This window comes from Beta vulgaris, chromosome 1 (genome assembly GCF_026745355.1).
Source record: "Beta vulgaris subsp. vulgaris cultivar EL10 chromosome 1, EL10.2, whole genome shotgun sequence".
Lineage (NCBI taxonomy): Eukaryota > Viridiplantae > Streptophyta > Magnoliopsida > Caryophyllales > Amaranthaceae > Beta > Beta vulgaris.
In genome coordinates, this window is record NC_079202.1 from 41,926,370 (window position 1) to 41,998,458 (window position 72,089).

The 72,089-nt window shown below is 36.4% G+C and overlaps 2 protein-coding genes and 3 long non-coding RNA genes across 8 annotated transcripts in view; 2 read left to right on the plus strand and 3 right to left on the minus strand.

Moving 5' to 3' along the window:
* Positions 1–10,468: 10,468 nt before the first annotated feature.
* Positions 10,469–12,655, minus strand: LOC104894999 (uncharacterized). The gene is made up of 2 exons (XM_010681396.1): positions 12,195–12,655; positions 10,469–11,216 (listed from the first exon to the last, which is right to left on the minus strand). The coding sequence occupies exons 1-2, from the start codon at positions 12,653–12,655 to the stop codon at positions 10,469–10,471; spliced, it is 1,209 nt and encodes a 402-aa protein (XP_010679698.1).
* A 17,436-nt stretch (positions 12,656–30,091) lies between these two features.
* Positions 30,092–44,964, minus strand: LOC104894712 (2-oxoisovalerate dehydrogenase subunit alpha 2, mitochondrial). 3 transcript variants are annotated; one of them, XM_010681008.4, is made up of 9 exons: positions 44,621–44,961; positions 32,725–32,862; positions 32,002–32,184; positions 31,714–31,871; positions 31,518–31,617; positions 31,321–31,432; positions 31,069–31,208; positions 30,596–30,781; positions 30,092–30,483 (listed from the first exon to the last, which is right to left on the minus strand). In XM_010681008.4, exons 1-9 carry the CDS (start codon positions 44,846–44,848, stop codon positions 30,316–30,318), a joined length of 1,413 nt encoding a protein of 470 aa, XP_010679310.1. In that variant the 5' UTR covers positions 44,849–44,961; the 3' UTR covers positions 30,092–30,315. The 3 variants fall into 3 exon arrangements, with proteins under 3 accessions (XP_010679310.1, XP_048499234.1, XP_048499228.1); XM_048643277.2 differs by lacking the exon at positions 44,621–44,961 and adding an exon at positions 44,431–44,514; XM_048643271.2 differs by lacking the exon at positions 32,002–32,184 and having other exon boundaries at positions 44,621–44,964.
* Positions 44,965–50,579: 5,615 nt separating this feature from the next.
* Positions 50,580–53,057, plus strand: LOC125497020 (uncharacterized). 2 transcript variants are annotated; one of them, XR_008968633.1, is made up of 3 exons: positions 50,580–51,299; positions 52,018–52,077; positions 52,760–53,057. It is a non-coding gene; the product is annotated as an uncharacterized LOC125497020 (long non-coding RNA). The 2 variants fall into 2 exon arrangements; XR_007273533.2 differs by lacking the exon at positions 50,580–51,299 and having other exon boundaries at positions 51,309–52,077.
* A 13,408-nt stretch (positions 53,058–66,465) lies between these two features.
* On the minus strand, positions 66,466–68,422 carry LOC125492521 (uncharacterized). The gene is made up of 3 exons (XR_008970411.1): positions 68,074–68,422; positions 67,566–67,622; positions 66,466–66,638 (listed from the first exon to the last, which is right to left on the minus strand). It is a non-coding gene; the product is annotated as an uncharacterized LOC125492521 (long non-coding RNA).
* A 2,542-nt stretch (positions 68,423–70,964) lies between these two features.
* The window catches only part of LOC125499654 (uncharacterized), a 2,186-nt gene continuing 1,061 nt past the window's right edge, over positions 70,965–72,089 (plus strand). The window contains exon 1 of the long non-coding RNA XR_007276644.2: positions 70,965–71,489. This is a non-coding gene — a long non-coding RNA (uncharacterized LOC125499654). The remainder of the gene's footprint in view (positions 71,490–72,089) is intronic.

Consider the following 72,089-nt stretch of genomic DNA (forward strand, 5'->3'; position numbering starts at 1 on the left):
ACTTGTCCAACACTTCTGCTATGCACAAGTCTAAAGCTATTGCTATCCACGTTTCACTTTACATGATTAATAATTTATTCACTTATTATGACTCACAAGTAGGAGAAATAATATACTCATCAAACAATCATGAACTTCCATTTTAATCTTAGGATTAGATAAGGTGATCATCAACTTAACAACCCAAGATTAATCCCAACTTTTAATCCATAACATTGCTTTATTTATTGAACCAAGTCAACAACCAACCAACCTTTCATATGTATAATAATTCAACTTACCAATTAATAATTAAATAATTAAATAATTCAAAAGGAACAACATGATTTAATCATGATCCAATACCAACATAAATATTAATAATCCCTCATGTGAATTAATAAAATGAAGCCTCCAAATCACATATGCTTGCATCAATTTTCCATACAAACATAATGTAATCATCATAATCAACATGTTTCACACAACGGCATAAAACATGTAATTTCAATTGAATATAAATCACATATGAACTAGAAATAGTTCCCTATACAACATACTACATAAATCCCATCCTTAGGACATGATACTACATAAATCCCATCCTTAGAACATTATACTAATCCAATCCACACATAGGTATGTACGTACCTTGTGTAGTCAAAATTCGAGGCTACTTTAACAAGCTTAAAAGTCCCCTAAAGATAATTCTTCGCCTAAAACAACCAATATAAATCCATAATCAATCCTTTATAAATTTACAGCAATAATAATATACTTAAAAGCCCTCTTAAAAGTGTTTAAAAACCTTCTCCATTAATAAAACTTCAATTATTAATACTTTCTAGTATAGTAACATTGTACGAGTCATTAAAGCTCTTAAAAACTCATGTTTATATTATAGAAACTCTAACACCAACACTCTTTTTAAATTTCCAGCAACATATTATATACTAAAACTCTTTTTAAACATACTTCAACAAACCCAAAATAATAAGAATACTCAATTTTATAAACTATAATATACTACTATGATTTTTCAACTCATATAACCCTAAAAATCCATGCTTTGATAATTAAAAATCCAATTTAAACATAATAAGTAAATCTGAATTTTTTTTCCTTCAATACAAATGTATATAATCTTATATTCATAATTAAATCATCAAACTATAACTTTTAAACATAAACATATTAAAAAAAATCTTAAAAATATAAACTTTGTATGAAAATAATTCGGGGAGGAAGAAAGTAACAAAAACAAAGGAGGAGGATGAAGAACCGGCAGCATAGGGGCAGCAACACGTGTCAACGGCTGCTACGCTGCTGGCGGTCAGAAGCGGTGGTCAGCCGAAGCTATTGGCTGAACCGAAGGAGGAGGGAGAAAGTCGAGTGAGAGAGGAAAGAAGAGGAAAAGAAAAGAAAGAGAAAATAAGGTGGGAGACTGAAAATTTGGGAGGAAGGAGAGAGAAAATAAAGTTGTGTGGGAGTTTTGTGTAAATAAGGGTATTTATAGTTTCCCCCACTAGGTGTCCAATTAGGAGTTGGGCTTTGGTGGGCTAGCTAAAAGAGAATGTTTATAGGAAAAGTTAAAAGGTTTGCGCTCCTCTAACCCAATATTGAAATCCTTTCATAATCCAAAAAGTGTTTTAAACTTTTCAAATATTTTTTTCAAAGCATGATTAGACAAAATATTTAACTTCTTTAAATCATTAAAATAATTCCTTTTACTTTCAAATAGTCAGCCTTTCATGAAATAAATCATTTAAATACTAAAATGTACTTAATTATATATAAATACATATTAGAATATATTTAAAAAATTCATAAATTTATAGAGGATTACAGTCCACCCCTCTTAAATGAAATTTTGCCCCGACACTTGACACGTAAAGTCACTCATTTTCAAAAGTTTTTAACTCTACTTTCATTTGAGAAATACTTGTGTCACTCATGTGCGCACTTTTACCAACTTTAAAATCACTTGTATTACTCATGAACACATTTTCCATGCGGAGAATTCATTTATTTTGCTTTAATATGTGCAAATCGCCAAATAAGCATAAAAATGCATAAAAACTCCATAAAATAAGGTAAAAAGCGCGAAATTTTATTGCATTCTATCCCCCTTATAGAAAACAAGTTACGCCCTCATAACTCACCTCAAGGAATAACTCATGATAGTTTTTCTTCATTTCATCTTCGGCTTCCCACGTTGCCTCTGCAGACTCATGGTTAGACCAAAACACTTTCACGATATTCACATCCTTATTGTGTGTACTACGCGCCTTCTTATCAAGAATTCTCACAAGCCTTTCCTCACATGCGAGACTCTATCGATTTTGATTCTCTCAGGCACCAAAACATGATGCTCATCACGAATATATCGCTTAAGTTGGAAAATATAAAAACACGTCGTGCGTTTTCTCAAATTCTATTGGCAAAGCCAACTTATAAGCTACCTTCCCAATTCTTTGCAAAATCTCGTATGGGCCACCATATTTAGCACTTAGTTTGCCCGTTTCTCAAATTTCATCACTCCTTTAGTTGGTGATAGACGTTATCACCCACTGCGAATTCATCTTCTCTTCGCTTTAAATCGGCATAACTCTTTTGCCTATCTTGAGCAGCTTGGACTCTAGTCTGAATTAACTTGACATTCTTAATGGTCTCCTTAATAAATTCTCCCCCCAGTACTATACTCTCACTGAGATCATTCCAGCAAATGAGACTTTTACATTTCCTTCCATACAACGCTTCAAAAGGAGCCATCTTGATGCTCGCATGATAACTATTGTTATATTACCTCTAAGGATTGAACCTTCCCCCATTGGTCTCTTACGGTTAATCTTTGCTTTCTGACAGGTTAGTCACTTTGACACGAACTCAGCGACTTCACGCTTCATATTCTACCACAAATAAATCTCCTTAAGATCCATATACAACTTAACCCTTAGGGTTCACATAATATGAAGTATTATGCCCTTCATCCGTAAGCCTTCTCTTAAGCTCTTCTCATCACTAGTGGAAAAAACCATATCTGTCACTTAGTAACAGATGCGGTTTTTGTAAAACCGCATCCGGAAATTAACATTAAAAATGAGAGGGAAAGTTGGGACGACAATTTGATGCGGTCCTCTTGTAGACTGCATCAGATTAAAAAAACTGATGCGGTTCAGAGGACCGCATCAGATTTTTGTTATATTTCTCTCAAAATCCTTGGCCCAGCACGCAATCTGTCAATATCCTTGGCTCATCACGCTGATTTGGCCCACGCAGCTGAGCTCCTAACTCCCCTCGGCCCACGCACGCTGAGCTCCTAACTCCCCTCCTCCTAACCCTAACTCCCCTCCTCACTTCTCTCTCTCTCTCTCCCATCAGACGCTCTCCTCTCTTCTCCTTAGACGCTCTCCTCTCTCTCTCTTTAGACGCTCCTCTCTCTCCACTCTCACGCCACCACTCTCACGCTCACGCCACGCCACACCACCACTCACGCCGCCACTTTAACCCCTCAATAATCAAAACAATCGAACCCTAAATAGTCGAATCCACAAGCGCCATTAAAGAAACTCGAAGAACGAAGCGCCATTAAAAAAATCAAAGGAAGAAGCTCCAATAAAGAAAATCGAAGGAAACGCGAAGCGAATTTAGATCTGAAACTAGTGATTTTTCGTTTAATTTCTCTATTTTTTTGTTTAATTTCTCTAGTTATTTCGTTTAATTTCTCTGATTTTTTCGTTTCATTCTTTTCATTTATATTCTCGTTTTTTAGTATTTTCGTTCAATTTATTTTTGTTTAATTAATTTCGTTTATATTCTGTTATTAGTTTTTTTTGTAATTTATTTTCATTTTTTTATGTTATTGATTTTATTTGTAATTTTTTATTTTTTATTCTGTTACTAATTTTATTTGTAGTTTATTTTAGTTTTTATTCTGTTATTAGTTTTATTCGTAATTTATTTTCGTTTTGTTTGTATTTTCGTAATTTATTCTATTATTGTTGTTGTTTGTTGTTGTAAAATTGTTGTTGTTGGAGTATGCGGTGAGAATGAGGTGGAAAAACTGGAAATGAAACGTGGTAGTGCAGACCTGCAAACTGCAGGCCTAAACTTTTTTTTTGACATTACTCGACACTATTTGATGCGGTTCTGACGTAAACCGCATTAGTATATTATTTACTGATGCGGTTTTACCTTAAAACCGCATCAGTATATATGGTTTACGGATGCGGTTTTGCCTTAAAACCGCATCAGTAAATATTTTGGATCTGCTGCGAGCATACCTGATGCGGAACAAAACCGCATCAGTAAGTTTGATTTTAACCGCATCAAATGGGTATTTTTCTACTAGTGCATATTTGTGGTACACACCACCTTCCTTTGAACCTCAAGCTTCCATCATCATGAATCTTAAAGTCAACTTCCTTACCTTACTCAATCTTCTCCTTAATCTTGTCTAGGTGCTCATCCCCAACTTGACCCTCTTTGATCTCTTCGAAAAACTGACAACCCCAATGACAAAAACACTCAATCTTGCCTTGATCTCCCCAAGATTTAAGATTTCTAGGCTAAGCCTTTGCATATCTCGACACAAATCCTCAGGAACTACCAAGACATTCATGCTATGGCTCGATTTTCTACTAAAGGCGTCAACAACTACATTCGCCTTTCCTTAATGATACTGGATGTCTAGGTTATAGTCCTTGATCAATTCTAACCATCTCCTCTGTCTCATATTGAGATCTTTCTGGGTGAAAATCTACTTCAAACTTTTATGGTCGGTAAAGATCTTACAAGTTGCCCCATAAAGGTAATGTCTCCAAATTTTGTAATATCTCGAAAATTCGACATCCAATTAATTAATGATAACCATATTTAGTAGCTAAAAATAATTATCAAAACTCCGTTATTAGAATTAAGAAATAATAATAATAATAGTAATAATAATAATAATAATAATAATAATAATAATAATAAATAAAAAATAATAATAATAATAAAAAAAAATAATAATAATAATAATAATAACAATAACAATAACAATAACAAATAATAATAATAATAATAATAATAATAATAATAATAATTACATATAATAATAATAATAATAATAATAATAATAATAATAATAATAATAATAATAATAATAATAATAATAATAATAATAAGATGATGACGACGACTTGAAAATTTAATATTGGAATACAATCTCACCCAGGGGCGGAGCCAGGATTCTCAACCAGGGGTAGCAAAAAAAAAGGTACACGGTAGCAGTTCATAAATCATAATACTAAAATATAATTCACGTTAAACACTTATAACCCTTTTTAAAAAAATATCATATGCTATTATAGGAAATTATTTCCCTTGACTTGAATTCAATCGTTTTACAACTTTAACGCTCTAGATTTAACATTTCTTTCAATTGTATTTTGGCCAAAGGATTACTTGGTGCTAATTTTTCTCTAGTCATACTAATTATATAAAATTTTATGCTAATTCATATGTTGTATTTGATTGGTATAGACAGTGGTGGAATTTGTACTATTGATGGTAATAAAATGTGCTCTTATGTTATTAACTTTAATAAAATACCAAATTTTCAAAAACACTCACTAGTAAATTTTTAGATATATTAATAGTTAAATTTATGTATTGCCAAATGTGAAAAGTTTTTTTTTTTTTATTAAGTAGAAAGAGAGAGTTTTACATATTTCAATAAATTTATCTAAGAGAACACCATTTGGTTTAATATGTTACTTAGAATTTACAAGTGTGTTTGAGAGTTTGATTAAGATAGAAAGGATAAAGAGGAAAAAAAAAAGGAAAAAAAGAAAGAAAAATAAAACAAAACTTACATTAAATAAAGTGGGAAGAATCGAACACGGGTGCCGGGTATTCTTTGAAGGACAACAAACCATGATGACAGGCGAAGTGTATCAGCATAATACGCATATCTTTGCTATATAGACGCTTTCCAATTTTCCTTTTTTTCGCAGCCCAAATTTTTTTTCAAATTTATGCTACCCCTTGTTACTTAATAGATCCGCCCCTGATCTCACCTAACAATAGGAATTAATAAAATAAATTAAGAAGCATGCACAAATAAGCAAGTGGTTCATTAAAATATTAAAATAAAGAAAAAGATGACATAAGATGAGTAAAAAATTATTTTCCCCCTCCACACATGACTAATTGGCTACCAAATCAGATTTTTGTCATTAAACAAATATTTTCCATAAGCCTTTTTTTCTATAAATAGCCACCAACCCTTGTCTTCCATAACCCAACACAAAAACATCACCCTCCTTCCTTTTCCCCTCCCCCTCACGTCACTCACCATCCCCTCTTCTGCCTCTCGCCTGAAATAGCAGCCGGCCATATCGTCGCTGGCCGGCCACCGCGGCAGCAGCCCTCCCCTGTCGCCTCCCTCTCGCTACTTTCTCTCTTTTTCCGTGCCCCTCTCTTTCCCTCCCCTGCTCTGTAGTGTTCTGCTGCTGCACCTGCTCGCATCCACCACGGCCTCGCCACTCGCCAGCACCACCTCCTGGTCGCCTCACCGTTGCGCCGAACATCCCTACCGCTGCCGCCCCTGCTCCTGTGTTCCTCCTATTGCTTCTTCCTACGTTGGTTCTCCATTGAACCATAAGATGTACCCCCTCTTCAATTACTTATGGCATGAATGAGTTAATTAATTTCAAGTCAACTCATTTTAAACTAGATTTTAGTTTATTTATTTACTGCTTATACATGGCTAGATCAATGATGAATTAAACTATGAAAATATATTTATGCTAGCTTTATGTTTACGAGTAATTGAAAGAAAGTCAATCCGTGACTATTGTATTCCATAGTCCGCCAATATATACAAGATACAAGCTACAAGTTAGGCTACTGATGAGCTGTACAAAAGGGTAACGTATAAAGGCTTAACTAAAATAGCTTTACTGATTGCTAGAAGTATGGAAAGTAAATATAGACTAGCTAAACAAGGATATGTACAATATTATAGAATATATGTTGAATATATTCTAACACACCCCCTCAGTCGAAGCGGGAGGTTCACGTATGTTGAGATTGTCCCTAAAATCATTGAATAAAACGCACGAAAGCCCTTTAGTGAAGATATCAGCAATTTGGTAAAGGGACGGCACATGAAGCACACGGACTTCGCCACGAGCTACTTTCTGACGGACGAAGTGGATATCCATCTCAATGTGTTTGGTTCGTTGATGTTGAACAGGATTGCCAGATAAGTAGATGGCGCTCACATTGTCACAGTAAACTAAGGGTCTGTTCTCTTCGGCATAAAACAGCTGAACTGAACTGAACTGAATTGAACTGAACTAAACTGAATTGAACTGAACTGAATTGAACTGAACTGATCTGAACTGAACTGAATTGAATTGAACTGAACTGAAATGAATAGTGATATGTGAGAGTAAAAGTATTGTCAAGAGCTGAACTGAACTGAACTGAACTGAACTGAACTGAACTGAACTGAACTGAACTGAACTGAATTGAACTGAACTGAAAATAAGCTGGGGAGAACAAGCCCTAAATTAGCTCTTTGAATAGAACAATGTAGCTCAAGTAATAAATTGCGAAGCCAACAGGTGTCGGATACAACATTAGCAGCACCTTTGTATTCTGCCTCTGCACTAGATCGAGAGAGAGTGGGTTGTCTTTTGGAGGACCAAGATACCATATTGTCACCAAGAAAAACCGAGTAACCAGAAGTGGACCGGCGTGTGTCAGGACAACCACCCCAATCCGCATCAGTGTAGGAGATAAGCTGAGTAATACTGGACTTGTACAATTGCAACCCGTGGGATAAAGTTCCCTGAAGATAGCGGAGAATGCGCTTTAGAGCACCCGACCATGTGCTCATTTGTCGGAGCATGCATATGAAGACAAACCTTTTGTACGGCGTAAGAAATATCTGGCCGAGTGAAGGTAAGGTATTGAAGAGCTCCTGCAAGGCTGTGATATTTAGTGGGATCATCAAAAAATGTATCTGAAGTAGCACTGAGTTTGGACTTAGTGTCAACTGGAATGGGACAAGGACTGCAGTTTGACATGCCTGCACGTTCAATAATAGTGGCAGCATATTGTTTTTGAGATAAGAATAAACCACTAGCATTATGAGAGACTGCAATTCCCAGAAAATAACTCAAGAGACCAAGATCCTTCATAGCAAACTCGGAACCCAAAAGGGACATAATATACTTACGAAGGTGATCAGAAGATGCCGTAAGTATAATGTCATCCACATATAACAAAATATAAGCAAGGTTAGAACCATTCCTGTAAACAAACAAGGAGTGATCAGACTTACTGTGAGAGAAACCTATGGTAGCAACGAAATCAGCAAATCGTTGGTACCATGCTCGAGGAGCCTGTTTCAAACCGTATAGAGATTTCTTCAAGAGACAAACATAATCTGGATGAATTTTGTCACGAAAACCCAGAGGCTGGTGCATATAAACTATTTCCTGCAGATGACCATGGAGAAAAGCATTCTTGACATCCATTTGATGGATGGACCAAGATTTAGAGAGAGCAATGCTAAGAACTGCTCGAATAGTAGCAGGTTTAACCACGGGGCTAAATGTTTCCCCACAATCAATACCTTGCTGCTGTGTGTTGCCATCACCTACAAGACGAGCTTTACAGCTGTCAAAGGAACCATCAGATTTATGTTTATGTCTAAAAATCCACATAGAACGAATGACATTCACATTAGGAGGCTTAGGCGCAAGCTCCCAAGTCTTATTATCAATCAAGGCATTATATTCATCTAACATTGCATTTTTCCAATTTTGATCATGAAGTGCACTAACAGGGTTCTTTGCGAGTGGGGAAATAGTGTTAGTGGTGGTTGTGGCTAGATTGGAAAAATACTTTGGATTAGGTTTGAAAATTCCATGAGATGCACGAGTTGTCATGCGAAGAGATTGGGAAGTATTTGGCCTAGGATGTTCGTTTGGGTGGATAGGGGATGGTAATGGTGAGTCTGCGCGGGTGAGAGTGTGAACTGGGCTGCTGGGAGGAGAATTTGGAGGAAGGGAAATAGTGGGAGTGGGCTGTGTGGTGACGGGGCCCAACAAAGAGGTGACAACACGGGGAGATGAGGAAAGAGAGGGAGAAGGAGCTGGGCGCGTACTGGTTTGCGGCCCAGAAGGAGGAGTGAGTGAAGCGGAGTCCAGAGAAACCCCGGTCCAAAGCCAGGAGGAGGCCTGGATGCAAGTTGGGGCGCTGGATTTTGTGGAGTGGGCTGATGTGTTTGGGGAAGATTGATGAAAGGAGGAATAGTAGGCTCATTTAAACAATCATAGGTGGAGGCAGTAACTTTGTGAGTTTTAGAGAATGGAAATTCCGTTTCTATAAAGCGAACATGCCGACAGATAATGATTTTTCCATTAGATAGATCATAGCACTTGGAACCACGATGACTAGGGGCAGGTCCAAGATAAACACAAGGGGGTTGACCGTGCTTGTAATTTGTGAATGGTCGTAGCAGGAAAAAGGGGATAACATAAACATCCAAAGACACGTAAATCGGAGTATTTGGGGTTACTTCGATAAAGAATTTGAGTGGGAGACTGATAATTCAAGACTTTGGATGGGAGTATATTTAGAAGATAGGTTGCCAAGGAGAGTGCGTGATGCCAAAATGAGAGTGGCATAGATGCATGAAAGAGGAGTGTCCGAATGATATAATTGATAGATTTTATATGACACTCAACTTTTCCGTTTTGAGGGGAAGTATGAGGACAAGAAAGACGAAAAAGCATGCCATTGTGATCAAAGAACTGTTTAAGAGTGCCATTAATATATTCCGTGCCATTATCACATTGAAAAGTCTTAATATTACGTTCAAATTGAGTTTTGACTAAAGCATAAAAAGATAATAAAAAAATTGTCTCGCTTGTGATTTTTTGGCTATGGGAATAGTCCATAAAAATTTTCTATAGTCATCTAGAAAAAGAACATAATAACGATGGCCGGAAGAGCTAACAAGAGGAGAGGTCCACAGATCGCTATGAATAATATCAAATGGAAGATAAGTAAATGATAAGGAGTCATAAAATGGTAACTTAGAATATTTTCCAATAGGACAAGAAGAACAAAAAGTTTTACAAGCCTTATTATTACAATCAATAAAACGTTTTCTACTAAGATTTTGAAGAATAGCATCGTCGGGGTGGCCAAGACGATGGTGCCAAATATCTGAAGTAGAAAAGGCAGAATGATTGGAAGATGAGGTGGCTTGTGTGTTGGAGAATAGTGGATAGAGATCCCCGGTGATGTCACATCGCATTAGCTTGACCCCCGTCTATAAGTCATTGACAGAAAAACCAAATGGGTCAAATTCTACAGAAATCATATTATCGGTTGTGAATTGACGGACAAAGATGAGATTTTTGATAAGTTTAGGAGCATGTAAAACGTTGTTGAGGCGAAAAGGGAGGTGAGGTGGAGGTAATTAAGTGCAACCATGACCAATAACAGGAATTAAATGACCACTACCAACAACAATGTTATGATACTTATTGCTTGAATTGAAATAAGATGAGAGAATACCTGAGTCTGCTGTCATGTGAGATGTAGCACCCGTATCCATGTAATAGTTCCCGTCCGATTGAGCAAAGGAAAGAGCATGCATAGCAGCCTCAATGTCTGTCGGAGTATAACCGGTAGATTGAGGAGCAGAAGAAGAGGTCATGGCATTGTATGACTGTGATCGAGGACCAAGGAGGCCATGAGAAGGATGTTGTTGGGCCGAGTTCATGGGCCTGGGTCGCCAAGTATATGCTGGAAACGGACATGGAGGAACGGACCAGCCTGGCCAAGAGTGATGTTGCCACATGGGAGCTTGCAGTGAGGGTCCACGGGGATGCCACGCGGGCTGTTGCTCACTAGTATTGGGCCCGGTCTGCGGATGCGGGCCTTTTCCTTTCCCTTTGTTTTTATTATGGCGAGGCTTATTATTTGAGCCACGCTTGGAATAAGGGGGAGCAGAATCACAGGAGTTAGATGCTGCTACCATGGGTGTCGTATTCTTAGAACCAGAGCCACCATTTTCACGAGCAGTGCGAGCTTTGATGGTGCGCTCAGCCGTTTTTAAACGGGACCGACAACTTTTGAAAGAGGGCATGGGATCCTGATTTTGAATATAATCCACCGTACCATTATAGGCTTCCGGTAATGAACCAGTAAGGCGAAGAACCAGCCTATTGTTTGCAGTGGCGGAGCCAGGATTCTCAAAGTGGGGGGACAAAATTCGACCGTCAAACATTCGGAAAAGAAATATAGAAAAAAAAATACAACACAAATTGTTTAATAATTAATGTTTTACATTCAAAATTTCCTAATTATAAATATTTCAATTATAATTTCCTAATTACCAAACTATTCAATATTTCAATTATAAATCAACTCATATATATAACTTCCTAATTAAAAATTCCAAATTGCAAACTAACATTTTCCTAAATCATGAGTTTATGACCAATTTCAATTTCCAAACCAACAACAAATCAATCAACATTCAACAACCATATATCCACAATCACAAATTAACATTTCACAAATATTATAATTCAATTCACAACCAAATAATGTAAATTGTAAATATTACCTTTAAAAAAACATAAACTAAAACTTAGGGTTAAGAAAACTTACAAATGACTGAAAATCTAAATGGGCGTCTGTCTCGGTAGTTCGGCTCGTCGGCGACGGCGAATGAACGTGGGGATTGGGGTGGCGGTGCGCTTCGTCTCTTGACTCCGTCCGTCGTGGCGTCGCCGGTCGCAGCGTCGCTTCCTCTTCCTCTCTGTCGCAGGCTCGCAGCGTAGCGTTGCTTCCTCTTCGTGACTTCGTTCCTCACTGCTCGTCGTCGTTCGCTCCGACGACTGTGAATGTGCGTCAACGTCGTCCCTCCGCCGCCGAGTCTAGGGTTTCTCTCAATCTCTCTTCCTCAGTCTCTCTCCTCAGCGTGTTTGTTTCAAAAAATTTCACGCTTCTAAGCCTCAGCGTGTTTGTTTCTAAATATTTCACGCGTCTGAGCCTCAGCGTTTTTTTTGCGTTTTTTTGTTTTTTGTTTTTTTAAAAGAAATTATTTTTTAAAAGTGGGGGGACATCTGTCCCCTTGTCCCCCCTGCTGGCTCCGCCACTGATTGTTTGTAACTGGAGCATCGACATCCTCTAACCTGTCGGCAATGGATTGAAGATAATTACAATAATTATCAATGGAAGTAAAGTCCTCAAAATCAGCATTAGTGAAGTCCTCTTCGAGGTGAGTGGCCCGAGAAGCCTTATTATCTTGAAAGAGAGACTCAAGACGATTCCATGCCGCCTTGGCCGTGTCATTGCGACAGAGGATGGCTAGGAGAAGATCGAATGAAATTGTGTCGTAAATCCAATGTAAAAGGACGGCATCAAGACGGTTCCAGAGACTGAGATCCTCGGATTTCCTAGTCTCATAAGTAGCCCCAGCGGTGGCGTCGGTGGGAGGAACCACATGATCATACAGATCATAGACTCTAGCAAGATTGGTGAATAAAGTAGGCCAAGAATGGTAAAGAGATTGCTCATTATCTAATGTAACAGGGACTAGAGTTTTGACATTAGTGATAGTAAGCGCAGGATGATACTTGGGTGTCTCAGTCATGGTGGAAAGAGAATAGGCGAGAGGAAAGAAAGAAAAGAAAAACACGTGCTAGAGTGTGGGAGATAGGATCGTAGCTTTGTCCGATACCATAAAAGAAAGTCAATCCGTGACTATTGTATTCCATAGTCTGCCAATATATACAAGATACAAGCTACAAGCGTCGCTGGAGAAATAACATTACAGCCATAAAAAATCAAGATGGCATTTGGATCACAGAAAACGATGAAGTTAAAAATCAGGTGGTAGATTACTTAGCAGTGGGAATTCGGAGATTCCACAAGATGTATTCCCGGAATCAGCTACGGCTGATTGGAATCATCTATCCAAACCGTTTACCAAGACTGAAATTGATGAAGTAATCCCACAATTAGGTGCGCTTCGTGCTCCCGGACCTGATGGCTATCAAGCCTTGTTTTACCAAAAAAACTGGGATTTGGTAGCGGAAAAGGTTTATGAGATAGTTTTACAAGCTTTACAGGGGAAAGGTCTTCCACAAGGTATTAACAATACGTTCATTGCTTTGCTCCCCAAGATACAAAATCCTGAATCTGCAGCTCACTTTCGTCCCATCGGCCTTTGCAACGTGAGCTACAAAATTATTACGAAAGTGATTGTTAATAGAATTAAACCAATTCTGCCAATCCTCATTTCAAATACTCAAGCAAGCTTCGTTCCAGGACGGCAGATAACAGACAATATTGTTATAGTACAAGAGGTACTTCATACAATGCGTCGGAAACAAGGGGCAAAAGGACTCATGGCTATAAAGGTGGACTTTGAAAAGGCCTACGACCGTCTGAAGTGGTCATTTATTCGTGAAACTTTAGCTCAAATGAATCTCCCGATTCTCTTAATTGATATTATCATGGATTGCGTCACTACGTCTGAGCTACAAGTTCTATGGAATGGTGAACCATCAAGATCATTCAAACCTTCCAGAGGTGTACGACAAGGTGATCCATTATCACCCTATCTTTTTGTTATGTGCATGGAACGTCTCTTCCAAACCATTGAGGCAGCTATCATAGAAAATAAATGGAAACCAATTCGGGCTAGTCGTGGAGGCCCCTTGTTATCCAATTTATTTTTTGCAGACGACATTATACTTTTTGCTGAGGCCTCGGTAGATCAAGCGAATATCATTCATGATTGTTTGACTCGATTCTGCAATGCCTCTGGACAAAAGGTTAGCTTGCCCAAAAGTTGAGTGTACTTTTCGAAGAATGTAGATGTGGCTACAAAAACTGCTTTGTCTGAAGCGCTTCAAATGGAAATGACAGAAGACATGGGTACTTATCTTGGCATGCCAACTCTCACAAGTCGCGTTACGAAAGAAACTTTCAGTCACTTGTGTGAGAAAATCGATCGTAGACTCACAGGCTGGAAAACCAAATACCTTTCAATTGCGGGCCGCATTACGTTAGCCAAATCAACTCTCTCGACATTGGCTAATTATTCTATGCAGACGGCTGAAATTCCTAGAACTATTTGTGATGAGTTAGACAAGAAAACAAGACACTTTATATGGGGTGGCAGTGATGAAAAAAGAGCTATCCATTCTCTTTCGTGGGAGGTGCTACAAAAACCACTAACGCAAGGAGGTATTGGTATTCGTTTAGCGCGGCAAGCAAATGCGGCCTTTCTAACGAAACTTGGCTGGAGAATTCTCACAGAGCCCAATGCTTTATGGGTGCGGGTTTTACGTCACAAATATTGTCAAGGTCGTTGTGACGTAGATATGTTTGTACCAAAGCATGGCATGTCAAATGTGTGGGCTGGTATAACAGAGAATGCTAAGGTGTTAGGAGAAGGAATGAGGGTGGCAGTTGGAAATGGCTTAAAAACACTCTTCTGGGATCACAAATGGGTTATGAATCAACCCCTTAGTGACGTAGTAACTCAACCCATTCCTATGGAATTAGCAGGGGCTTCAGTGCATGATATGTGGCAACCGAATCTAGGTTGGAAATGGGTAGTCTTTGCTCCTTACCTTTCTCAAGATCACTTAAAGAGAATTCAAGCTCATGAGTTACGAGAAGACAATGAGGAAGGTGATTTGATTTACTGGCAGGGAAATAACAAAGGCAAGTTTTCAATTAAATCAGCTATAAGTATCATGAAGCACGAAACAGATACTTTAGATGAAGAATGTTGGGACCTAATTTGGAAAGCTCCCATCCAACAACGTCAACGAGCTTTCTTGTGGATGGCTTGTCATGATAGACTTATGGATACTTCAAACAGATTTAAGCGAAAAATAACTGATGACCCCAAGTGCTATATTTGCGGGCATCATACAGAACATGCTAATCACATTCTACGTGAATGTCCTGCGGCCACCATGGTTTGGCAAACTCTTGGTGGACCGATTACCAAGGATTTTTTCTTATGCGGTAATATCAAGCAGTGGTTCACAAGTAATCTCAAAGTGGATGATCATGGGGCATCTGAACTTTGGCCTACATTCTTTGGGATCACAGTTTGGTGGCTCTAGCGTTAGAGAAACAATAGAGTGTTTGAGAATAGTGCTGATATTCCTCTTGATTACGGAGCTTTTCTGCAAGTTCGTCTGGATGAGATGCGAAGAGCCTTGAACACTGGGCATATGAAGGCTGCTCATACGAAAAATAAAGAAATTTTTGTTCGATGGCTAGCCCCTTCAGAGGGATGGTACGCTCTAAACTCTGATGGTGCTGCTAAAGGGACACCAGGTTTGGCGGGAGGAGGAGCAATCATACGTGACCATTTGGGAACATTTGTTACAACACTTTCGGCCAATTTTGGGATTTGTTCAGCTTTTAAAGCAGAAGTATTAGCCCTTCTCAAAGGGTTACAGGTAGCTCGCAACTTACAGATTTCTCAGCTATTGATTCAGCTAGATAACCTGGCTTGTGTACAGCTACTTGAAAGCAAGGAAGAAGTTAGCGGTGAATGTGCGCATCTCATCAAAAGCTGCAAGAAGCTCATTGAAGATCCATCTTGGAAGGTCTGCATTAAACATGTTTATCGGGAAGGAAACCGGGCAGCTGACTGGCTTGCAAATCATGGCGTAGTACAACACTGTAGCCTCCACCTATTACATGATCCCCCCCCCCCTCTTTGTTTAGAATCTTATCTGAGGATGTTCAAGGCGTGGCGTTCCCACGACTGGTACCTCCCTAGGTTTCTAGCACTGTTGTAGTTTCTGGTTTTTGGTTTGTTTTCCTTTACTTTGTTTTTGTTTTATTTTGGCATTGCCTCCCTTGAATCAAAAAAAAAAAAGTTAGGCTACTGATGAGCTATACAAAAGGGTAACGTATAAAGGCTTAACTAAAATAGCTTTACTGATTGCTAGAAGTATGGAAAGTAAATATAGACTAGCTAAACAAGGATATGTACAATATTACAGAATATATGTTGAATATATTCTAAGAGTAATCTTGAAACACTTACCTTACTCTTTACAAGTAATCTAATAAGTTCAATTACAATGTTAACTAGATTATAATCTTATGTTTTAAAAGCAACTTATAATGTTGAAAATGAAATAACATATCTTTAATTAATTTATACTATCATGTTTTTCCGTGAGAAATATATGTACTGAGTTTGATAATAATCTTGGACTAATATGACCAACTTATTCTAACTTATACTAACCACTAACTATTGACCTTGATGCTAACTTATACTAACATGACTTCTTACTTACTAACCATTTACTACATTGTTGTTACTTATACTTTTTATAATAATATGAGATGCATTTATAAAATGGTTAGTAATAATAAAGTTGTTACTTTACTTTTAACTTAATTGGTAAACCACCAAGTCATAACTCATAAGTGATAACCTTAAATATTATGATGATATGAATTACAATTATATAAAATGGTTAGTATTAATATAGTTATTAACTTAAACTCACCAAGTTACAATTCATAAGTGATAACTCTAAATACGTACAATTTATGAAATTGATAATAATATATTATTAAAATGTATTGACTTATGACATTCCTTTGTGATCGAGATTGACTTGTGGATATTAAAAGCCTCCCCCGACTTTCAAGGTTATTAAACAAGAATCGAGGTAGCATCTATTATTAACATCCACGATCCTCTTTGAAATGTGTTTATAAAATGATGTTAATAATTATGTTAAAAGGTTTGTGTTATATGATTCTTTATATGGATTGTGGGATACTTAAACTGTTTATGAATGAGTTTTCAGATATGTTTACATATGATATGAGCTTATGACACTAGTGGAAAAAGGTTGATTTGCGTCGGACCCGGGACCCCTATTTGCGTCGGACTTGGGTCCGACGGCACAGGTCTCGGCGCAGATGACCTATCAATGATCTGCGTCGAATGCATAAACGACGCAGATCTGCATCTATTTGCGTCGCACCTTGTTCTTCATCTATTTGCGTCGCACCTTGTATACGGTGCGATGCAGATGGCTCTCCCAGCCCAAAACAGAGCTTCATTGGGTAATGTGCGTTGCACATTGCCTAAGGTGCGACGCAGATGAGTGATTTGCATCACACCATGGGCTACGTGCGACGCAAATTGCTATTTTTTTAATAAAAAATTAATTTTATGAACTAGGTTACACTGTGCAAATGGCAGATTATACAATAAAAAAACCAAACCAAACTAGCTTCAACAAGCACGAAGTTATAGTTCTGCAATCAGAAAACTATTAAACATGATTCTTTATTCTCTACAATAGTTCTACAATAGTTCTGTAATCGGAAAACATGAATGAAAATCTAAAATGATAAACTTAACAAATGGTACAAAATAAAATGGAATTAAACAACTTAAACAACGAAAATCTACATCCTAAATCAGTAATTTCTTCTCTTCCTCCACCAGATCTGAAAACCAAATAAATTTCATTTTAAAGTTAAAAACTGAAAACATACAAGAAATTCATTTTTGATAGGTTTTTTTTTTTATTTCAAAAATAAACATAACAATGGAAAAACAAATAAATTCAGAATAAAATGTGAATTAAAAATACCTGAAAATAGTGAATGAGAAGATGAACCCAAACACTTCTGAATTCGTATCTCCTCTTTGAGTTCGTGCTCGTCGGCGGCGACTTTTTGAGAAGATGAACCCATAAACCAAATCGTAGCACGCGCCGGCGAGATCTGAAAACCAGATCGTATCACTCGGCGGCGAGATCCGAAAGCACCCAGAAAAAAATGGCGAAAATACCCAGAAAATGCGGAGATTTTTTGAGATTCAAAATTTAGAAGAGAGAGAAAATACCAAGAAAAAAATGGCGAAAAAAATGAAATACTATTGCGATGAACCTCGATGAGGTTGATCGAACCATCCGAAAATCTCTTTTCAAGCCGGCGAACGTGATGGTTGTATATACATCTCACTTTTTGCTTGTTTTTTGAGGGTTTTGTGGTGTTTTTTGATTTGGTTTTTTTTTTTATTTTTGAAGATATTTTGTGGTTATGATGTTTTAAGGGATGAGGGTTTCATTTGATGATGAATTTTGTGGTGTTTGGTTGTTGTTTGAGAGTGAGATAGAATGAGGTGAGGTGAGAATGAGTGAGGTGAGATAGAATGAGGCGCCTGGAATATGAAGTTAGGGTTTGGAAGGGGAGTGGACTGGGAGATTAAAACTAACGGGTCATCTACGTCGCGTGTCATGGGCCATGCGACGCACATGACTTATTAGGCCTCCAAGCATTTAAAAAATTATAAGTGGGTTGTGGGCTAATCTGCATCGGATGGGTCAAGTCGTCCGATGCAAATCATTCTTTTGCAACGCATCCTCAATACGTGCGACGCAGATAGGGCCTCATTTTTTTTCACCAAGATGCAGCGATGTGCGTCACACCCTCATGATGTGCGACGCATATGGTCCATATGCGTCGCACATAATGAGGGTGCGACGCAAATAGCTCGTACCTGGTGCTTGTGCGTTGTTGTTTTACGTCGTACTCTGGCACGCATGCGACGCAAATTAGGTTTTTGCGACATTTCACTTGTTGTGCAATGCACTTGAGTGGACGCAAATTGTCCTTTTTCTACTAGTGTGAATTATTATTGCTGAAGTATGATTCATGAATGACTTAAGGCTTTATGCCGATGAATGATAAATAAAAAAATCATGATAAACGAAAGTGAAAGAGGTTCTGACAGTATAATATTACACTTATTATCTACTTTACGGTGGTGCACGTACCTTTCATACCCGCCGTACGTACACCCAACAAGGGAGTCGGGCTCCTTGAGGGGTACCACATTTTATGTTACTACTCTATTTTGGTGCGAGCAGTGTATCCAACAAGGGAGCTGGGCTCCTTGAGGATCATCGCATGGTGGGAGACATCCCGCATGTCTATACTCGCTAGTTACGACGTTAAAAGATGAAAGATAATGGGAACTTATGGAAAATCAAGATTCCACTTATGATTGTCTATTTTGCTATTATGTCATTATGGTTTTGTAACATGTTTGCCCATATTCTCCTCTCCCTGTTTGCAAATAAAATGAATTTACATTGTTAGAGTAGTATGTCACTGAGCCTCGGCTCACGATGTTGCTTTTCGTTGTAGGTACTGAAGAAGGTGACAGGATGACGTAGAAGTGAGGATGGTCAGCTACATTATAATTATGATAACTATATCGATTGTGTAATCTAACTTATGATCACTAAAACATGAACTCATTTAAGCTCAGTTTAACAATAACTACGTACTTATATATGCTTACTTAATTATAACTATATATATTTTACTGGCTTATGATATTAATGATTACATCATCATTAGTTTTATAGAAAAATGCTTGCCTTGTATTTTCCCGAATGGAATGTACGGCAACATTGCGTCGACCATCTAAGTTTCGCTGCTAATAATGGATTAATTAACTTAAATATGATGATTAGAGGTCGAGGTGTTACAAAATTTCAAGGCAACCACGATAGCAACTAACTCTAGAATATGGGTATGGTAATTAGCCTCATACGATTTCAGCTGACGCAACATATATGCAATCACCTTCCAATTCTGCTGCAAAAAACATCCCAACCGTTCTTTGAAGCACCACTATACACATCCCTCACTTTCATCAGGCAGGGTCAAAACGGGTGCAGAGGTTAAACACTCTTTTAAAATCTGGAAAGCTTTCTCGCACTTCTCACTCCACTCGAATTTTGACTCTTTCTTCATCAAATTGGTCATTGGCCTTGCTATCTTGGAGAAATCTCTCACAAATCTCCAATAATAGCTATCTAGACCTAGAAAACTCCTGATATCTGACACATTCTTCGGAGTAGATTGCTCATTAACAACTTGGATCTTAGCTGTATCTACATAGACTCCTTCTTTTGACACACAATGACCCAAAAATGCTACTTTCCTTCTCCAAACGAACTCACACTTAGAGAACTTGGCATAGAATTAATTCTTCCTAAGCATCTTCAATATAATCCTCAAGTGGTCATCATGCTCTTTTTCACTCTTTGAATAAATCATAATCATCGATGAATATATACCACAACGAACTTATCTAGAAACTTATGAAAAATCCTATTAATCAAATCCATAAAAATGGCAGGAGCATTGGTCAATCCAAAGGGATTACAGTGAACTCATAATGACCATAATGCATCCTAAACGCAGTCTTAGGTATATATTTATCAGTTACCCTCAACTGGTGATACCCCGAATGCAAATCAATCTTCGAGAACATGCTCGCTCCATTTAATTGGTCAAACAGTTCATCTGTCTTAGGAAAAGGATACTTACTTTTTCTTGATGGTTACATTTTTCCACTCCCTATAGTTGATACACAATCTCATAGTCACATCCTTCTTCTTCACAAACAACACAGGAGCTCCCCAAGGTGGCACCCTAGGCCTAATATAACCCTTATCTAGTAATTATTGCAACTGCTTCTTCAATTTACTCATCTCAAGAGGTGTCATTCTATAAGGTGCCTTAGATATAGGTGCAGTTCTCAGAACTAAGTCAATGGGAACTCAATAGCTCTAGCAAGCGGCATACCCGAAATCTCACTTGGAAACACATCCATAAACTCATTTACGATTGGAATATCCTCGATATTCACTCCAACCTCTTTACTTACATCTTGCACACTACAAAAAAATAGCTCACATCCCTTCTTCATCAACTTCTTCACTTGCATTGCAGAAATAAACCCAAAGTTCCTAAGCTTCCCAAAACGTCGATACAAAGTCAACTTTCCCAAAAGGCTTCTCAACACTACTTTTTAGTTTCACAGTCTATTTTGGTCTTGTATAAACCTAACCATTTTATCCCAAGAATAACATTTAGATCTCCCAAATTGAATTCTATTAAATCAGAAGAAAGACACGGTCTACTATCTTCAAAGCCAAATCTTTAAACAGCTTGGTACACCTTATAATCTCTCCACTAGGTATATTAATAGGTAAATCAATCACCTCAATCTACCAACCCTAGACACCTTAAACTTCTCACAGTTGTAATTCCTCTCAAGCTAGCCCTTACCAATAAAGCCTTGACCATTCCTTCCTTGGAAATTTCCATTCCCTATTCTATTCTTGTAAAAAATTTCCTGATTTCCACCAGAATTGCAATCTTTTCTTTTCTCGCGTACTACAACATTTTTCTTATCACGCCTCAACTGAAGACCATAAATATGGGCAACTCCCCCATAAACAACATCTAAGGACATAAAGGTCTCACCACCTAACCCCAATTGAGTTTCCTCAGTCAAACCTGGCTTAAATCTGAGCTTTCAGCTCTTCAGTAGTTACTACCTTAGGTGCAAATCTAGACAATGCTATAAACTTGCTATATTACTCAGATATGGTCATGCTTCCCATCCTAAGGTGTATGAATTCTTGGGCCTTCTGTTTTCTCCAAAATACAGGGTAAAATTTTCCTCACAAAGCAGCAATAAAGGATTCCCGATTAAGGGTGCGTTCTTTTCACCTTATTGGACCCAAACTTATCTGAACTGAACTTATTGGACCTGAACTGAACTTATTAGTCCTGATTGGACCTAATTCAACTTACTGGACCTTATTGAAACTTACTGGACCTGATTGAAACTTATTGACCTGATTGGAACTTATTAGACCTTATTGGACCTGATTGAAACTTATTAGACCTAATTGGACCTAATTGGAACTTATTTGACCTTATTAGACAAAATCATTGATGTTTTATAACATAAATGTTACCCCTAACGTACTACTTTTCAAAATTTATTATGAAATAATAATTATTAAAATTTACCACTTAAAAAAATATTTATTATTAATTATCTCTTACGTTAAACAATTTAACAAAAAAATATACTCTTTATATACTTGTCTATCTAAACTTTCACCACTAGTATATCTAATAGTCTTCGTAATAGTAATATGAATAATAAAATAATAGACAATAATACAAGTATAATACTATACATTGTGCTACTTTAATTCAAAAATTTTAATAATAACATAATCAACTAATAGTAATATGAATAATAAAATAATAGAGAATAATACAAACATTTAATAAAATAATAGCAATAATACAAGTATAATATGATATAATCATTGTTGTATTTTAGTTAAAATTCTAATAATAACATAATCAACTAATAGTGATATGAATAATAAAATAATGGACAATAATACAAATATTTATTGATCATTGTATATTTGGACCTTATTGAAACTTATTGGACCTGATTAGACCTAATTGAAACTTATTGGACCTTATTATACCTAATTGGAACTTATTATACCTAATTGGAACTTATTATACCTAATTGGAACTTATTGGACCTTATTAGACCTAATTGGAACTTATTACCCTGATTGGACCTGATTGAAACTTATATTAACTTATTGGACTTGAAACTTAATTTATTAAGGTGAAGAGAACGCACCATAAATCCCTCAACAACACTCAGACTAGCCCCATTTTCTCTCCATCACAAATCAGCCTCATCTTTCAGATACAGTACGGCTTGACCTACTTTCATACCCTCAGGACAATTCACAACCCCAATAATCTTCTCAAACTCCCTAATCCAACCCTCTAAGAAGGTAGGATCAGCTTGCCTCTTAAATTATGGTGGCTTAACTTTGACTAGTCTCTCAAACATGTCCCCAGCAGAATCGGAAAGCTCAGCTCATTCCTGACTCAGTTTCTCTGCTAATAGGCGAATAGTAGAGGCTAAAGTGTTACCGTTGTAGGCCATTCTACTTCGCGACCTTAAATTTAACGTAGGTCTACTTAGGGTTTTGATTCATAACTTAATTGCCATTTTCTACGAAGACAACACTTGATTTGACCATACAAGATCGCATCAACATACAATTCTTCATGGAATTATAACAACATTAAGTTCACACACTATGAACCATAACAATCATATATTCACGCATGAATAAATATTCACATTAATAATCACATATGGATCAAATGCAAAAAATCACAATAATTAAAGATAATATTCCCCTTTTCGCGTGCTAAAAATATATTCTCACTTAACTCAATTAACTGAATAATAACTTTTATTCCTCAAACGATAATAAGAATATTTTTCCAATCTAAAGTAACCGACTTATTCCTCAAAAATATAAAGATGCTAAAGCAGGAAATTTAAACCATTGTAGCTTAGCTACTCATTCAACTACTAACTTTAGAACATAAATAAATACTCTATGGAGTTACATTATCATTCCTATCCTTATTTTCTTTATACTTTTATGGAGTAAATATTTAATCTTCAAAGTCTCTAGAGTCTTCACTATAATAATAATAACCTGGATTCATAGGTCTAGTATGTAACGGCCAGTAAATGAAGAGAATTTAATTTGTGATTAAGTAACCTAAGTTACAAAATCTTAATTTGATCATACGTGGTTAATACGTATGATAAGTCGTGTGTGGAAATGTGAAGTGAATAATTTGTGCTTACGTGTAATGGTTGCATGAAAAGTGATGATAAAATATGAATAAAATCCTAAATTGATAATAAGTAACCAACTAGATTATAATAAGTGAGTATTAGGGTCCATGATGTTTTTATTTAAGGATTTGTAATTGTACAAATTTGTGAAGTTATTGAAGGATAGAAAATCAAGAAGCAACTATTAAGCACTCTAATGGGTACATTAAATAGAATGAACTTTGGGACTTCTTTTTAACTAAGGGAATCTAAGTTAATCAAATAAAGAAAGCTATGTGAAGGATGTTTAGAGTGAGATAACCACCTTTGTGGGCCTTACACCACTGTAATATACTATATTAATAATTAGGAATTATGTTAGGACAAAAGAAGAGTCGAAATTTGTTATGTTGGACCAAGTGTGAGGAAAGACCTCAAAATAGCCTTATAAATGGGTGATTCACACGAGGTAAATACATTCAAACCCTCCTCACATGTTCCCCTAACCCTCATAAATTTCATCACAAGAAGCCAAGAAGAGCTCGCCATCCATAACTCCTCTTCTTACTCCCTGTTTTCACACCAAACTTGCGGTAATGCAAGGGCTGGTTTCCAGCTTTGTTTTCCCCATATTCTCTCTCTTAAATTGGGCATGAAAGGCCTAATCCTTACTCTATATATGTAGCTACATACTGGAAAGGGAAAAACTCGAGCTTTAGGGGTAAAAAAGTTATAGAAATACGACCATCTTCTTCAACTAAGAAAATAGTAAGTATGTTGAAAGTTTTGGGTCAATTAAGGTACATCCTTTTGGTATATTTTTATGAAATTTTGTGTGAATTTAACTTTATATTTAGGATCCTAAGGAATTGATAATCACAATTTAAGTAGAAGAATAAGTCGAGTTGCGCTCTTTGGAAGTTAAGATACACAAAATCAATCCCCTTTAAGAACTAGTTTAGTGTGAATTACTAGAAAAATCCTTAAAAACGATTTTGCGGATGAAATTTTGGGTTTGGTTGATTAGATACTTTATATTGATATTAACTAGTTGTAACCATTGCATGTTAATAAAACAAGTAAAAGTGGTGTTCGTTTATTTCATTAGAAGCTAATTAAGTGTGTGTGATCGATTTTTCGTAAAAGAATTTGTGTGTAGTTGTATTTTGGATGGTGTTGGCTTGATTGGGCAGTACATTAGATTTTGATTAAGATTTTTCATGAATATTTTTTAATGGTTAAAATGTTTCTTGTTTTAGTAGTTGAATTCTTACACTAAAAAGGTGATATAAACAACTTTTGTTCTATGATTTTAATAAGGAAACGCCTATTGAATTATATGACAACGACTGTATGAGTTTCGAAGTGATATCGTAATTTTTTAACAATAGTGACTAAGGCCGAGAGAAGTTTTTCTAGAGAAGAATACTTAGTTTCTGCGTCTAATAGAGACTTACTGACGTAGTAGTGGGGAGCTGCTGGCCCTCCGCTTCTCGCATTAAAATGACACTGACTGAAATATTGCTGACGGCTAGGTACAGCTGGAGTGTTTCTCCATCGCTGGGTTTGGACAATAAAGGAGGAGAAGCTAGATATTGCATAAGTGTTTGTAGAGCGCCTTCATGTTTTGGCATCCAATCGAATCCTTTGTTTTTGCGCGACACGTTGTAAAACATATGGCACTTTTCGGATGACCTGGATATGAAACGTTTAAGAGCGGCAACGCGTCCGGTCTATTCTTTTACCTCTTTGACGTTCCTGGGAGATTGGATGTGGATCAACGCCTTGATTTGGTTGAGGCTTGCCTCGATTCCTCATTGCGTCACGACGTAACGTAAGAATTTACCTGAAGCCAGTCCAAAGGACATAACCTTATAACAATAAATACCTTTGTCAGTAACAAATGCAGTCTTTTCTTTGTCGTCGAGATGCATAAGGATTTGATTATAGCCGGAGTACGCATCCATGAACGTCAAGAGCTCGTGTCCTGTTGTCGTGTCGACCATTGCGTCTATGTGGGGAAGTGGGAATGGATCCTTGGGACAAGCCTTGTTAAGGTATGTGAAGTCAATGCATACTCTTCACTTGCCGTTCTTCTTACTAATCACAACAACTAACATTAGACAATCAGTAGGATATTTAACTTCACGCACCTTACCTGTGTCGATTAACTTTTGCACTTCGTCGTTTATAATTTGGTTACATTCAGGTGTGAATTTACGTAGTTTCTGTTTGGACCGGTTTGTACTCCGGGTCAACATTTAGCTTATGGGTGATAACATCTGGACTTATACATGTCATATCTTCATGGGACAAAGCAAAGCAATCCTGGTTAGTCTTAGGAAATCGATTACCTGGTTACGAAGTTCTAGTGACAAAGTTGCTCGAATGCGAACGACATGATCTGGAAAAGCTGGATCAAGCGCCACTTCGTCTACATTCGGCTCATCTGGCACGTCAGGCGCTGATCCGCTTGTTAATTTCTAGATGGACGCTTTAGAGGGCTTTATTGACGAATTGTAGTACTCCCGAGCGGCTTTTTGCTCGCCCTTAATCTCGTGGACTCCCGATTGGGTAGGGAATTTTAACATCTGATGGTATGTTGATAGGACCGGTTTCATTTGTGGATCCACGACGTGCCAAGGATGTTGTAGGTGGAAGAACAGTCCACGATGTTGAACCTTGTTGGCATATTGACACCTTTGGCTAATGTTGGTAGCACGATTTTGCTGACGATTTGTTGCGCCTCTCCGCTAAAACCGACTAAAATAATAGATTTTTTAATTATATCCCTGTCTTGAAGGTCCATACCTTCGGTGCTTTTAAAGATGATGTTGGTTGAACTTCCGCCATCGACCAGCACACGTCGCAGTAAGCAATTACTGACGGTCAGAAAGATGACCAATCCATCATGGTGCTCCTCGTCGCATACGTCATCATCGTCGAAAGTAGCCATCGCTTCCAATTTACGCTCATCGTCGGACCTGTAAGATTTAGGAACAATGGGCGAGGGGGATCTCTCTCTAGCTAGCCTTTTGGCTGCTGAATACATTAGTCCAGGAACATCTGATCCACCAGAGGTTATGTTTATTACCTTGACGTCAGTAGGGGATGCGGGCGCGTTTCGCTTAGAAGGATTTCAATCGAAAGACGCCTTTCCCTTATCGCTTAGGAGATCTTGGAGATATCCTTTGTTCAGCATGAACGTGACCTCCCTTCTAAGCGCAATGCATTATTCTGTCTTGTGGCCATGATCGTGGTGGAACTAACACCACTTAGTCTGGTCTTTTTTAGCGTCAGGACGATCATTCTTCCTCAGCCAACGGACAGGGGCTCCGATCTTTGTTAACGCGCTAACGACACCTCCGACGTCGATGGAGAATCCGTAGATCTAATGCCAGGGCATGATGGGTGATCTGTTTTAACTTCAGTACCTGTATTTTCAATCACATCGTTAACATTGTGTACCTGATTAGGACGACCTTAGAGATGATTCTGCCAATTGTTTTTCTTAGGGACGAAGGCTTTGCGATCACTCGCACTCTCCGACACATGACGAGTGGAAATGGTGTTAAGGATGACATCGTCTTCCTCCAAGCGCATCTAAGCTAACACCCTTGATTTCACCTCTTCGAACGTGGAACACGGGTACTTTGGCAGACGGTTGTACATCTTCAACCGAAGGATGAGACCTTTCTTCAAACATTCAATAGCAGACTCAGTGTCAAGATCTTTAATTTTAATCATCTCTTTATTAAAGCAATTCTAGTAATCGCAACATATTCTCCTGGTTCTTTGGACAACGCCATAAAGGTCGCTCGTCTTCTTATCCAGACTACGACTGCCTTCGAATTTATCATAAAATTTATTGACCAAGGTTGAGAAATTGAGGATGCTCCGGACATAAGAGATTCGAGCCACTGTAGAGTTGGTCCGGTCAAGGTAGCCCCGAAGGACTTGCACATGCACGCTTCAATGAGATGCCACGGGATGGACGCCTGTCACCTTCTCTACTTGTGCTGAGCGACGTGCTTAGTGGGGTCAATTGATATGTCGTATGTGGTAGTGAGGACGGGAAGATTGAGCTTCTTTGGCAGAAACGTCGTTCAGTGATGTCGTCTGACTCGGCGCTGTCGGAATCAGTGAGAGGGTGCATGAAGGAAATATCAACCGTACTAACGCGACACCAGCTGCTTTCATCGAGGCCAATTCTTTTTGTAACTTTTGGATCTTTTCTTGCGAGGATGAGAAGTCAAAGGACAGTTGTTCGTTGGCGTCTCTCATTTCGGCCATCTCTGCCTTCATTTGATCATAGAGTTTCTGCATTTCGTCAATGCTCATTGGTGCGGCCATTTTAATGGAGTTTGGAAATAAGTGACTGATCTGGTTGGGGCCCCACGGTGGGTGCCAAATTATTTATGTTGAATGTCGCCTTTGCGATGTAATCCAATATGGGGACAACGACAACCAGATTTATGCAATGTATGATATGCAAATATGAAAAAGGGATTAACAGGGGAACGACACAAAGGAGTGTTGATGCGGAAAACCTCAATGAAGGTGGGTAAGAAACCACGGGTGGATGTGAGTCCACCAATCCACTATATGCAATTGTTAATCAGAGTGAAGGAAAATAAATACAAGCTATGTTATTTAATCTAAGTACAAAGATTTCTTATTCGAATGAGAAATATGCAAACTACTGAAAATATGAAGTGAAAATAATCTCAGAGTGATGGATGTAATGTGTAAGTTTTTTGTCTCTGTCTTCTTCTTATTTGCCTTGCAACTTAAATACCCTTTATTCATTCCGCAACCTAGCTGCAACGTGCCTCCAAGAATCTCGGAGGCAGCTTCGCATAATCTCTGTGCAATCTCAACTAACTTCCTACCTTAGTGCTACTTTCTTTTGACTTCAATCCTTAGTGGCAACGTAACAAGTAGTAACAGTTGTGCGTCCCTTATTCTTCGGATAGTAGCTTACTCCTTGACTTAGTCAGAGCGTCAATGTCGGGCATAGATGTGTCAACGTCTTCGTTTTATTGATTCAATGTCAACCTGAAATCCATAACAATCAATAAGCTAGAATAGGGATAGTAGTATATATCTCTTTATAGTATATATCATTTAATGTTTTTGTTATCCTACAGGATTAGGGAGGATGTGGCTGAATAAAATTATTACATTTCAGTAGTATTAGCCAATTTTTCAAATAGGTAAGTTAGTATTTCTTTCTTTTCCTATTATATTTTTGGCGAGAGGGGAATGATATTTGTATTATCCACTCTCTACATGATAATTTCATGAACATGAACCTGCCCTTCATTCCAACATTGACGAATCTATCGCTAGTTTAAGGAATCTTCTTCATCTCTTAATTTGTTTTGTACTTTGCTAATCTTATGTTTTAAGAAAGAACTTAAAAATGAAAATATATCGTTCTGGTGCACTATGTCAAGTTGTGTCATATTGCATCAATCTGAACAAACCATGGCCAAAGCGTTTCTACTGACTACGGGTGCTAGCTAACTATAATTTGGATCGATTAGATTAGACTTTGCCAAGTCTATGTCCATTACATTTTGGACTCCAAAGTTTGAGTCTATATACAAACTCTTTAACGAGTACTCGTGTACGATCCAATACAAAAACAAGTTCTTAAACCCAAAACTACTCATTAATTTTTATGTGATCAGAATTTTCCTTTAATATCATCAAACATCACAACAAAATATAGGACAAAAGTAATTGTCTAGACTGTCATGAAAAGTTTTATACGCATCCAACTTAGAGAAATGATAAACATCTAATTGCTAGATGTTTATAAACATCTAGCAGGGGTAAAATTGTCAATATACATGAAAAAAAGTTATCAGTCAAACAAAAAAGTAATCTCGAAAATTGGGCACTGTCAGAAAATTTCGATGCTAATATATGATGTTCATGCTACTACAACTTGTGTTCGTGTAACTATAACTAGTGTTTATGCAACTAAAAATAGTGTTTATGTATAAACAGATAGTGTTCGTATTTTTTTAATTGGACACTGTCAGAAGATTCCGATGCTAATATACAGTGTTCATGCTACTAGAACTAGTGTTCGTGTAACTATAACTAGTGTTTATGCAACTCACACTAGTGTTTGTGTATAAACAGATAGTGTTCGTATTTTTTTTTTACATATCTAAATAAGAGATAGAGAAGAGTAAAATAAAATATGATGAAATTATATCAAGATGGATGTCTATTTGTAGAGAATAAAAATATATGAATATTGGTATATTTTTTATTTTTTTCTAAAATATATTTTTTGAGATATACAAGTTTGAAAAATTGGAAAAAGTAATTTATTTGGATAAACAATATAGTGACATGTGTACCACTCACATGTTGCCACATTATTGCTAGATGTTTGGCAAACATCTAGCAATTAGATGTTTATCATTTCTCTCCAACTTAACTCCAACAAAACATCATTACACCATTATACAGTACTACAAAATATCATTACACCAACGTAACTTTGTTAATTTCAAATCCATATAATTATATATTGCATTAGTTTGGAAAGTGACTAGCTTTGTGTTTTTTTTTTTGGATGGATGGCTTTGTTACAACTTACAACATTGACAATTAGTATTATATTATACACTAATGAGTAATGAGTAACCAACTCTCAACTACAGTCATTCCAAGCTAAGAGAGGTACACCGTACACCATCCCAAGAATATATATACAACTAGATTTACACAGCAACATCAGATGGATAATCTTTAGGGTGCTTGTTAATGGTTTCCCTAAGCAATATTTCTTGCTCAATCAAATCTTTTGTTGGTTGATCGTACACATCTGTAAACAATTCCGAGATTGGTGGTTTTTCCAATTTTTCTGCCACTTGAATGGATTGAATTATCTGCCAAAATGAAACAATGAAATCAAACGAACTCGAAATCAGCAACTAAAACAGTTTAAGTTAGCCAATGCCAAATGCATACAACTAGATTTCTAGCCCTTGTAGCTTTTACCTCTTTCTTAATCCTGTCTCGAATTTCCAATTCATCTTCCTCATTCCACCAGCCATTTCTCTCAACCCATTTCTGAAATTTAGTGACAGGACTTTTCGCCATTTTCCAGTGTTCGATTTCTTCAGCCGGCCTATACTTGGTGGAATCATCGGAAGTAGAGTGGTGCCCTACTCGATACGTTAGAGCCTGAAGATCTCCCACAAAGTTTAGTTTCATTAGTTAGGAACTTAAGTATAACTTCATGTGATCATTGAAGGAGCAAGTGCCGGATAAAAAAGGCCTATTTCAAGGTGACAAATCCGATTTGGATGAAAAAAGCTTGCCGAAACTCAGGTAAAATCAAGCAGAGTGGCCCTATGTTTAAATCAGCCTAAATATACTAGAACAAGGATGTTACTCTAGTAATAGAAAATTAGTTCAATCTCACTTGTGGAAAATAATCATCTAGCCTCTAGGAATGAGCTTATAATTACCTCAACAAGAATAGGTCTTTGTTCAGAAATAGCCATTTCACGAGCAGCTTGAACAACATTATAAACAGCAAGAGCGTCATTTCCATCAACTCGAATGCTACGTATTCCATATGCTTGTCCCTTCACAACAACACCATCACCTGCCAACAGTATAAAATGTGAAATTAATCTAAATCAAGGCCTTAATTACAAGGTGCTATTAGCAACAGCAAACAATTATAATGAAGACAGCATAATGTATCTTCTAATTACTTCGAAATTGATCTGTGATAGGAGTACTGATTGCGTAGCCATTGTTGCGACAAATGAAAACAATGGGAACTTCCATCACAGCAGCAAAATTCAAACCAGCATGAAAATCCCCCTAAGAAAAAATATTACAGAAACATATGTAAGTGCGTATGTATAACATTATATAAGTAAACTTAAATCTGCGTAACAATTTGTACCTCACTAGTGCAACCATCTCCCATGTAGGCCACAACACAAGCATCCTTGTTATCAATTTTAAGAGAATAAGCAGCTCCTGCTGCTTGAGGAAGTTGTGTTCTGAAACAATGACGATATTAGGGAACTAATTAATGCCTAGAGAATTTTGTCAGATATCTCAATCTTTCAAATTAAATTTAAGAAATGAAATCATACGCGATAGGAGATGATATTGTAAAGTAATTATGCTTATTAGATCCGTAATGTATTGGCATTTGTCGTCCTTTCCCATAATCCGCCTTATTTCCAAAACACTGATTTGTAAATTCTTGTAAGGTGAAACCACGCCATAGAAGCACTCCAGGCTCGCGATACTGTATTTAACATGGAAATCCGTTGTATTTGTATAAGTTCATTTTCGGCTTCTAAGTAATTGAAATACTGTGAGTGATTAAGCATTCATATATAACATCTACTCTATGACGTTATATCAGTATATGATACCTGAGCGAAAACTATGTCTTCTGAAGAGAGGGCTGCTGCAGAAGCAATATTAATAGCCTCTTCCCCATTTGATGTAATATAAAATGATATTCTTCCTTGTCTTTGTGCTTCATAAAGATAAGTGTCCATTATTTGAAGTTTTATCATGCTACTATACATCCTTGTTGCCATGTCTTGGCTCACCTAGTTCAACAAAGATTAACTCAATTATGATTCTTAAAGTTGAATAATTTTCTAATGTTCCCATTTTAATCATGGTCATTACATGACATTTCATTGTATAGTAAATGTATAACCTTTTCAAGCTTATCTTACATAAATTTCGAAAGTAAGCTTATTACTTTATTGTATGTGTTGTGTACTTGTGTCAAATGGGATTGTCAAAGTTTCCAAAAATTTCATGAGAATTATATGTAATACACAATGTTATGTTAAGGGACACAATGTTACTACCTCTATTTTTTTTTATTCACACAGTTTGACAAATGATTGCCAACCCAAAAGTTTGATTGTTAATATCTTTAACCATCAACAAGTAAAAGTTTCATAAAAAAATAACATTGATATTTTTAATCTATAAGTTTAGTCAAATCTAATAAAATCTCATATGACTATTTTTGCATATATATAAATTACAAGTGATCATCAAATTAAAGCCAAGTATGTGAAATAGTGCAAAAGTACGAAGTGTATAGATTAAAAGAAAACAAAGAGAGTACATACAAGTTCATGAATTTTGCCCGAGATTGGCTCACCACAATCATCAAGAACACGATAGCAAGGTACTCTCTTCTTCCCCGACTCGGCAATGAAACTCATTTGTGATGTGAACATGACCTTCCCTCCTGGAAAATCCATACCCTGCAATATTATCACTGTAAGTTCATATCACATATATCACTGGTACCCTATTCTGGTAAGAATGGTTCTCAAAGATCCTCATAAGCAATCATTTAACATTTTGCAATTTGATTTTGGAATCCAAACATTATTCAGTTTTCTTAATTTGTCTCTTTGTTTGATAGGGACAAAATTTTAAGCAAAAGAAATTGAAGGTCAAGGGTTAAAGAACACGTTTGGTTTTCAAAAATTGGAAAAATTGATACAAATAATCCAACTTTCTCTCCTTTTACCAATATAGTCCCCATTTTAGATCGTTCACGAATAATCCTTACTTTGGACAGAGCTTCTAAATAATCCAAACTCTTATTCTTTACTTCTCTTCTCCACTCCACACCAAATAATGTAGACAAGATTCGATCCGCGATCTTCGGAACCACCTCCGAAAACTTTAACCAATTAAGCTAGTTGACATCCACAAATATTAATGAAAGTTGAAATTACCTAATATCAACTTTTCAAAATGATATGGGAAAACATAAAAAGCAAAGGAAGAGATAGCAACATAATCTTATGGTATAATGTTGTAATGTTGTTGTCCATTTGTAAACTCAACGGAGTTGTCCTTGTAATTTAGAAATTCTTTGGGTTCTCTTTCCCGCAAAGTATTTCTACTTCGCATAGGACTTGCTTAAATTAATAAATCCCCTCCGACTTCCACCTCAAAAAAAACATAATCTAATGGCATTTGTAAATTTCAAAAATTAAATTTAATATTGTGATCTTTCCGTTATTCTTTCCCTCACTTCCAATCCAACTTTGAAAGGAAAGAAAAATCAAAGCACTTTACTTTATAACTCCTTCCATTAAATCAAAAATTGGACATTTCTTTTCCTTTTTCTTTTATCGTCTATTCTAGTAGTAGATGGGGTTCGGGGGGGGGTGGGGGGCTATAGAGGTGGGGGAAGGGGTGGGGGGCTACAGAGGTGGGGGAAGGGGTGGGGGTTCTCGTGGGGGAAGGATGGTGGTTGGGTGGTTAGGGTTAGAGAATTAGGATTGGGGTTAGATGTTAAGGGGTTAGGGGGTTATGGTTAGAGAGTTTAATTAGAATTAGAGAGGTTAATTAGGGTGAATGACTAACAGAAACTTGATATCGTATGGTATTTCGTGAATTTTATGAAATAGTAGAGGTATGTGGTGTATATCTCAAATTATAGAGGTATCCAATGAATTTTAAAATTCTAATGAATATTTTGTAAATCCGTCACAATCATGGATACTACAGCCGTAGTGCTAGGCTCGAGTTTACTGCTAAGCACAAAAAGAAGTATTTGTAGAACTTCAACCATGACTAGTACCATGGATTTGATACTATACTCATTTAATCTTCAAGAATCTATAAACCATCAACACAAAAGGAACAAGCAAGTTTGTGGAGGTAGATGTTCTCACCATTTAGAATTGATGTGTTATTTAACAACGGATGATTCTAAGATGTTTTTTTTTGAAAAAAGACCATAGAAGCAAATGAATGTGAGTCACACATTCTTGTTTGTGGACCCTTTATTCCTTTTCTTTTAATTGTCAAAACCAATTTCTTTTGTTTTGTTTATTTACCAAGTTTAAAAAAGAAATCTGATTTTTTTTTTCACTAGCCAAATAGTGAATTATGTTGGTAAAAGTAATTTTGGAGCCAATTTTTTTTTATCCTTTTTCTCTCTCCTCCTTGTTCTTCACGTTCTTGGTGTTCTTCACCAAAAACTCAAGAACACATCTTCTTCCACCATTCTCAACCGAATTTCTCTGAAATTTGACCCATTGTTCCACCATCTCCCTGAATTTCGACTTCATCTTCCATCTTCCCTCTCCATTTTGACCTATTTTTCACCTCCATTTTGCCATATTCTTCACTTCCATTGTTAAACTTAGCCTTCATGAAAATCGACATAAACTCTTCACCCGTAGATGAAATGGATGTATTTTTACATGAATATTTCGCATATAGTAACGAATTAATGATTTTCTATCTTCGTTTGTGCATTTGTGTAAGATTAAATTAAACTTGCAATTTATGAAAATTTCCCCAAAAAACCTAGGGTTTTACAAAAAATACAATGAAGGTGTTGTGATTAAACTGCTCTAAATCAATGCAATTCACATTTTTATGCGACAATTAGTGGTTATATTTAATTAGTTCATACTTTAGTTTAGCTTTTAGATGGAAAAAAGTTTCAGATTTTTCGAGACATCCATTGGAGGTTGAGCTGGTTTTCGTCTACGGTATTGCAGTATTTTGGTAATTATTAAATATATTTTAACATGACCAAACATAAAGATATTTTTGGTAATTACTAAGCAAATTTTGGATATGATCAAAAATAAAATTAAGATGTGTGAGATAATTGCAATAAATCAATCCACTTCACTCTTTTATTGGGTTACATTTGCTGACTAGATTATACTTTAGTTTATCAATTACATGAAAAAAAATTTGCAGTATTTTTGAGATCTCCAGTGTAGTGAAATGTTACTGGTTTTTGTACAAGTTACAACAAGATTTCAGTAATTACTAAAGCTATTTTGGTGATGACCTAACATAATCGCTATATATGCTTTTAGATAATTACCAAATATGATTTGGGTATTACCAAATTAATCTAATCACAATTCATTCTCATTACTTATCAAAGAAACCCTGTGGGAATTGGACAATTATGTCACTGGTCCATTAAACACAACACCTCACCAAACCCCATTGATTTGAATTTTGGGCCCAATTGTCCCTCTTTATACTAAAAAACTCAAATTAAACTCATATCAAATGCATTTAGATAATTACCAAACATGCTTTGGGCATTACCAAATCTATCTAATCATAATCCATCCTTATTACCAGTGGCGGATCTACTTAAGAACAAGTGAGGTCACTTGACCCCACTTAAATTGATAAAATTATCTTTATAACTTTCAATTTCTAAAAAATTATCCTGTAAAATTGACCACTTAACCTTGATAAAATTAAATAATTACACCTTGACCCTACTAATTCTTTTTTTTTAATCTACCACTTCTTATTACCCATCAAAACAATTCTATAGGTATTGGATAGTCATGTCAGTGAATCCATTAGGCTTAATACCTTGTCAAACCCCATTGACTTGAGTTTTGGGCCATTATTGTCCCTTCATATACTAAAAAAACCCAAATTACCACAGATCATATGCTTTTCGGTAATTGCCAAACATGTTTTGGGCATTACGAAACCTATCTAATCACAATACATTACAATTACTCATCAAATCAATTTTATGAGGATTGGACAATCATGCCACTAGATCCATTAAACCTAATACCTTGCCAAACCTCATTGACTTGAGTTTTAGACCCTCCATTGTGGCTCTTTGTACTAAAAAACTCAAATTAACCCAAGATCATATGCTTGAAGATAATTACCAAACATGTTATATAGATTACCAAACCTACTAAGTGGAGGATGTTTTCCTAATCACAATCTTTTATCATTACTATTCAATCTTATGTGAATTGGACGATCATGATACTAGGTCCATTATGCTCAATACTTTACCAAACTCTGTTGCCTTGAGTTTTGTGACACTGTTGTCCCTCCTTGTACTAAAAAGCCAAATTAACCTAAGATTATATACTTTAAATTAATTACCAAACATGTACTTGGATTACTAAACCTCCTAAGTGGAGGGCGTTCTCCCAATCATAATCCTTTATCATTATTCATCAAAGCAATCCTATGTGAATTGAACAATCATGACACTAGGTCCATTAGGCCCAATACTTTACCGAACCCCGTTGACTTGAGTTTTGGGCCACCGTACCATTGTTCCTCTTTGCACTAAAAAGCTGAAATTAACCCTAAAATCATATGCTTTTAGGTAATTACCAAACATGTTTTGGACAGTACCAAATCTATCCAATCACAATTCATTGTTATTACTCATCAACGCAATCTTCTAAGGATTGGACAATCATGCCACTAGGTCTTTTAAGCCCAATATCTCACCAAATCCTATCGAGTTGATTTTTGGACCTCCATTGTCCCTTCTTGTATTAAAAAATCCAAATTAATCTTATAGCATATGCTTTAAGATAGTTACCAAACAAGTTATGAGAATTACCAAACCTGTTAAGTGGAGGATGTTCTCTAAATCACAATATTTTATCATTACTCATGAAAGCAATCATATGTGGATTGGATAATTATGCCACTAGGTCTATTTGACCGAACAGTTCATCAAACCCCATTGACTTGAGTTTTGGGTCTTAATTGTCCCTCATTATACTAAAAATCCCAAATTAACCTAAATCATATGCTTTTATTAAATCTATTCAATCATAGTCCATTTGCATTACTCATCAAAGCAACCCTATAAGAATTGGATAATCATGTCACTAGATCCATTAGGCCTAATACATCACCAAACCCCATTGAGTTGAGTTTTGAGCCCCCGTTGTCTAACCTTGTAAAGTTGTAATTAACCCTAGAGCATATGCTTTAAGGTAATTATCAAACATGTTATAAGGATTACCAAACTTACTAAATGGAGGATGTTCTCTTAATCATAATACTTTATTATTACTCGTCAAAGCAATCCTATGTGGATGGGAAAATCATGTCACCAGATCCATTACGCCCAATCCTTAACCATACCCTATTAACTTGAGTTTTTGGGTCCCCCATTGTTCCTCATTTTATTAAAAAGCCGAAATTAACCCAAAATCATATGCTTTTATGTAATTACCAAACATGTTTTGGTTATTACCAAAACTATTTTAGGCATTACGAAACTTATTAAGACATTCTTATCTCTTACATGTTGTAACTTTATAGCTCTATCTGGGTTCTTTGGATTAACACATTTATATCATATTGATTAATTTATATTTAAAAATTGTTTATTTCAATTGTTTATATTCAATACATTTTGGAATTGGAGGTTTTAATACTTCACTTAGTTTCTATAACGTTTTGGTAATTACCGAACCCATTTTAGTAATTACCTACAGTGTCTGTATGTTCATTCATCTTCTTCCAACTTCATCTTCAACCTTTCGATTTTTTCCCTCTCCTCTAAAATTCTTCATCTAGTTTGTCGATGGTCATCCATACTTAAAAAACGCACAAATCGATCCCAAATTGACGGTTTTCCATCATCTTATAACAATCCATACCAAGGTTTTGTTAAATTCATAATGACCTAGAATTTTGATTTGGAGTTTCTTCATTTTAAAACTCAAACCTTAATTTCCATGGAAATTCGGGCGTTCATGGTCTACATATCATCATGAATTTTATGTTTGTTCATCTATTTCATGAATTTACAAAGATGAAAAAGAGGAAAGTGAAAAAAATTCCTCAATATTTCCTCCCAAAATTTTCACCTAAAATCGGAAATTAAAATTTTGATTTCACTACTTCTCCATTACAAATTCATGACTTTTTTCATAAATTCTTATCATTTCATGGAAACAGAAGGGTCCAAATACGGGATCTACTAATCACTCGAGAAAAATTGAAGATCCATGAAAGATTTGAAGGGGGGGTTATAGGAGAGGAGAGGAGAGAGAAAATCTGGGTAAAAAAAAAATTCCTCCAAAAAATTTTTTGGCAGAAATTAAATTTTAGATTTTTTTTTTATTTTTTATTTTCGAAATTATTTAAAACAATTTCAGAAATTAGAATAAATAATTTTGGTATTTTCTAAAACCATTTCAAAGCAAAAAAGAAAAGATAAAACAAATATGGGGTGGGTGGCTCACATTCATTGTGCGTGGCCCCAAATTATCTGTAGTCTTTTTTTGAAAAAAGACCATCTTAGAATTTTCATTTAAGAACTTTGTATAATTGTGTTAATAGTCTGAGATGGGTTAGACCACAAAAAGTCAATAAAACAATAGACCCCCGAAAGTGGCATCTTATACTCGAGTAGCCCACGCCAAATGTTGTTGACAATATGACATAAATACCAGTCATCTGGAGTCAAATGTCTGAAAAGGCGGTCACATATTGCGCTCAAATGTGGAAAACTGACCCGACATGACCAAGATCTCAATCAAATGGTAATTATGTTGACTCAACACTTAAAAATGAGCTAATTTAATCCAAAGTGATGTAAACTTAACCCGATATTAAATGACCCAACTATAATAAATTTGAAGTTTACTATTGGCTATGATTCAGATTAATGAGCCAAAGATCAATGGTTTATCTTTATCTGTTTAGTATTTTGTTATTTACTATAATATCATCATGTCACCACAATATATTCTTGACGTCTTAACATAGATCATAATATAATCATTGAACACTAAGGAGGAGTAGTAAAACAATTAGAAAAATTATTTATGACCTTTGTTGGGGTATATAGCTACCATGATTTGCAAATATTTTGTTCAGAATCATAAGTTAGCGTTCAATAATTATTGTGCTGTAGTACATGAATTGTGATCTTATTATATATTCCTAGCATGAAGTACATGATAATGATATAGCACATGAATCACGATTTTCTTATGTATTCCTATAAACGTGATATGATTGCATGACAAGATTTAAGCATAAATTTTAGAGCGGATAAGTCAATAAACTACAAATCATGCTATGATCTTTTTGTCTATAAACTACAAATTGTGTCTACAAATCATGCTATAATACCTGATAGCACATGAATCATGATTTTCTCATGTGATTTGTACTTAAAAGAAAACATATAATCATATTAATCTTGTTAGATTCGTTTCAATGTATGTTATCCAAATATTAACTTCTTGTAATTTTTATTTATTGATAAATAGACCTATTAATGTTTTAATTAGTGCCTAGACAAATGAGCCCCTAAGAAATTGTAAACTACTAAAAACCAAAGCAAGTAACATGCAAGTAATAGAGAATATTATACAAGTATTAAGAAACGAAGGAAGTGTAAAAAATATAGTGATATAATATTGTTATTTATTACCTAATTAAAAAAAAGTTCTTATAAATTTTTGCTTGACTTGAGGAGTCGAGACATGTCCAGTTATGTGCGCTTGTGTTTTAGTATAACATAAATAGTATAGATAGATAGACATATATATTTAAAGAAAGGGGAGGGGGTGGTAACTTTGGGTGTGATCTCTTCACCTTATTTACATTAATTTATCAAATCTCATTTAAATTCATTTGAATTAAACTTAATGGAACACATTTTACATCAATGGATCTAAATTAATCCTTTATTACCCACTCTTTCTATCTTCTCGCTTCCTTTTCGAATCAGGTTAGTCTATTTCCGCCTAATCGTCAATGGAACTCCTTGCCCGTACAAGAGTTAGTCCCTTTAAATACAACACATATCATTTGCTCTCTTTTTTTCCCGGCTAATGAGCAAGAGGATAAACTGGTTTGGACATAATAGTCGGCTGATGGAATTTACTCTATTAGATAGGGTGTTGACCCAAGGTCTGCTCTCCTCCTCGCCAAAAGTAGTCAATTTTAGTTGGATTTGGAAGTTGAACATTGCTCCCAAGATCAAAAACCTTTTTTGGAAAGCATGTAATGACGGTCCTCCCACTAAAGAGAGATTAGAAAAAAAAAAGCCACGTGTTCCTTCCCAATAATTTGTCTTTTGTAATAATCATTCTGAGACTACTTCTCATCTGTTTTTCTTATGCCCTTTCCCGTTAGATGTTTTTAAACATCTTCAAGCAAGTTTTGGTTAGGCTTGTTTGCCTAGAATTCCTATTTTATCTTCGTATAGTTCATTTAAGGATACTCTTTTTCTCCTTAAGAGTAATGCTTCTATGGAGGATATAGTGTTGTTTGCCATTGGTTGGTGGTTTATTTGATTCTTTTATATTTTTAATGATGAACAAGTTTCTTCTAGAAAAGCCAGCTTTGTTATTTCCTCCTTTATTAAGAATTGGAGCAGGCCTACGAATTTGGAGGATGAGGATAATATTGTCCGTCCTCTGAGAAGTAATAGGTGTGGTCAAAGTGTTATTTGGGCCCATCTGCCTAACAATGTAGTTAAGATCAACTTTGATGGTTCTAAGATTAGTAATGGTAGTAGCTCGTTTGGTCTTGTTATTTGAGAGCACTCAGGTGAACTCCTTCTTGCGGTAACTAATTCTTTAGGTCGTAATACGAGCATCCTTCAAGCGGAAGCTTGTGGGATTCTGGAAGCAATTAGGGGGGCTCATTTCCTGAATCTTCCTAATGTTGTCATGAGGGAGACAATTAGCGGTTGTCAATGTTGTTAATAAGACTTGGCCACCTCCCTTAAAAAAATAGATAATATATTTGTGATGTAGGTCAGAAGCTGTTGAAGTTCAAGTCTGTTTCGGTGGCGCATTGTCTCAGGGAAACCAATGGTGCGGCGGAGTTCATGACCCATAGGGCCATTCTGTATCCTCCCTTCTTTAGTGATTCCCCTCTTACGATATTGATTTTTCTCTCCTCGTCTGCAAGGATGTTTTAGGCTGGCCTCCGGATTAGAGGTCATTCCTAAGTTTTCCTTTCCTTTATAAAAAAAAATGCTACTGGATATTTCATTTGTTTCAATATACTCGATACACTTCTCTCAATACGTTTATCAATGCATATTTTTAACCATTAATATCTCTAATTCTCTATAAGTAAAAATTATATAAAAAAGTAATATCTTGAAAGTATATATTGAGAAAAATCTAATAAAATTCCACATGACCATATTTTTTATTACAAAAAATCACAAAATAAGATCAATAAAAGTGTGTAAATAGTGCAAAATTCAAACCGTGACAAGTATTTTGAAAGAAATGAAATATATATTTCCTTCGTTTTCATACTACTTTTAAACTTGTGTTTGGAAACATTTACCAATGTATAACTTTCGTCATTAAATACTCTAATTTTTTATAAGTAAAAAACTTCAAATGTTGATGGTTTGAAACTATATGTCGAAATGAATCTTACGAGATCCTATGAAAATATAATTTTTCTGAATAAGCAAAACACAGTCAAACGATAATCCACGCATAGTGTAAAAGTTAAAGTTTCAAGTATTTTGAAATAAAAGGAAATATATTAAATTATGGAATACTCATGTCATTGATATCTAATATGTCAAAAAAAAATTATTCAGGATCATACCTTTACCAACCCCTACTAAGGTCCTCTATATTATGCCCTGATTTTGGCTCTCTAATTATTTTGGCTTTCTAATTATTTTTCTAGATTTGATTAGCACATGACATGCAAGTTTTTCTTTTTTTACTAACTCCATTCTTGTTCTATTACAAGTTTGCTACATATGAGTTTTCACATTTATGGCAAAATATCTTATAAAAATCACTTTTTGCAATAAAAAAATTACACAAGCCCAAGAATCCAGCATGCATAAATATTTAAATCATACTCCCTGGTCACAAGGCATAGAGAGAATGTCTTAAGCTGATAAGAGCAACTTCAATGGTGCAAAAAAAGGACTTGCTAGCAATTTTGCAAAATACTTAGCTAGTTGCTTAACTATTGGAGTACAAATTGGAGTTTTGCTTTACTAAGCAAATTGGCTCTATAGAGCAAATTGGCTTAGCCAAAATGTTGGGTCCCATCCCACAAATAGCTTCTCAATAAGTGATATTTTATATATTAAAAAAAAGAAAAAAGTGATTGTGGGACCTACCTAAGCAACAAAATAGTTTAGGTAAACCACTAAAGGGAAAGTTGGCTAAAGATAGAATTAGCTAAGGAAAATGATGTGACATCTTTAGCCAAGATTGTTTTAGCTAATCATTGAAGTTGAAAGCATCTATATCATAAAATAAAATGAAAATTTCCAAAATAAGTTTCAGCCGAATTGTAACCAAACATATCACAAGAAAGTTGGAGAACGATTTTCCTTCCCACCTAACACAAGCTGAGTTTATTTATAATTGAATACCCAACACAATTGGTTATTGGTCTTCTAGTTTGTTAGTTTTTCTTAAATGTTGTCATGAAAAAGAAGAGTATAGCTAAAAGTCCTTGGTTACCAAATAAGAGGAGTGGAGTCCAAAAAAACCCTTTCTCTTGTTTGGTAACCTTCACATGCCGTTCTCCATTTGCCTTGGGCTGTGAACTCGATTATATAAATAGGTGAAAATGTGAAATGTAATTTTTCTTTTTTTTAAAAAAAAGGTATAATTCTATCTTGATGTATGATACTTGTCCTTTTTTTCATTAAGTTGTTTCACTTTAACTTTTTACGATATTCAAATTTCATCTTAATTATATTATTCGTTAATTTATAAAATTAAATGTTCTTTTGTAAAATGTTATAAGATTTCTCATAATAAATATTCTTAAAATATCATTTTTTTATAATTTCTAAAACTTTCTTTGTTTTGTAATAAATGAATAATAAGGCATTGGTACAAATTTAAGAGAGAGTGAGGGAGAGAATGAAATAGAGGAACTTATGTGATGAGCAAAGAGATAGATTGAAGTGAATACTAAAAAAACGTAATATATTTTATTTATTTTGAAACTACTTTGAATAATAAATTAGGTTGCACAGATATAGATACAAATTTGCGGACGGCAAGATATAAATTTTTTAAGAATCGTATGCACCTCTATATTTGATACAGACCGTGTTAGATATAGATACAGGTACGAGTACGTGATCTAGAATATATCTATACTAATATATTAAAAGGCGTGCGTAAATCAGAAACGGTGCCACGTGGCACTCTCCCTATGGAGTTTTAGATCATGTAATCCATATACAATAAGTAATCCATGTACAAAAAAAAAATTAGAAATTGCATAGTATAGGTTTTGATCCCGTGACCTCAAGTTCATGCACTAAAGTGTTAACCACTAGACCAAGTAGTATTTAGTGCTATTATATGAAAGTACAATATTAATAAATGAAAATTTTCTTACCCGGGGCATAACCCGGACCTAATAACTAGTTATATAAATAATAAGTGTGTTTATTACAGAACAGATGGAGTCACTTAAAATAATAAATTCCAATAAATTATGCATTACTAAACACAAAAATTCAAAACTAAACAAGTAAAAGAACACATGGATTATAAATTATGCATGATGAGCTGGCAAAATTTTACCCAACCCGCCAACACGACCCAAACCCAACCCATTAATAATGGGTTGGGTCAAAAATTTCAACCCGTTTAATTAAATGGGTCGACCGGACCCAACCCATTTAATTAAATGGGTTGGGTCAAGTTGAAAATTTCAACTTGATTTTCACCCACCTAACCCATTTATAAAAAACCAAGCTAAAAAAATCCCTAACTTATTTCAGATTTCAGCCCAAAAAAATTGGACTGGACCATAAAGTAATAAAATAAAAACTCTAACACTACTTAAAAGATTAGAGATTTCAGATTTCCACCTAAATGAACATTTGCGTTGATTTTGAACAAAAGTTAGGTTGATTTCGAACAAGATTATCATATGGTTACGTAATGACTTAATTTTAGTTTCCTACCTACTATTATTTGCAAATAAATTGTGTTCTTTTTATTTTTTTTTCCTAGAGAAAAATACGAAAAAAAATTAAACGGGTCGACCTGAAGGTTGACCCGTTTATCATAAGGTTGGGTTGGGTTGTAAATCTCAACCCGTTTCAGTTAACAGGTCAGGTTGGGTTAAGGAGTTCTCAACCCGCCAGCCCGCCAACCCGCCTTGATCTTGACCCAACCCGACATATTGGCAGCCCTAGATAAAAGTCTGCAAAAGCGAAAAAGCAAGAAAGAAAGTTATTGAGTGTACCTCGGAAGAAGGGTGATCATGTTCATCATCTTCAGAAGAGTAGAAAAGAGAATCAAGTTTCAATTCAGCAGCTTTAGTAGACTCCAAACGCACAAAAACAGAGGATAGAGGGCCCAAAAAAGAGGTTTTATTACAAACATTATTATGAGAAATTCTTAAGAAACTAGAATGATTAGTAGTAGTTAAGTGTTTGATTAAGTTTGTTGATCTTTTTAGAAATAATGCCATTATTTCTCTTTCTTAATTCTTCTTCTCTCTCAATTCTTCTTCTCCTATAAATTGGGGGAGGAGGACTCAGAAGATGAGAATGCCAGCCACTTCCAAGAGAAAAAGGGGGAAGTGAAATTGTGAATAGATGAGAACGACACTTGTTTCTTTGTGTAACGTGTGAAGTGGGTAGATGTCATGTATTTGTCTTAAGTTCAGAACGTTAATCACTAATATGGTAATATGACTAATATCGTACCATATTGTTAGCCCCCCATATATAGAACTTGCCCATCTACACGTTTCTTCCAACCCCACATTAACTATGATATTATGTTAGTTAAACAATCTTAATTAAAGCTTTATTTTTCTATTAAATTAAATTAAGTGGAGCTAATCTAAACTGTATTGAATTAAATTGATAATAAATTTTAAAAGCCAATACTTAAAAAGGTTTATTTAGGCTGTAAATATTTTAATTTTCTTTACTACTTTTCAAGAGTTTGACGCATTAAGTTTATAGTTTAGACGGGAGGATTGTCTACATGTTTTTTTCGTTAAATTTTTTTCCGTTTCCACCATGATGGGACCGAAAAGTTGATTCAATTCATATTAAAAAATCTGAAATTTAAATATTTTCGAGGTAAAGAAAAAGTTTTAAAAAAAAGAAAATACAAAATATGTATAAAAATACGGACGACTTTAGTAAATATGGACGATAAATAATAAAATCCGTGGAAAAATATTCATGTTCAATCAAATGAAATTTCATGAATTGTCCCACCGACTCCCAGATATCCTTAGGCAACCACTAGTCATTAATCCATAAACATTAACTAGCAAACGAATAACTTAAGAAATCTAAGATACGATAGATCATACTTCCTCCGTTTCATAATACTCGCTACACTTTTCATTGTGCGAAATTTCACATTACTTGCTACACTTCCTTTTTGGACAATAAACTCTTTTTATCCCTCTCCTCTCACATGGGTCCCTTATCTTTTTACTCTCTACCTCTCTCTCCTTCAAAAATTGTCTAGGAGTCTGTAAATTGAGAAATGTAGCGAGTGATATGAAACAGGGGAAGTATTTTCTTTATATTTTGTAAACATAATCTCAATATGCTTAATGTAATAATATTCATAATTTTATACTTAGGCGCCACTTTATATTAATACTGGCCTTTTTATGGCACGCGATGCTTCGTGAATTATTTTAGCAATTATTATTAAATTTCATCTAAATGTAATTTACAACTATCAGTAGTTCTAATTAAATATCATGTGGTGTAAATACAAATTATAAAAATTACTTGATTAAGAAGTTGTTTTCTTGGTATTTTTATTAATGTTGGTATATTGTTATTGCATTTCAAAATTTAGGTAAAATTTAAATTTTATGTCTTTGGTTTTGTAAATGATTTGAAAACTGTCTTAGTTATGTTAGTTTGTTCGTCAATCATAAACTTTTTTCTTTCAATACACATATTTTTATGAAATTTATTTTAGCTGCTTTGAACTTCCTTTGATATACATATTTTAAATTAGGTTGGGCTATGATTGAGGAAAATTTCAAAATCTTAAACAGGTAATCTTTTTTATTGAATAAAAGGCTAAAAAGTCTTTTCAAAGGGGACACCATAGCTCACCTTTGGCTTATATAATAGAAATTATTCGGAACATTAACGTGATTGCGAATACCTGTATATAACCAATTACCAAATCGTACATAGATGTCTGATATATTTTGCAAGGATTCAACAAAATCAGGGGATTCCATTGACTTGGAAACTTTAATTGGTAACATATTTAGTTTTGCAATTGCAACCTAAATGGACCTAAGCTTGATTTGGATTCTTGATATTGACACACCTAAGAAAATTGACATTATTATTACAACGACTTCACAATGGTCTCCAAATTTGATACATCTTCTTACAAGGCGCGACAACTACAAGTTTATTTTATTGGATCAACTCATTATATTTGCAATATCTGGTACTTTCTTTTTCTCTGAGTTGATCCTCATAATTAATTTGTTATATTTTTTCAAAAATGTTCTTCCCTCAAATTACCCATATACATTTTGATGTTACCATTTTGTGTACTGTGCAATGTAAATTGTAAGGTGGTGTTACTATCAAGTATCAACCCTCAATTATCTTCTTTTATGCTATTGTTATCTATCATAACCTAGAAAAAACCACACATAAAATTTGTACTTGATATAAACTTCGAGTTAAAATGTTTTACCATACGCCTGTCCACTGAACGGGTTAAAAGCTACTCCTATAGTCCTATATGGTTGAGTAAAAAGGCAATGAGTAGGAGCTCTCTAAAAATAGGATATGGTCATATGTCGTTCAGTTGCTATGAATGTAGTAAGTTAACTGTGAATACAGCAGAGTGCAATGAATTAGTGGGCCTCAAAATCGTCCAAGAGATCAGTTATAGTCCTATGGACTTGTACTCCTACGTAGGCTCTGGCTTGTTTCCAGAGTTTTTAAAGCTGATAGTACAATTGCTCCTTTGCTATAATCAATGCTAAGAAACTTTTAAAGTTTGTTTTTTACGTCATCTACGAGTTTGTCTAGGCAACCAACTGTTTGAGTCTCTTAGGAGACTCAAACAGGGGCAATTTGGTCATTTTAAGCCTTGGAAATTTCACGCGCGTGTTGTTTAGTACCAATGCTAGGTTAGATTGGTACCATTGTCCGAAAATTTTGATACCAAAGTAAGGTTGCTTGGTACCAATCCTGATAACAATGTGATACCAATACCAGGTTATAATGGTACCAATGTGTAACTTTTTGAGTGTTTGAGTCTTTTTTGGACTCAAACAGTTGGTTACCAAGGCTTTCTCCGTCATCTACACCTTGCCTAGAAATATCTATTGTTGAAGATTTTCAAGTGAGTATTTTCTACGTCATCTACGTCCATATTTACTAACGAGACCAACAAAGAGGCTTGCATAAAGGATGAGGAGCTAGCTCATGTGGTAGAGCACTCCCCTCTGATCCTTGAGGTCAGGAGTTCGATCCTTATTCCCAGCATTATGTTGGGGTATTTCCTTAGCATGCTTTGCATGCTTTACACACCAATGTGCTGGTAGTTCCTACAAGGCTAGTAGCCTTGGTAGGGGTTAGCCCTTGGGCTGACTTAATTTCCTAATCAAAAAAAAAAAAAAAAAAAAAAAAAACAAAGAGGCTTGCATATACTTTTAGTAGGCACTAGGCAGACATGGTAGATAAAGTAGAAGAGATGAGACAAAGACGACTTGTTTTTGACATATAATTTGTTTTCCAGAGTATTTTCTGCCTGTGTTTTTCAGAAACTCATTCAACTTGGTTTCTACTAGGATATTTAGGTATGATGGGCATTACTACGTACAGTCCCAGGTCCTCATATCTTGTTGGAACATACTTATATCATCAAAATTTATATTTTTCGAAGTGTTAGACGGATCTTGACTCATTCAACTTGGTTTCGACTAGGATATTTAGAAGTGTTAGAAAAGATTGCTAGACAGATCTTGATTTCGTTTATATATAATTGAACTTATATTGAGTAAAACTTATCCAAGACCTTTGTTATGAAGGTCGTGGAGTCGCCTACTCTTCCGGCAATAGGAGATCATCAGCAAGAGGACAACTCCTTGACCTTCTTTAGGCTATGTCATCAAAAAATTTCCTAAAAATGCCACAATATTTGGGATAAAGGCTTTTAAAGTGAAGGCAAAAATGGTTAGGAGCAGAGGCCAAGCCAGACAATTTTCACAGTGAAGGCCAATAATTAGTACTTCCTCCTTAACAAAAAGAATGTAACAATTGGGTATTATTTGTGAGGTATAAAATATTCAATTGTTGCATTTTTTATGTTTCGGAGGAAGTAATGTTTTTACACTTATTCAAAAATAATATATTATATAATATAAGTACCAAACCTTTACAAAAACGAGGGGTCAAAGGAACCCCTTTGTGTGAAAAGATCCCTTGAATATGTTATAATCGGGCTATTTTGACAAAATGGCGACTTGCGGTAAGTGTCTCGACTCGCGCCCAAAACACCGAGAGCTGATCGCGACTCGCGTCAGGCACCGCGACTCGCGTCTGACACCGCGACTCGCGCTTTGCGCGGGATCTTTCGTAACGCTTTTGTTAGTGTTATTAGCCGAGTTAAATTCCTATTTAACCTAATATCATTTATTTGACGATGGTTAGCATATATAACATATGTAACTCTGTTTTTCTTCCACATCAATAAAAATATTCTCTCTCTCTGCCTGTGGACGTAGCCAAATTGGTGAACCACGTAAATCTGTTGTCTGTTTTATTATTTTTACATTCAATTATTTGTTTCTTTCTCACGTCTACTATAACAAATTGGTATCAAGAGCTTTGTGTTCGATCTGTGTGAGAAAGATGTCTGGGATGAATGTTAAAATTGATAAATTCACTGGGAAGGATAGTTTCAATCTATGGCAAATCAAGATGCTTGCTTTACTGAAGCAACAGGGGTTGTGGGCGCCGTTGGCAAAAGAAGTCAACGGATTCAGTCACCGCTGAGATGGAAATTCTGGAGGAAAAGACGCATTCAATTTATGTTATTGGATTAGAGTTACAACATTTGTTCATTGGAGTTATATCCACCTCAAAAACTTAGAGCCAAAATAAAATTCAAATTTTGAATTTTTTTTCTAATATTCTATTTTTTGGGAGTTACATCACTTTTTCACTAGAGTTACATCACTTATTCATAAGAGTTATAACACGTAAATATCATTCTCATTTCTCATATAAGTATGCATTCTCATATGAACTCACTTCTATATATGTATATATATGTATGTATGTGTGTATGTGTGTGTGTGTATGTGTGTGTGTGTGTGTGCGTGTGTGTGTGTGTGTGTGTGTGTGTGTGTGTGTGTGTGTGTGTGTGCGTGCGCGCGCATGCATGTATGCATGCATGTATGTATGTATGTATGTATTAGAAAGTCTATACATGACGAAATCTCTGAAAGCAACGTCTGTTCAGTTTGCATATGTAGGAAGGTACATCTCTGAGGGATCATCTAGATAAATTGAATACTATCTTACTAGATCTTCATAATATTGATGTTAAAGTAGATGATGAGGATACTGCTTTAAAATTGTTAGTATCTTTGCCGTTATCGTGTGAGAATTTTGTGGATTATTTTATTATTGGGAAAGATAGTATGTCATTAGAAGAAGTAAGATATGCTCTTCATACTAGAGAGGTTTGTCATCAGGCATCTGGTTCTAGTACAGAAAATCAGGCATCGGGATTAGTTGTTACTAGGGTAAGGGACAAAGTAAATCTAGTAAAAAGAAATCGAACCATAAAAATTCAAATTCTAAGAGTCCTAAAACTATTGATGTCTGTAATTACTGTAAAGAAAAGGGGCATTAGAAAAATGAATGCCCTAAAAAGAAGAAGCAGCTGGAAAAGAATGAAGGTTCTGCTGCTCTGGCATAAATTAAAGGTAACTCTGAGGAAGATTTGGCCCTAGTTGCTAATATCCAGTCGCATTGTAGGGATATGTGTCGTCTTGACTTGCTCTGGGGCATCGTATCATATTAGTACATGTACGGAATGGTTTTCATAACTTTCAACTTATGAGCAAATAGATGGGGGAAATGTTTATATGGCCAACATGCTGCCTGCAAAGTAGTTGTAATAGGCTCCACTAGGTTGAGGACTTATGATGGTACATTCTGCACCTTAAACGAAGTTAGGCATGTTCCACTGATGACAAAGAATCTGATATCTTTGATTCTTCTTGATAGCATGCAATGGTTTCAGTTTTCAAGGTGAAGGTGGAGTTATGAGTGTTTACAAAGGTTCAAAGGTGGTTATGAGAGGTATTAAAAATGGTACCTTATATATTCTTCAAGGTTCTACTGTGACAGGTTCTGCTGCTGTTGTAACACTCCGATTTTTGAAACAGTTTATTATTTATTTCATTAACTATATTATATATTTTAGTTTATTTAATAATTAAATTCATTTATCTATTAGGAATTATTTTGTAAATAATATATATGCTTATAGTGGGACAAGTTTAGTAAGTAATTTAACTAATAATAGTAATAAGAGGATATATACTCACATATATTTAAGAAGGGGGAAAAGGAAAAAAAAAATACAAGAAAAGAAAAAGGAAAGAAAAAAAAATAACAAACGTACAAAAGAACGACATTCACCACCGTTCATCTTCGTTATCTTCACCATCTTCACCAATTTCTTCTCTCAAAATTCTCCCTTCATCACACAACCACCACCGTGCCGACGACACAACCACAACCGCCACTAGAGGTGACGCCATAGAAGTAGGCGGCGCAAGGAAGAAAAGGGGGGTCGTCGTTACGTTGCTGTAATTTGGAGCATTTGGTGCTCGAATTAGGGGCGTTTGCAAGTTATTTCTCATCCCCAATCATCTATATTAGTGGGTAAGATGAATTCCTCAACTAATTTAAGTTTTCTTTTAAAATTATGAAGTTAGGGTATTTAGATTGAAATTGAATTGGGGTTTTTGATTTTAGAGTTTGGGTGTGGAATTTATTGAGTTGAATGTTCATTCATGAGTTTAATAGTTAGTTTAGAATAGTAGGAAGCTTGTTAATGTTCAAGTGAATTGAATATAGTGTGCTGTAATTCGTAGAATTACCAGTTCAGGTTCGTATTTTGCGTTTTTAGGCAGTTTACGGGCATTTTTAGCAAAAATACTATTTCACAAAAGTTGTTCGTATTGAAATTTTACTCAAGATAGGCTCAAGAAACGCTTGATTTGGACTTCGTAGGAGAAAGTTATGCTCATATTAAGTTTCTGTTCAAATTTCATATTTTATATAGTTGATTTAAAACTCTACTTTTCATATAATTGCTTCATAATGAACTTTTGAGTTACCATATGAACATATGATTCTTTAATGTTGATTTTATATAAAGTAAGATGATTTTGATTAATTTGGTAAGGGTTTTAGTTAGACGGTTTTAGTTAGACGGTTTGACTTAGACGTTAGAACATGAAAGTCATTTATATGGTAAAAGAACATGATATGTTTGTTTGATGTTTTATGTGAAATTAGAAAAGGTTGATGGCTTTGTGAACTAGAGTTAGTTGTATCCAAGTCTTTTACTTACGAAGTACACACATTTATATTGTAGATTCCGGTTTCATTGAGGAGCCGTATTGACTGAGCTAGTTGGTTTGATATAGTTTAAAAGGTAAGATTCCTTACTTAAATCTTTAATAGTTACAAGAAAGGTCTACAAAAGATAAGATTTCAACTAAAACTTTCATATTTACGAGAAACGATTATAAAGGTATGTATCTCTCTTGAGTTGAGATTGGTTTGAATAGGAGGATGTTCCTCCTAATACGGATAGTTTGTTTTCAAACCTTGAATTATAGAATAGTTACAGAAAAGATTTATGGATAGTTTTATGTTTTTAAACTGGTTGGGATTGCCTTTATGGTGTCTCAAGGAATTGGAACTTTGTCGGGATCGTCTCGACATTACAGAATAGTTGGGGGTACGTTGATCAGTACCTCAGACTTAGATCTTCTGCTACGGTTTGACCGTTTGTGGGGTGTGCACACTAGGGGTCTTTGTCTAATAGTTACCAGAGGCCTAGCTAGCCCAATGGGAAATAAAGTTCGTTCCATTCCATAGATTTATGATTCTAAGATTCTGAAAGAAACTGTTTTAGCAGAGAAAATAGAAAAGTATTTGGTTTGGAAAAGAAATGAAGAAAAATTTTGCAATGTTTTATTTAGTATTGGGATTGCAAAAGTGAATGATTTGTAGGATATAATTAATGCATCCTACCTGCATATGTATTTGGCTTTACAGTATTGAATCTTGCTCAGCCTGTTTGGCTGATACTACATGCTTGATATATGCAGGTACATGAAGGCTTAGAGTCGGGGTATGGGCGGAGAGCAACGTCCACTAGTTTTGCGTAAATATAATTATAATAGTTCTGTTCTGGTGCATTTCTTATATATAATCAATATTTTGAGACTTAGGGTTGTAAATATTAATCCACCTAAATCTTTATTCGGTTGGGTTGTAATAGTTTAAAATAACTTTAAATTAGTTTTGGTGCAGGTAGTTCTTCCTTAGCGATTATTCTCGTAATAATCGTGGAATAACACGTTTGGATTTCGAGTAGTTATACAGGAATTTCGTTGGTATTTGAAATGGGTGGAGTTGTTGGGAATTTGGATTTTGGATTGCTGATTTGTTGAAACAGGTTTAAAATTCGGACGCCAGTCCTAAATTAAATTTTAGGCAGTCCATTTTTCAAACGGAACTCTGCCGAATTTTCTATAGAATTTTAATATTATTTAATTTAATTAATCACTCGAAATTCAGGGGTGTTATAGTTGGTATCAGAGCCTAGGTTAATAAAGGACTGGGTTAAGTTAAAGATGATTGATAGGAAACTAAAATTTTGACAAGCCGAGGTGAGAAAGTGAGATGGGTTATACACGGGAAGTGTATATTCTGTGTTGTTTATATGCGTACATTAATTATGTGATTGTTTTTGTAATCGTGATTTGAGAGTTAATATTCTTTTATGACAATCAATGTGTTATACTCGTGTTTTATCGAGATTCAAGTTCTTTTACCTTATGTAGTGCTTACAAGATGCACAAGCGCGAAAGAAGTAAATCATCAGAGATGCGCGCTTTGATGCGCCAGATGGCCGAGTCTAATAAGGCCATGACTGAGGTGTGCAATTGCTAGCGGAAGCACGAGCTGCTACTACTAGCACTAGCAAAGTAGCTATCACTGAAGTTGCTGCTGTGCATAAAGCAATTGACGGGAAGAAGCCGCCTAAGTATGATGGAAAAGGCGACCCCGTGAAGATGGAGAATTGGATTAGAGAGTTTGACAAGATCTTCGTCACTCTCCAGGTCCCTGAAGAGATGAGAGTAGACTCCGCAGCCTACCATCTCACTGAAGATGCTGATATCTGGTGGACCAACAACAAAGATAATTTTACCACCAAAGTCACATACGATGAGGATGGTTTTGAGGAGGTGGAGACAAAGGAATTTGGTTGGAAAGAGTTCAAGAAGGCGCTACGCGCTGAGTTCTTCCCACCTCATATGAGGAAAAGGAAGAGATCTGAGTTTGAACAGCTGGAGCAAGGAGATATGTCTGTCCAAGACTTTTATACTAAATACCTTGAGTTGTCTCGTTTTGTGCCTGAATTGGTCCCAAATGAACAAGAAAGAGCTTAGAGGTTCGAGGAAAAACTTGATCTTGAACTTCTTAGCAATATGGGAGCGGCCGACTTCACGACCTTGAACGAAGTTTATACTCGTGCTAGCAATGCCAGAGAATCAAGGAGAGAAGGAAAGCCCAGAAAAGATGAAAGCTCCTACAAAAGAAAGTACCCAACAATGGGATAAGGGTAATAACTTTAGTCAAAACAAGAGCAGAAACTTTGATAATCGGGGTCCTAGGGGTAACTTCAATAGAGGAGGTCAGAGTCAACAAGCCTCAAGGAGTGCTCAGAGTTCGTTTCAGCCCCGTAGCCAAGCCCAGAGCCAATCTCAATCAAAACAACCCAGGACCTGTTCGTTGTATTTCTGCAAAAGATGTGAAAACAATCATCCAGGGAGGATTGTGAAGGCAATAAGGTGACGTGTAATTATTGCAAGAAGGAGGGGCATAGAGCTTATGAGTGTTTCACTAACCCTGATGCTAAGATTGGCCGCAATTATGAGGTGTTGAGGACACCCACTGCTAGTACAGCTAGTAATCGCCCAACTACTTCTGCAGCTACAAATCGTAGCGCAGGGGAATTGCTGCTCAGGCTAAGAGAAGTCTTGAGAAAAAGAACACGGGCAACCTTAATCATCTTAAGCAAGCAGATGCAGATAACCAGGGGAATGCAGTGACCGGTACTTTCTCTATCTATTTTACACCTGCTAGTTACTATTTGATTCAGGTGCATTCAATTTATATTTGAAATTTTGCAAAAAGGTTAAACTTAGAAAGTGTCACACCTTGTGAGGCCGATATTTCCATTCCTTCTGGTCTAAGTGTCACGTGAATAGGATGTATTTAGATGTCCCTATAGCTTATGGTGAAACTACCTTATTCGCTGACCTAATAGTTTTTCCTTTGAAAGATTTTGATATAATACTAGGGATGGACTGGCTAGAAAAGTATAAAGCCAAGATAGACTGTCCGAAAAAGTAACAATAGAGAGTCATAAGGGTGTTCATGTGCTTTATAGTCGCCGTCCAGTGAAGATTATTTCTGCTCTTACATTGAAGTCTTATTTAAGGAAGGGATGCCCTATGTACCTTTGCCATATTCATGACTAGTAAGGAAAGACGCTCGGAGATGTCCCAGTTGTGAATGAGTATCAAGATGTGTTTCCGATGATATCTTAATATGCCTCCAAAGCGTGATGTAGAATTTAACATCTATTTGGTACCTGGAATGGGACCTATATCTAAGCACCTTATCGGATGGCACCTGCTGAGATGAGAGAACTGAAAACTCAATTAGAAGAGTTACTAGATAAAGGCTACATTCGACCTAGTGTATCACCTTGGGGTGCACCAGTTCTTTTTGTGAAGAAGAAGGATGGTACCCTACGATTATGTATTGACTACAGAGAACTCAATAACGTCACTGTGAAAAACAAGTATCCATTGCCAAGGATAGATGACTTGTTTGATCAGTTGGCCGGTGCAGGAGTATTCTCTAAGATCGACTTGAGATCAGGTTACCATCAGCTTCGTGTTGCAGATAAAGATATCCCAAAGACAGCTTTTCGTACCCGTTATGGACACTATGAGTTTACAGTTATGCCCTTTGGCTTGACTAATGCTCCAGCGGTGTTCATGGATTTAATGAACAGGGTATTCAGAGCTTATTTGGATAAATTCGTTGTTGTGTTTATTGATGATATATTGATTTATTCAAAGAATGCGAGTGAACATGAAGAGCACCTCCGTGCTGTTTTGCAAATACTGAGAGAAAATCACTTGTATGCAAAGTTCTCCAAATGTGAATTCTGGCTCGAGAAAGTGGCTTTTTTGGGTCATATCATTTCTAAGGAGGGTGTTTCAGTTGATCCATCTAAAATTCAAGCGGTTTCTGAATGGTCTACTCCGAAGAATGTGACTGAAATTCGCAGCTTCCTTGGTCTAGCCGGCTACTATAGGAGATTCGTGAAAGATTTTTCCAAAATAGCTCGCCCATTGACAAGTTTGATGAAGAAGTGCACCAAGTATGAATGGAATGATGATTGTGAGAAGGCTTTTCAGACGTTGAAGGAGCGTCTTACTACAGCTCCAGTCTTAACTTTACCTAATGGGGATCAAGACTACGAGGTGTATACAGATGCTTCGAGAAATGGCCTTGGATGTGTGCTTATGCAGAAACGGAAAGTTGTAGCTTATGCGTCTAGACAATTAAAAGTTCATGAGGCGAACTACCCCACACATGATCTTGAATTAGCTGCTGTAGTCTTTGCTCTTAAAATTTGGCGTCACTATTTGCTTGGTACTTCATTCAAAATATATCTGATCATAAAAGCCTCAAGTATATCTTCACGCAAAAAGAGTTGAACATGAGACAAAGAAGATGGTTAGAGCTGATTAAGGATTACGATATGGAGATTCAATACCATGAAGGCAAGGCCAATGTTGTCGCTGATGCGCTTAGCAGGAAATCTTCTCACTCATTGTACACAGCTTTCGAGAAGGTTACTTAGAGATGAATTTCAGAATTTTGGTGTCGAACTTGTCCGAGTTGGAGCACAGCTTAACTCCCTTACATTGCAACCAGATGTGTACGATGAGATTAAGGAGAACCAAGCTACTGATGCACTTCTTGAAGAAAAAGATGGAGAGGTTCAAGATACTGAAGATGCTTATTTTAAGATCCATGCAGATGGGAGTCTTCGTTATAAGATAGGTGGTGTGTTCCTGACATACCTGACTGAAGAAGAAAATCTTAGATGAAGCTCATTTGACTCCATATTCGGTACATCCAGGAGGTGACAAGTTGTATAAAGACCTCAAAATCACCTTTTGGTGGCCTCACATGAAGCAACAGGTCGCCGAGTATGTTTCCAAGTGCTTGACTTGCCAAAAAGTCAAGTTTGAGCCAAGAGACCTCAAGGCAGATTCAACCTTTGGAGATTCCAGTGTGGAAGTGGGACTCAATTTCTATGGATTTTATTTATGGACTTCCAAGAAAACCTAATGGTAATAACATAATTTGGGTCATTGTGGACCGACTCACCAAGTCTTCCCACTTTGTACCAATAAAAGATACATGGAAATATCAAAAGCTAGCCGATGCATATAGGAAGAATGTTTTGCGCTTACATGGTGTGCCAAAGGACATTGTGTCCGATAGAGATAGTAGATTCTTATCTAATTTTTGGCAGAAGCTTCAAGAAGCCTTAGGGACACAGTTGAAAATGAGTACATCATTTCATCCTGCTACTGATGGTCAGACAGAGCGCACTCCAAACACTCGAGGACATGTTGAGGGCATGTGCCTTAGAATTTCAAGGCTCGTGGGAAGATAGACTGGACTTGATAGAATTCTCGTATAATAATAGCTATCATTCTTCAATAGGAATGGCCCCATATGAAGCCTTGTATGGCCGCAAGTGTCGTAGTCCTCTTTGTTGGAGTGATATTGGTGAATCTTGTTCTTGGTCCTGAAATGATCCAAGAAACTGTAGAACAAGTAAAACTGATACAACAGAAAATGAAAGCGGCACAAGATAGACAGAAAAGTTATGCTGATAAATACAGACGACATGCAGAGTTTGAAGTCGGTGAGAAAGTACTCTTGAAAGTTTCTCCTATAAAGGGAGTAATGCGATTCGGGATGAAGGGAAAGTTAAGCCCTAAATTCATCGGACCGTATGAGATCCTAGAAAGGATAGGTGAAGTTGCCTATAGATTGGCATTACCTCCAGAGATAGCTCGAGTTCACAACGTTTTCCATATTTCTCAACTTCGTCGCTACATTAGTGACCCTCACATGTACTCACACCTGATGAATTGCAACTAGAAGATAACCTTTCATATGTTGAGGTCCCTATGAAAATTCTTGATAGTAAAGTTCGAGCAACTCGGAATGGAGAAGTTAAACTGGTGAAAGTATTGTGGTCGAACCACAAGAACGATGAACTTAGTTGGGAATCCGAGGATGCGATGCGAGCTCAATATCCCCACCTATTTCATAGGTACGCTTAGTTACGAGGACGTAACTAATTTTTTTAGGGAGGGTGGAATTAGTATGATTTCATTTCAATTCTTAGTATTTAAAGATAATTTTGACTTGTATTAAGTGTTTGATTCTACGAAAGTTAATGGCATGTTGAGAGTATGCTAGTGAGATAGTTTATGTGCAAGTTTGATACTATATAGTTATTATCTTTTGTACTTTAATAATAGATAGTTGGCTAAACATGTAAAGTTAATGAGCTAAAGTAAGTGATAGGATTTTCGCTACGAGTTTAAGAATTGTTTCAAGTTTCGAGGACGAAACTTATTTTAAGGGGGTAGATTGTAACACCCCGATTTTTGAAACAGTTTATTATTTATTTTATTAACTATATTATATATTTTAGTTTATTTAATAATTAAATTCATTTATCTTTAGGAATTATTTTGTAAATAATATATATGCTTATAGTGGGACAAGTTTAGTAAGTAATTTAACTATAATAGTAATAAGAGGAATATACTCACATATATGTAAGAAGGGGAAAAGGGAAAAAAAACAAGAAAAGAAAAGGAAAAAAAAATAAACAAACTACAAAAGAACGACATTCCAGCCACCGTCATCTTCTTATCTTCACCATCTTCACCATTTTCTTCTCTCAAAATTTCTTCCCTTCATCACACAACCACCACCGTTGCCGACGACACAACCACAACCGCCACTAGAGGTGACACCATAGAAGTAGGCGGCGCAAGGAAGAAAGGGGGTCGTCGTTGTTGCTGTAATTTGGAGCATTTGGTGCTCGAATTAGGGGCGTTTGCAAGTTATTTCTCTCATCCCAATCTCTATATTAGTGGGTAAGATGAATTCCTCAACTAATTTAAGTTTTCTTTTAAAATTATGAAGTTAGGGTTTTTAGATTGAAATTGAATTGGGGTTTTTGATTTTAGAGTTTGGGTGTGGAATTTATTGAGTTGAATGTTCATTCATGAGTTTAATAGTTAGTTTAGAATAGTAGGAAGCTTGTTAATGTTCAAGTGAATTGAATATAGTGTGCTGTAATTCGTAGAATTACCAGTTCAGGTTCGTATTTTGCGTTTTTAGGCAGTTTACGGGCATTTTTAGCAAAAATACTATTTCACAAAAGTTGTTCGTATTGAAATTTTACTCAAGATAGGCTCAAGAAACGCTTGATTTGGACTTCGTAGGAGAAAGTTATGCTCATATTAAGTTTCTGTTCAAATTTCATATTTTATATAGTTGATTTAAAACTCTACTTTTCATATAATTGCTTCATAATGAACTTTTGAGTTACCATATGAACATATGATTCTTTAATGTTGATTTTATATAAAGTAAGATGATTTTGATTAATTTGGTAAGGGTTTTAGTTAGACGGTTTAGTTAGACGGTTTGACTTAGACGTTAGAACATGAAAGTCATTTATATGGTAAAAGAACATGATATGTTTGTTTGATGTTTTATGTGAAATTAGAAAAGGTTGATGGCTTTGTGAACTAGAGTTAGTTGTATCCAAGTCTTTTACTTACGAAGTACACACATTTATATTGTAGATTCCGGTTTCATTGAGGAGCCGTATTGACTGAGCTAGTTGGTTTGATATAGTTTAAAAGGTAAGATTCCTTACTTAAATCTTTAATAGTTACAAGAAAGGTCTACAAAAGATAAGATTTCAACTAAAACTTTCATATTTACGAGAAACGATTATAAAGGTATGTATCTCTCTTGAGTTGAGATTGGTTTGAATAGGAGGATGTTCCTCCTAATACGGATAGTTTTTTTCAAACCTTGAATTATAGAATAGTTACAGAAAAGATTTATGGATAGTTTTATGTTTTTAAACTGGTTGGGATTGCCTTTATGGTGTCTCAAGGAATTGGATTTGTCGGGATCGTCTCGACATTACAGAATAGTTGGGGGTACGTTGATCAGTACCTCAGACTTAGATCTTCTGCTACGGTTTGACCGTTTGTGGGTGTGCACACTAGGGGTCTTTGTCTAATAGTTACCCGAGGGCCTAGCTAGCCATGCAATGGGAAATAAAGTTCGTTCCATTCCATAGATTTATGATTCTAAGATTCTGAAAGAAACTGTTTTAGCAGAGAAAATAGAAAAGTATTTGGTTTGGAAAAGAAATGAAGAAAAATGTTTTCAATGTTTTATTTTAGTATTGGGATTGCAAAAGTGAATGATTTGTAGGATATAATTAATGCATCCTACCGCATGCTAAGTATTTGGCTTTACAGTATTGAATCTTGCTCAGCCTGTTTGGCTGATACTACATGCTTGATATATGCAGGTACAATGAAGGCTTAGAGTCGGGGTATGGGCGGAGAGCAACGTCCACTAGTTTTGCGTAAATATAGTTATATAGTTCTGTTTGGTGCATTTCTTATATATAATCAATATTTTGAGACTTAGGGTTGTAAATATTAATCCACCTAAATCTTTATTCGGTGGGTTGTAATAGTTTAAAATAAGCTTTAATTTAGTTTTGGTGCAGGTAGTTTTCCTTAGCGATTATTCTCGTAATAATGTGAATAACACGTTTGGATTTCGAGTAGTTATACAGGAATTTCGTTGGTATTTGAATGGGTGGAGTTGTTGGGAATTTGGATTTTGGATTGCTGCTGTTGTTGAAACAGGTTTAAAATTCGGACGCCAGTCCTAAATTAAATTTTAGGCAGTCCATTTTTCAAACGGAACCTACCGAATTTTCTATAGAATTTAATACTATTTAATTTAATGAATCACTCGAAATTCAGGGGTGTTATAGCTGTTGCATCATCTGAGATTGACAAGGAGGATATGACCAAGTTGTGGCATATGAGACTTGGCCACATGAGTGAAAGGAGGATGCAAATTCTATCTAAGAGAGATTTTCTATGTGGGCACAAGGTGTAGGATCTAGAGTTTTGTGAACATTGTGTGTTTGGGAATCTTCATCGCAGCAAGTTCCCAAAGGCAGTTCATACAACAAAGGGTACTCTTGATTATATCCATTCTAACTGTTGGGGTCCTTCCCGAGTTGAATCTATTGGAGGTCACAAGTATTTTGTGTCTATGATTGATGATTAATCAAGAATGACTTGGGTAATTATGATGAAGCATAAAAGTGAAGCTTTCAATAATTTCAAGCAGTGGAAGGTTTTAGTGGAAAATCAAGCTGAAAGGAAGATCAAAAGGCTGCGTACTGATAGTGGCTTCTTCAGTATTTTGATTTCTCCACAACACTTTGACAATTCTGATGTCCTTATTCCTCGTACTACGCACTTTGCGGTCTAGAATTTGGACAGGTTTCTCCTCATAGGATAAGGTCTCGTCTATTTCGACATTTTCCGGTTCAGTACATGTGACTCATCGGTACGTATCTCCGGAGTTGGGATACTGAAACACATTATGACCCTTTCTAAGTTATTGGGCAAATCTAGGCGATAAGCGACTTTGCCTACTCTCGCCAGAATCTCATATGGTCCTATGAATTTAGGCTTAGCTTCCCCTTTTTCCCGAATCGCATCACTCCTTTCATTGGAGACACCTTAAGCAATATTTTTTCCCCGACTTCGTAATTCTCATCTCTTCGCTTCAAATCCGCATAGGATTTCTGCCTGTCCTGTGCAGCCTTAATCTTTTCTTGAATGAATCGAACCTGATCCATTGTCTCCTGAATCATCTCAGGTCCTAACACCACAGTCTCACTAATGTCGTTCCAACACAAAGGGCTACGACACTTTCTCCCATATAGTGCTTCAAATGGTGCCATCTTAATACTAGCATGGTAGCTGTTGTTGTATGAGAATTCTATGAGGTCCAAATGGTCTTCCCATGATCCTGGTATTCTAAGGCACATGCTCGCAACATGTCCTCTAATGTCTGAATAGTTCTTTCGGTTTGACCATCTGTAGCTGGGTGAAAAGCTGTACTCATCAATAGCTCACTACCAAAAGCTTCCTGAACCTTTTTCCAGAAATTAGAAAGGAATCGCGAATCTCTATCTGATACTATACTCGTGGGTACTCCATGCAATCGAATGACATTTTTCACATAGGCCTTGGCTAAGGCTTCCATACTCCACGTATCTTTCATAGGTATGAACCTTGCTGTTTTGGTTAGTCTATCCACTATCACCCATATGGTATTATTGCCTCCCCGACTCCTAGGTAAGGCTACAACGAAATCCATGGATATAAGTCCCATTTCCATGTCGGAATGTCTAAAGGTTGAATCTTTCCTTGAGGTCTCTTGTGTTCACTTTTGACTTTCTGGCACGTTAGACATTTTGAAACAAATTCAGCTACTGCTCTTTTCATCCCAGGCCACCAAACATCTTCTTGAGGTCCTTATATAACTTATCTTCCCCTGGGTGGACGGAATAAGTCGTGTTATGACCCTCACCCATTATCTTTTGTTTCAATTCTTCACATTTTTGTGGCACACACCACCTACCCTTATATCTTATGCTTCCATCCTCATGGATCGCAAACCCTTCTGCTTTTCCCTCCTTAAGCTTTGCTTTGACTCGCTCAAGCTTCACATCCCCAGGTTGACTCTCTCTTATTTCGTCTAGAAAGTTGGGCTCGATGGTTAAGGCACTCACAATCTTTCTACCTCCCCTTCATGAACAACTTCTAACTGGAGTCTAGAAAACTCCTCACAAAGTTTGTCGGCAACGACTAATGTATTCAGGCTATGGCTAGACTTGCGACTTAATTCATCAGCAACGACGTTGGCTTTACCCTCATGGTACTGGATGTCTAAGTCATAGTCCTTGATGAGCTCTAACCATCTGCGCTGTCTCATATTAAGGTCTTTCTGGGTGAAGATGTATTTGAGCTTTTGTGATCAGTGAAGATTCGACAAGTCACCCCGTAAAGGTAGTGTCTCCAGATTTTTAGGGCAAACACTATTGCGGCCAATTCTAAGTCGTGTGTTGGGTAATTGACTTCATATGGCTTCAACTGCCGAGACGCATAAGCTATGACCTTCCCATTTTGCATAAGAACACAACCCAACCCATTCTTGGACGCATCACTATACACATCATATCCCTCATTCCCGCTAGGCAAGGTTAGGACAGGGGCTGATGTTAACCTTTCTTTGAGCGTTTGAAAGGCTTTCTCACTGTCCTCATTCCAGTTAAACCTACAATCCTTTTTCATCAAAGTGGTCATGGGCTTTGCTATTTTGGAGAAGTCTTTCACAAATCTCCTATAGTAACCGGCTAAACCCAAGAAACTTCTTATGTCTGTGACATTCTTTGGAGTAGGCCATTCACTCACGGCTTTGATCTTTGCAGGATCTACTGACACACCCTCCTTGGAGACAAAGTGACCAAAAATGACACTCTTTCCAACCAAAATTCACACTTCGAAAACTTCGCGTATAGTTGGTTGTCCCTAAGTGTTGCAAAATGACTCTCAAATGACCCTCATGGTCCTCCTTGCTCCTAGAATAGATCAGTATATCGTCTATGAAACAACGACAAATTTATCGAGGTAGGGTCGAAAGATCCTATTCATAAGTCCATGAAAACTGCAGGTGCATTAGATAACCCAAAAGGCATTACCGTAAACTCATAGTGGCCATATCTAGTCCTGAAAGCAGTCTTAGGTATATCATGATCAACAATCCTCAATTGATGGTAACCTGACCTCAAGTCTATTTTGGAGAACATCCCCGCACCCTGAAGTTGGTCGAACAAGTCATCAATCCTAGGCAATGGGTACTTGTTTTTCACAGTGACATTGTTCAACTCTCGATAGTCTATACACAACCTCAAACTACCATCCTTCTTTTTCACAAATAAGACAGGTGCTCCCCATGGTGACATGCTAGGTCTAATATACCCTTTGTCAAGTAGTTCCTCCAACTGGTTTTTCAACTCGTTCATTTCTGCTGGAGCCATTCGATATGGGGCTTTCGAAATTGGTCCAGTCCCAGGTACTAGGTCAACGGTGAACTCTACATCTCTCCTTGGTGGCATACCAGGTATATCTTCAGGAAAAACATCCTGAAACTCTCGGACTACTGGCACATCCTCAGGCTCAACGGATCATCCTCAATTCTTCTCACCGAACACATAAATAGAGGCCATCCCTTGTCTACGTAGTTCTTAAGTTGTATGGCATTGATCACCTTAATTCCAGGTTCTCGAGGTATTCTCCTATATGACACTCTTTTTCCCGAAGGATCTCTCAGTTCCACTTTCTGCGCATCGCAGTCTATCTTAGCCATGTACTTTCCAAGCCAATCCATCCCCAAAATAATGTCTAGGTTTGATAAGTTAAACTCTATCAGGTCAGAAGGAAAGAAACTCTCTCCTATTTTCAGTGGCACTTTTAGAAATCTTTTAGAGCAATTAACAGTCTCCCAGACGGAATGACTATAGGCATAGAAATCGACTCAGACTCGATCAATGTTAAAGTCCTAACAGTTGAATGGGCAATAAATGACAATGATGCTCCAGAATCAAACAATACTTTAACAGGAGTGGAGTTGATAGAAAATGTACCCGAGACAACATCCCTTCGAGCCTCTTGTTCTCTAGTCGACATCATATACAGCTTCCCCTTGCCCTTATCTTGGGAATTGGTTGCATTGTTCCCATTAGATGTCTGATTATTGGTGTTGGTTACAGGCTTGGAGTAGTTAGAATTCCCATTATAAGCACTTCCCCCATTTCCATTCCCGTTTCCATTTCCATTTCGAGGTTTGTCCCCATAATTCCCATTCTTTTGGCCATTAGGGTTGATCAGTTTGTTCTTCGAGTAGCACTCATATGCCCTATGCCCCAATTTCCCGCATTCTCGACATTCCACCTTGTTACCCTCACAGTCCCTACCAGGATGGTTGTTAGGGCACTTTCTACACCTATACACACGCTCAGATCTGCGGTTATTGGTGTTGTTATTGCGGTTATTGTTGTTGGGATTAGCGTTGTTGTTATTGGGTCCCTTACCGAAATTCCTTTGAGGGTCTTGATGGTTTTGGTTCCCATTATGCTTCTTCTCAAACTTCTGGACCTCAGGGTTTGGATTATCCTTTCGTTTCTCACCCTGCTTACCCCTTCCTCTCTCTTCCTGATGGCATAAAGATGAGCAGCTTTGCCAAACACATGATCTAAAGAGGTGAATGTATCTCCCCCCAGTCTTCCTTGCAGGTCAAGGGTAAGTCCTAGTTCGAAACGTGAGGCTTTAGATTCCTCAGTAGGTGCTATTTCCGGGGCAAATCTCATCAGCTCGATGAATTTCCGGTAGTACTCCTCAACAGACAGAGTCCCTTGTTCCAACATCATAAATTCTTGGGCTTTCTGCTTCTTAAGGTATGGAGGGTAATATTTGTCCCTTAAGGCCTTTTTGAAAGTTTCCCACCCAAAACCAGGCTGACTCAGGAGGTTGCTCTTAGCTTGGGTCCACCAGAAATGAGCATCTCCCTGAAGGTAGTAGCTCGCTAAGGGCACAGTTTTCTCATCAGGCAGGATAAGGTGAAGAAAAGTTTATCGAATTCCCCAACCCAGTTCTCTAATTCTTCAGGTCCCCCTTTCCCATTCAGTATTGGTGGGTTCCTACGGGCAACCTTTTCGGATAAATCCCCTTCACGATTGTGACCTTGGGCTAGGTTGGCAGTGATTTGCACCAAGTCACGTATCGATTGCTCGATATTCAGAGAGGTTTCAGGCGTGCCTCCTCCCGAACCATTCTACGCTGAAAATAACATAATAGCTATCTCAGTGACACACTCATCTCTGTCCTTTCTTAACCAATACACATTGCACATATAGCAAGCAGTTGTCACGAACAAATATTAAGTCTTTATTGACTTGCAACACAAACATCTCACATGAGACGTCACAACCATAACAAGGAATATCATAAAGTATCATTAAAGGTTTTCAAACATATATCATATATATGTATTTAAGAGATAAAACGATCGTTCCAATCAAGTAAATAGTTTTGTCGCAAAATAAGGTTTTAGTTCAACACCGTTTTTGAAACATCCTTGTACATCCTCTTTACCTATTCATATTCGAATATTGCAAGAATCGTTCGCAACTTCAATTGAACAATCAAACAGAGTTCAAGACACACGAAACGAAATCACATTTGCAATCATTCCTATGACTTAATGCACATAACATAATATGTTCTATATGCTCCTATCCCATACTACCCATTTTGAAATCGTTTTTAAAACGTTTTGAAATTCAGAGCCTTCGGCTCTGATACCAGTTTTGTAACACCCCCAAAATCCACCGCGCCTACCACTGCTGCGTCGCGTGACTGGGGCGTTACCGCCGCGATGGAACGCAAGGCATAATAAGGTTAACGATAACTTAAAACATTAACTTGAAAACTAAAATCAGCGGAATTAAAATATAAATACAACTCGGGAATCATCAATGACCCCTTTCATTCAAACCACAAACCATATATAAGTCTTAGAAAAACCAATAATACTTATTTCAAAATGCTTTAAATGTAAATACCAAGCCTAGTCCCCGTATGCTCGAGATTATGCAGCAGCACCAGCACACCTAGTCTGCTCCCCATTGTAGCATCAATGGTTCATCGCAGTTCATCAAACACATAATAACACACAATCAGCTATGCTGAGTACGTAATGAACCATTGAATACATGTAAACATAAATGATGCACACATGAACAATCTTAAGCATGATGCTACACTATGTTACATCCTTTCTTTAACCTTTAATCTTTAATCTTTAATTGGCATCGAACGGGCACCGTCATCTTACTAGAATCATACGGGCTACTGAATCCTTAACAGACACTAGGTCTGTTAGATGAAATGCAAATACGGTTTTGTTCCGTCTCACACCATCACCTTAGTATGCATACCCCCAAGATCGAACGGAACCTTCCGCCTACTTGAGTGTCAAAAATATAAGGACACTACTGTCGTCACAGTAGGCCTGCGTAGGAGCGTAGGACAAGTCCCACTCCCCCCATTGTTCATCACTTGTAGGGAGTCCAGCTACAAGATATTGCCATAATTCATTTTAATATTAACCATTCATTTCATAACCACATATAGTCATTTACCTTTTCTCTTAGTTACAATGCTCAAATCGTATCTCTTGTAACACTCTTGTACACTATGGATACATAAATCAATTACCTGTTCTCTTCATTAAAATGCTCAAATGTATCTCTTGTAACAACCTTGTTACACTATGGATACATAGAATCATTTACGTCCTCTTATGCTCGAATCATATCTCTTGTAACAACCTTGTTACACTATGGATAGATTAAAAAAATGCTCTTGTTTATATTACGATAGAATTACGCATTCCAATGCAACATATCATTTCAATTACAAATGTCTAACCAGACAATCTCAATCAATCAAACATTCCTATCATGCTTCTAGGTTCCAATAACATAGATTGCAACCTAATCATGATACTAATACTTGGGATTAAACTGGTACGCGTACGTACCTTGTAACGGAGAATTTTCGCTGTCTTAATCGAACGTTCCGCTTATGAAATTGGGACCTAAACCGTTAAATAAAACTTTAGTGCTACGTCGTTGGTAATATTAACAACTACTACGTAACTAAGACTATACGGTTTAATAATTCGAAGTAAACGATTAATAAACCCCTTGTTTAAGAATTTTCGTTACTTTTCTTTTATAAAGAGTTTAACGTCTTTTAGGAGTCAAAGCTAGTGAACATACTAATATTAGTTAGTGTCATTAGTCCACTATCTTTACCAAACCAGTTAACTTATAAGTCCAACCATGATTTATGTCCAAAATCCTATGCCCAAAAGTCATTAGGTCCAATCCAGTATTATGTCCCAAAAGTTATATTTGCAATTATAGTCAGAATAATAAAATGAACTCATTAACTTGAATTATTAATTAACTAATTATAATTTAACATAATTATGAAAACATAAATTATAATTAAACTTTATATAATAATATAATTGATTTTTATACCGTTAAGCTCGCCGGCAATCAATTTCCGGCCACGGCGCAACAACTTCGTCGCACTACTCGCACAGCAGCAGCAGCGCACGCTTCGAGCTTCGTCGCACAACTCGCACAGCAGCAGCCTCGCGCAAGCCTTCTTTGTCCCTCGCTCAACACTCGAGCCACTCGACTCGCACTTCGAGCTTCGTCGCACAACGCCCCTCTTGCTCGCTCCTTTGCTCGCACCCGAGCCTCGCACCAGCTTCGTCGCTCGCAGCCCTCGCACGTCCCTCGAACACACGGACTCGCTCGCTCACCCACACACCAGCACGTTCGCTTGCACACACCCGCTCCCTTGCTCGCACACTCGACAAGGATCCGCGAAGAACCCAGCGAGGAGACGAAGAGAGGGACGAACAGCGAGAGAGAGGGAGATGAGGAAGAACAGTGCGAGAGAGGAAGAGAAATTGAGAGAGAAGAAGAAAGGGGATGACGCTGAAGGAGAAAGGAAACTTAGGGTTTTCTGAAATTTCTCCTCTTGCTTCCCTTTTTATAACCTTCTAAAAGTGGTAACTCTAGATCGGGTGAACTCGGTTTAACCTTTATAAATCCGAAATTAACACAACCGACTCGTATTAATGATATTATATTCTTATTACTCTGTAAATATTACTAAAATCCTTTTTATTAACTTCTTTATATTTTCTTAATTAATACGAATTACTTCTCAAAATACGGAGTATTACATATGCAGAAACGGAAAGTTGTAGCTTATGCGTCTAGACAATTAAAAGTTCATGAGGCGAACTACCCCACACATGATCTTGAATTAGCTGCTGTAGTCTTTGCTCTTAAAATTTGGCGTCACTATTTGCTTGGTACTTCATTCAAAATATATTCTGATCATAAAAGCCTCAAGTATATCTTCACGCAAAAAGAGTTGAACATGAGACAAAGAAGATGGTTAGAGCTGATTAAGGATTACGATATGGAGATTCAATACCATGAAGGCAAGGCCAATGTTGTCGCTGATGCGCTTAGCAGGAAATCTTCTCATCATTGTACACAACACTTTCGAGAAGATTACTTAGAGATGAATTTCAGAATTTTGGTGTCGAACTTGTCCGAGTTGGAGCACATCTTAACTTCCTTACATTGCAACCAGATGTGTACGGTGAGATTAAGGAGAACCAAGCTACTGATGCACTTCTGAAGAAAAAGATGGAAGAGGTTCAAGATACTGAAGATGCTTATTTTAAGATCCATGCAGATGGGAGTCTTCGTTATAAGAATAGGTGGTGTGTTCCCGACATACCTGACCTGAAGAAGAAAATCTTAGATGAAGCTCATTTGACTCCATATTCGGTACATCCAGGAGGTGACAAGTTGTATAAAGACCTCAAAATCACCTTTTCGTGGCCTCACATGAAGCAACAGGTCGCCGAGTATGTTTCCAAGTGCTTGACTTGCCAAAAAGTCAAGTTTGAGCACACGAGACCTCAAGGTGAGATTCAGCCTTTGGAGATTCCAATGTGGAAGTGGGACTCAATTTCTATGGATTTTATCTCTGGACTTCCAAGAACACCTAATGGTAATAACATGATTTGGGTCATTGTGGACCGACTCACCAAGTCTGCCCATTTCGTACCAATGAAAGATACATGGAAACATCAAAAGCTAGCCGATGCATATAGGAAGAATGTTTTGCGCTTACATGGTGTGCCAAAGGACATTGTGTCCGATAGAGATAGTAGATTCTTATCTAATTTTTGGCAGAAGCTTCAAGAAGCCTTAGGGACACAGTTGAAAATGAGTACATCATTTCATCCTGCTACTGATGGTCAGACAGAGCGCACTATCCAAACACTCGAGGACATGTTGAGGGCATGTGCCTTAGAATTTCAAGGGTCGTGGGAAGATAGACTGGACTTGATAGAATTCTCGTATAATAATAGCTATCATTCTTCAATAGGAATGGCCCCATATGAAGCCTTGTATGGCCGCAAGTGTCGTAGTCCTCTTTGTTGGAGTGATATTGGTGAATCCTATGTTCTTGGTCCTGAATTGATCCAAGAAACTGTAGAACAAGTAAAACTGATACAACAGAAAATGAAAGCGGCACAAGATAGACAGAAAAGTTATGGTGATAAATACAGACGACATGCATAGTTTGAAGTCGGTGAGAAAGTACTCTTGAAAGTTTCTCCTATAAAGGGAGTAATGCGATTCGAGATGAAGGGAAAGTTAAGTCCTAAATTCATCGGACCGTATGAGATCCTAGAAAGGATAGGTGAAGTTACCTATAGATTGGCATTACCTCCAGAGATAGCTCGAGTTCACAACGTTTTCCATATTTCTCAACTTCGTCGCTACATTAGTGACCCCTCACATGTACTCACACCTGATGACTTGCAACTAGAAGATAACCTTTCATATGTTGAGGTCCCTATGAAAATTCTTGATAGTAAAGTTCGAGCAACTCGGAATGGAGAAGTTAAACTGGTGAAAGTATTGTGGTCGAACCACAAGAACGATGAACTTAGTTGGGAATCCGAGAATGCGATGCGAGCTCAATATCCCCACCTATTTCAATAGGTACGCTTGTAGTTACGAGGACGTAACTAATTTTTTTAGGGAGGGTGGAATTAGTATGATTTCATTTTAATTCTTAGTATTTAAAGATAATTTTGACTTGTATTAAGTGTTTGATTCTACCTGAAAGTTAATGGCATGTTGAGAGTATGCTAGTGAGATAGTTTATGTGCAAGTTTGATACTATATAGTTATTATCTTTTGTACTTTATAATAGATAGTTGGCTAAACATGTAAAGTTAATGAGCTAAAGTAAGTGATAGGATTTTCTCTACGAGTTTAAGAATTGTTTCAAGTTTCGAGGACAAACATTATTTTAAGGGGGTAGATTGTAACACCCCGATTTTTGAAACAGTTTATTATTTATTTTATTAACTATATTATATATTTTAGTTTATTTAATAATTAAATTCATTTATCTTTAGGAATTATTTTGTAAATAATATATATGCTTATAGTGGGACAAGTTTAGTAAGTAATTTAAGTAATAATAGTAATAAGAGGATATATACTCACATATATGTAAGAAGGGGGAAAAGGGAAAAAAAACAAGAAAAGAAAAAGGAAAGAAAAAAAAATAACAAACGTACAAAAGAACGACATTCACCACCGTTCATCTTCGTTACTTTCACCATCTTCACCATTTTCTTCTCTCAAAATTCTCCCTTCATCACACAACCACCACCGTGCCGACGACACAACCACAACCGCCACTAGAGGTGACGCCATAGAAGTAGGCGGCGCAAGGAAGAAAGGGGGTCGTCGTTACGTTGCTGTAATTGGGAGCATTTGGTGCTCGAATTAGGGGCGTTTGCAAGTTATTTCTCATCCCCAATCATCTATATTAGTGGGTAAGATGAATTCCTCAACTAATTTAAGTTTTCTTTTAAAATTATGAAGTTAGGGTATTTAGATTGAAATTGAATTGGGGTTTTTGATTTTAGAGTTTGGGTGTGGAATTTATTGAGTTAAATGTTCATTCATGAGTTTAATAGTTAGTTTAGAATAGTAGGAAGCTTGTTAATGTTCAAGTGAATTGAATATAGTGTGCTGTAATTCGTAGAATTACCAGTTCAGGTTCGTATTTTGCGTTTTTAGGCAGTTTACGGGCATTTTTAGCAAAAATACTATTTCACAAAAGTTGTTTGTATTGCAATTTTACTCAAGATAGGCTCAAGAAACGCTTGATTTGGGCTTCGTAGGAGAAAGTTATGCTCATATTAAGTTTCTGTTCAAATTTCATATTTTATATAGTTGATTTAAAACTCTACTTTTCATATAATTGCTTCATAATGAACTTTTGAGTTACCATATGAACATATGATTCTTTAATGTTGATTTTATATAAAGTAAGATGATTTTGATTAATTTGGTAAGGGTTTTAGTTAGACGGTTTAAGTTAGACGGTTTGACTTAGACGTTAGAACATGAAAGTCATTTATATGGTAAAA

Coding starts and splice junctions, on each gene's coding strand:
- LOC104894999 (XM_010681396.1), bottom strand. CDS start 12,655: ATGACTGAGACACCCAAGTATCATCCTGCGCTTACTATCACTAATGTC. Junction 11,217..12,194: donor CTTCAATCCATTGCCGACAG/GTTAGAGGATGT, acceptor TGCAAACAATAG/GCTGGTTCTTCGCCTTACTG.
- LOC104894712 (XM_010681008.4), bottom strand. CDS start 44,848: ATGGCATTATTTCTAAAAAGATCAACAAACTTAATCAAACACTTAACT. Junction 31,433..31,517: donor GAGATGGTTGCACTAGTGAG/GTACAAATTGTT, acceptor ATTTTTTCTTAG/GGGGATTTTCATGCTGGTTT. Junction 30,484..30,595: donor GAGACAGGATTAAGAAAGAG/GTAAAAGCTACA, acceptor TCATTTTGGCAG/ATAATTCAATCCATTCAAGT.